A 72,089-nucleotide genomic window follows, 5' to 3' on the forward strand; every position below is an offset into this window, starting at 1 on the left:
CATTGTAGCCAATTCCATCTCCCCTGTGTGCCTGTCTTAAATGTTCTTTTTGGCTAGTCACTTTGAAATTGCATTGATAAGAAGATAATAAATGTTGTCTAACAGTAAACAGTACAGATGGTAGTTTGCTTCATTTTTACCTCTCCTAGTGTATAAAATCAATGATTTTTAACAGAGCCTTGCTTTACATGCATGCCATTAACAAGCTGAAAACATTTCATATTTCTCAAAGCAGGATTGCAAAATAAAACTGTGATCGCTAAAGCCTGGGCATCTGGAGAGAACCTTTATGGTGGAGAGTGAAGTAAATAACATGTGCCTCTTCAAAAGCCCACATGCAGTGAAGATGTGTTAAGAAAGTGAAAATTGTTTCAACTTACTCTGAACTGAAGTAGGATCCTGCTAATGGATCCATTACCAACATGAAGACATGCAATAAGGTTTTTCCTAATCACTGCTGTGATGGGCTGGTGAAAGTATTTGGGATAAGCTGCAGTAATAGCTAATTGTATGTGGAGGCCCAGCAGCTTGACCAGGCAAGGGGTTTCAAAGGGCTGCATGGGAGAATTCACCTCACAAGAGGCCCCTTTCAGATACTCTCCAGGTTTGGAGCTCCTTTCCTTTTAGTACACATTCTGGGAAAGCACTCTTATAATCCTCCTTTAGAGTTATTGCAAGCGAATGCAGTGATGGTTCAATGAAAAAGCATGAAAACAGTAATGGAATTTCTTTTCTTTTTTTTTTCTTTCTTTCTTTCTTTCCTAATAGGCCCTTTAGAAAGTCAGACCATATGTGCAGAAGCCTTATTAACTAGAGGCCGGGTTTGGAAAGAACTGTGATAAATTACCAAAATGAATTTGAAAATAAACCTAGAAAGCACACATTCGAGTTCTAAATTGGTACTTAAAAAAAAATCAGACCTATAATTATTTGGTATCTTATGACAGTTTAAATAATGTTTGGTATAATTTTTGTAAGACTGAAACTTATTAGGCAGAAAGAGTATTGTTAGGAAAAGTTTAGAACGCTGCATGTTTCACTTTGAAATAGCTTTCTTATAAGAGAGCTATAATTTTACATTCTCTGTATCTTAAATACATTTATTGCAGAAAATTATTTTTGGTAGACTATGTAAATGTTATGGATGACCTACATATGAAATATGTAAAAGCATTAGACTGTTTTATGTAGCTGAAACTTAGAGAAAGCTAAGACTGGGGGTGCAGGGAGAAGGCATTATTTCTCCCTCAGTGCAGAAGGATTTATTTTTTTTTAAATTCTAAAATATTTTTCGGTCTACAAGTATTTCTCTGTTTATACTTGTTCCTAACCTGTTACAGGTATGTGCATTGTAGGGCTGTGTTTTTGCTCTTTTTTTTTTTTTTCCTTGTTCCTTGTGCTAGCATAAGTAGAGAGGATGAATAACGTACAGAAATAATGGGCAAATCTTAGGAAGAGTTTTATGCCCTGTTCAAATGAAGGCCTCAGTTCAGATATGATCTGAATTTTGTGTGGATTACATGATTCTCTTGTTCAAAGGTCTCTGAAAACTATAATTTTCACCCTCTCATCCACAGTAAGAATCTATCAGCTGGTCACTCTGTGGAAGGGGGAAGAGAAGAGCTGTTAATTGTCTATTTAATTCAAATGAATGATGAGATCAGAATGGTTGGTGTAAATTTGGTGTATTTCAGAACAAATGTGCATTGCGTATATAGCGTGATTGTGTCCTTTGAAGAGATCTTATTGTTTCCCTCCCCAAACCACTCTTAGTTACAGCATGGTCTATCTGGTTGAAGTAATACCTTTTGTTTACTTTCCATTAACCATTTTTTTCAGATTTGCATGTGATCCTGCAAACAACTCTGACAAGAAAACCTGCACAGCACAATTTGCAGAACTGAACTGTATTTTTAATTCAAAAACTTTGGAGCAATTTAAAATTCTTAGCAGCTTGTTTCTTTTTTTAATTCCTTACTGACTTAAATGTTCTTATTACTGAAACACCTTGGAAATCACCAAATAGACCGTGTTAGTAGAAAGTAATATGAGAAGTATAAAGTAGTACAGGAGAATTTTGCATACTATACAATACCCCTTATCTATTATGAAATGCACATTGGTCTTGCTTCTAGCTTATAAACTCCTTAAATTTTTCTTTTTTTTTTTTTTTTAACTGGTTTCTCATATTACGGTTTTTAGATGGCTACTGAAAGGCAATGTTGGCTGTTACATTTTAACTGTCTCAGTAGGTCAGTATGGACACAGCTTTGCCCTGTTATGGGTACTTTGCCTTTGGGATTAAGATTTTTCTAAATGTTCCTGCAAACAATGATTGAGAATCAAGAATTTGAAATGTTGCACGTAATGATTTGAAAAAAAAAAAAATTGGTAAGCATGTTTAAGATAGCAAGAAATAATGGCCCTTTTCTGGCTAACTTTAGGTAGAGGGAGAAGAGAATGGAAAAGAACAGCAGAGACAACATGAGCTGCTGTTTTTTTCTTTTTTCTTTTTTTGGGGGGGGGGGGTGGGTGTTTAAAATCCTTAGTCTGTAGTGCAAATGTTTGGTCAGGCAAAACAGAGTCAACTTGCTACCTTTCTCACTGGTCAGATTAGAAATAGTTGCTATCTGACAACTGAAACCTGCTAATTGAAAAAAGCCCATAGCAATGTGGAGTGGAAGAAAATCTTGCCCTGGTAGCTTCCAAGGCTGAGACCTACTGTGTCACTGTTTCACTCCATGTGAAACAGCAGCCTTGTAGGAATAAAGGATTCTTCTTTAGCATCCTTATCTCAGAACATATCTGACTCCCATATCTTAAATTACTGGAAAATGACAGCCTTTTGGTGGATAAATTAATTTTAGGCATGTATTTTAATCATAATAAAAGGCAGTGTTTGTTTAGAAATGTATTTTTCCCTATCTTGATAGTTTACTGGACACACTAATTGAGCACAGCTCTGTGGTTCCTTGTGGCATCACACAAATTAGCTAGAAATTCAGCTGTGAATTAACACAGATTTGGCTACAGATGGAACTGCAGGCGAGTCATCATCATTATGGTTTAAACCTATTAATGTTTACAACTGTTGTTTTAAATGAGAATTGTTCTTAAATAGGATGATTATGAGAATCTTTTTGTGTTTCAAAGATGAAAGAAAATGAGCAAAGAGCTGGTTAGCTGTGGCATGATCTAAGAACATAATAATAAAAAATTGTAATATGGAACCCCTGCTCTAAGATTTTGGTTACGCTTGTGGAAAAAAGATTGCTCCTATTATCACTTTTTGTAGAATTATTGTAAATCCTAGTAGTGCTTATTGCCTGAGCTTCTGGAAAAATTGGACGGATTGAGCTGCTTACTTGATGTGGAATATAATAAACTCGTAAATGCATCTGCTTTCTCAATTACTTCTAGTTTATCTTAAACAGGACACCTATTACTGAGCTCCCAATTTAAACAATTTAGTCTGAATATCTACTCTTACTCCCTCCTAAATGTGACTGGATCCAATTGTATAAATTTTTCTTTTCTTCAAGAAAATTCTGATCATAAATGTGGGCTAAAGAGCCTGCTGAAGGGCCTGGGCAGGTGTTGGGAACCTGGGATGCTTAAGCACCATGTGTTTTGCTACTGGTTGGATAATGTCATGTTTGGCATAAAGCTGAAAATAGGAGGAAGTGATGTTTAGCCTTGGCATAGGTATCAGATGATGAAATTGTATAATGCCCCACCACTCTGGGCACTAAGGTGTACATTAGCTTCTGCTCTTGAAATTTCTCTGCAGCCTCAAGGACTCAACAGAAACTGTCCGCTATGCTGGTCTTGCTTGTATTAGAACAAATGGATAAATGACCGTTTAAAAAAATAAATAAAAAAATCCACCAGGCTACAGCTTCCAAAGAGATTCTTCATTTTGAAGAGGGGGATTAATGGAGGGTAACTGTTGATATATGAAATGTATTTTTGCTTTCTAAGTAGAGTTCCAATTAAGTGACAGAATTACATCATTTTTTTGCCTTACTGGGAAAAGCTTTGCTATACATTGGATACTAAATTTATCTTCCTTTTTTCAGCTATGAATTTCCATTCTCCTCTGAAGTGGAATATTGACAAAGCAAGAGAGGGTTACTCACAGATCAAGTGCATCTCAGCAAGCTGTCCATACTTTCTATAAGCTTTGATATGGGAGTAATTAGTGCTATGTCTGAGAAGCTAATGCCAACTTAATACCCTTTCTGTTCTTGACCCCAATCTCAAGAGTTCATGAAAGGTACCTGTTGCAACAACTGTGGTTGTAATGCAGGCACATACACATTTAAAACAAGTTTCTGAGCATCAATCAGCAAGTAGACAACTTCTGGTCTTTTCTGATTGTAGCCCATAAAGAGATTTTTAAAGAAGAAAGAACTGAGGTTCCTGAGAATCCTTGGCTGATTAAGAGCTTTGTTATTTGTATAACAGCAATAAATACGGGATTGTCTCAAATTAGACACTTACCAAGTCACAGTGCTGGCATTCGAAACTTTAGGACACTTTGAGGTCAGGCTTCAAAGGTGATATGTTTGGTAAGTGTAACTGCTGTTCAATATTAAAATGTCAGAAATGTAATATTGAAGCAACAGGATAGGGTATCCTAGATTTTATGGAATAAGCTCCTACATATAGGCCACACATGAATGCATTCATTTGATTGTTTTAGGGAGCAAAGTTACATTTGACAGTTTGCTTTTGGGGTTTTTTTTTCATTATGAAATCTCTAACATCTGCCATTCAACTTGTTTCTGCCTGGCTGAGAAATCACTAGGAATTTTGCTTTGTTAGAGCAGTTACATCACTGGAAAGGGAAGACTGCTGAACTTGCAAGCTGCTCGTTTCTGCTGTGCAAGCATTCAATATTTCACATGATAACTTTAATAAATTTCATGTCTCCGTTTAGAGAGATGAGCCTAATAAAGAAACAGATATTTAAAAGTTATTTTTAGTTAACGTTTAACATGACCAAGGCAAGTTTCAGGCAGGTTAGTGGGAGGTGAGAAGTTTGCAATGTCCTGAGGCATCCAGTTCCCCTGATCTTTCATATGTGATTAAATTGCTGTTTCTAGATGTAAATCTTTCCAAATAGCTGCTGGCTTTTTATATAAATTACAAAAATGTAACAGTGCAAAATAAACCTGATAAGCTGTATGAAGGCAAAGAGTGAGTTGCTTATGCTCTTCTCTTGGCTAATTGCTTGTATTCACCAGTTAGCAGGAGCTCTCTCCTGTCTTTTTAGCTTCTATGAATCTCTTTGTGCATAAGCAGCTAGAGCTTAAAGAATATTTTTTTTTTGTAAGCAGATGCAGCAAAACATTTCTGCTTCTATTCTTTATCTTTTTTTTTTTTTTTTTAATCTAGTTTTGTGTTAGGGTTGAGGTACACAGAAGGAGAAAATCTGAGCAAAGCACTGACTATATGTAACAAAGCAGAGGTTGTATATCGTTAAAGTGCAAGAGGAAATTTTGTCCTGTTCTCTAATCATGGGCTTCCTCTTTTGCTAGGCAGTCTTGGCTGATGTGTGTTGCACCTTTTTTTTAATTTTTTATTTAAGAAAAAGACTTCTAGGATATTACTTAGTGATGTCTGAAAACTACTGCACTACTTTGGGAATATTTGAGGGGATTCATATCTTCACTTGTAGGAATTTGGAATAAGGAAAAGTGGGCTAGCAGATGGCAATGTCCTCAAAATGATGAGCTGTTTCAGCAGGAAGGTCAGAAAAGCTGGGGAAGAAAATAGACATGCTGTCCTGCATCCTGCTGTGTAGGAAATATGGCGACACAGGAGCGAGTGTACAAGTATACACCCTTTCTGCAGCAGCCTTGCTGCACGAGTGCTTTTACCTGTGACCTTCTCCCTGCCCCCTCTTTTGAGGGGGTGCAGAAAGGGGCAGTGGGGATGGAGCAGAAACAAAATGTTATGCTTTCTGGTATGGAAGTCTGTAATTATTACCTTCCCCATGATGATGATATGTTTTTAAAGGTCACTGCTCACCTCTGGGAAACAAAACTAAATGCCCAGCTTGGCCCCCTTTTGGAGGTTATCTTGGAGTGTATATGGTAGCTCTGAGGCCAAACGCTATGTACTGAAAGCTATTTATTCATTACGTCCTGTAAACAGAGGTAATTGCCTTGGGTGCTGGATAGTGCCATATGAAGCTGGGTAGACACAAACTAGCCTAATAGGACTTGGGTTAGTATGAATAATTAAAACACAAGCAAAATGCATTCATGGCAGCTTTCTAATTCTTTCACTCTGTCTCTTCACCTCCATCTTGTTGTACAGTACTTTGAAGAGAGTGTCTGTGGCAGCCATCTTGTCTCGTAAGCCTTCCCACTGCTCCTTGAGGGGTGTGTGGTGAGGAGAAAATGGCTGCCTCCCTTCTTCCTAGCGGCTCCCCAAATTGTAATGTGGGTGAATGCTGCAAATCCTCTCAGGAAATGGTTTTGTAAGCAGACTCTTACAGGTTGTAAGCAATAGCTATTCTTTTCATACACAGAGAACTGTATACAAATTTTCCCTCTGTTTTCAGGCCTAGTCAGCAGAGAGGTGCCAGGCTGGAGGGCTATGGCAGCACTTGCTGTGCCTACTGAGCAGCTGACTGGGGGCTGTAGTTAACAGCTTCTACTTGCAGGAATTTGCATCAGAACATGGCCCTAAGCATCCCATCTAGATCAAAGTGGAAAGTGCTGCTCCATAGGCTTCACTTTATTCCTCCCTCTCTTACTACAGCCTCTTACCTGCATCCTCTCTTGGGACACTTGTGTGAGTCAGTGCCAACACTCTTTTGAATTGTTACTGGGAGGAACAATTTTGAAGTCATAACAACTCTTGCTGTCTGTATATTATATTTTTTTGCTGGCATTGTTGATGTCCTTGTGTTATACAGCACTAGTTTTGGTTTTGACTAGGGTTCATAGCATTTGGGTGTAAAAAGGAATCTGAAAGTAATTCAAGTCTGTGCCGGTTTGGTGAGCGTGTCTTATTGCTCTGTATCCCAGCACAGTTGTCCCAGTGCTAGTTGTTATTTATCTCAACCTCTTGCTTGCTCTTTCTGGAAAAGGGAAGTTTTTAAAGTTACTTCCCCCATGCTATCATGCTTTCCGTTCTGATCATCCTCCTCCATACTGTAATTCTGTTTGGAAAAAGTGATTTAACTTCACTGCTGTTATATGTAGATGACATGGCAATGGCTAGTAACATTAGGTTGAGGTACTGTTGTCTTTACAGCCCCAGCACACAGGAATATTGCGGGCAGGAAGGTCATCCCCAAGACCAGGGATTGATGGAATAAACTGAGATGTCGGTGTGAGAGAAAACATGGAACTTTAAACATGGCCTGAGCATACAGGTCTCTGTACAGATCTTGAACTTTGCATTTTCCTGCTGAAACATGTCTGGGGTATTGGAACGTGAGTGTGTGAATAAATAGTCTGATCTACATTATTTCTTCTTAATCTGAGCCAATTCTTAACGAGTTAAGTAGGTTCAAGGAGGATATTTTATGGATATTTTAATCTGAGAGGCAAACACACACTTAAATTCTTCTCTGCTGTACCTTTTAAAGTAGGGGGAAAAAAAAAAAAAATTCCATGTCCTGCCCTCCCTTATCCCCAAGAACAAGTTCAGGGAAAAAAATCTTCAGTTGCTATTAAGTTCTACCACAACCTTGTAAAACAAAACACTAAGGCCTTTCTGTTACCATCTCATTAGAGTCTTAAATGAAAGCAAATTCAGAGTTAAGGTTGTATCTGACAGATTCATTGTCTCAGACTTATATACTTGCAAACAGATGTGCAATACTACGTGTTAAGGTTCAAATGCTCTGAGCAACTAAATTGTTCAGTTCTTAATAATAGCATATTGCAAATATCATGCTAAATATTGGCCCATAAGTGTAACACATCGCTATGGTGAAGGTGCCAATAGCCCTATGTTTATCCTCTTGCCAAATTAGTTTCTAATGCAATAGTAGGAACTTTGTAACTATTCAACATTCATATTGAAACAATTAATTTGTGTTTAACTGTAGTTTGGTCTTTCTCAGTCTTGTGAGTATTCATGTTTTGTGGAGGGTGGGTTTCAATAACAGTTCTCTCACTAAAGATATTTAATAAACCATTTAAAACAGGAGTTCCTCTGGCTCTGATTTAAGTTGAGCCTCCAAGTGTAGTGTGATAAGCAACTAACAGGGAGAATGGAAAGATCTTAATTTGAGAGGAAGAAAACCTAACTTTCTCTCTGGAAAGCATTTGGAAGATGATGCTTTCTTTGTGAAGCTGCATCCTGTTGTCCGCATGTCCCTTTGCAATTTAGCTGAAAAGACACATAATTCTAATATGTTTGGTGATGCTTAACAGCTCTCTCTGTGTGTTTGCAGCTGAAGAGATATATGGTATATGATGTCCTGTTATGATTGCTGGCACTGAGCACCAGTTTGCTTGTCTTGCCCTTACAGCTTCTCTAGGAGGCAGGTGAAACCCTTGGAATTTAACTGGGCACATTGCTATGTGGCTTGCAGGGAGGGAAGGAGGCTTTTGGGAGGTGCCTGCAGAGGTGAGCAAGTACGGAGCCTGCAGCAGCAATTCAGCCCAGGAAGTGCTGGGTGAGAGGAGTAACCCCTAGGCAAGCTTCCGAGGTGACAGAAAGGAGGATGACCTCCTGAGGACTTAGCTGTGACTGTATAATGTTTGCTGTGTGACACCAATAGTTACACTGAAGCTAAGGACCAGTCCTGCAAGTATGGGTCAGAAGAATTTGTGTTTAACCCTTGCATTTTAATCCAGTTCACTCAGTATACCTTACAGAGTTGACAAAGTCTTAAGGAGCCTGCTGTGCCTTTGGGGTACTCTCACACAGTGATTGTGTGGGGCAATTCTCAATTTCAAAAATTGAGATTATCCAAAATCAGCCCTTTTTTTCATAGCCTAATTGAGTTTCATGAGGTTCCTTGACAGAAAAGTTGGGATTTGCCACTATTCTGCTTTTCGTTGCTGTTGGGCTGTCCTGTACTTGGGGAATAATAAGTTGATGAAAACTAGAAAGAAAACAGCCATCCCACACAATGTCCACATCTCACAGACTGAGCCTCCTGCAGTTTCCCATTATCTTTGTGCACCCAGTTCTTAAAAGCAAATAGATACTGCTAAGAAAGGATAAAAGAAAAACAGGGATACCAACACTTGGAAGTTAAAAGCTGTGCAAGTTCCAGATTTGGCTGCGTAGTGTTGTAGGGTTACTGTCCACCTACCTTTGCTGGCTTGCTTGTTTTTATACCTGGGAGGGTTGTCTGGGCCCTTACAAAATGGTTGTTTGGGATTCCTTTTTCCCCCTCCCCAGGTGACATGCCTGTCCCTCTGCCCAGTACTTGCAGAGTAGGTGGGAAGCTTGCTGATGTGTATTTTTGTGTATACTGCATGGTGTCTGTGCTTCTATTTCTGACCAAGATCCTAGATGGATTATTAGACTTGTATTGTGTATGAAAGTGCAGATTACTCTGGGTGCAAGTGAGACATGATCTGCCTTAATTCAATCCCAAGAACTGATTTATTAAAAAAAAAAAAAAAAGCTGAAATTTTCAGGGTCGTAGTCATAAGGAAAAAATGTGTGATTTGTTTTAAAAAAACAAACAACCACCAAACAAAACCCCAATTGTTTTCCCTAAATTGATTGCAAATGTGCAAGTGTAAGTAACATTTGGGTTTCTTTAACAAATTCCCAAGCGATTCAGCAGTTGCCAAGGTAACAGTGCTACTTTTAATAACAATAAAGAAAGCATATAAAACTTCCACATTTCTCATTGTCTAAGATAATGCTGCCCTGATGCTGTAATAACATTATTAGCATGTACTTTCTTTTGTTCATTGAGAAGCATGTCTGGTTCATAAATTGGTTGTACAGTAGTGTCTAGCAGTGGGTTCTGGGCTCATTAGGACTCCTGGATAGTACAGTAATGTGAATAAATAATAAAATATATTTTAGCTCCCCATCCATTTCTTAGAATGTCCTTTTTGATTTTGCTTCCAGTGGCTGTCATTGTAGTATGTTGCCTTAGATTAGTTAGTTGAATATTACTGTGATCTTTTTAATGCAAATGTATCAGTATGTTATAAGCAAGTCCAGCAGATAGTCTTCATGACTAAGCTGTACTTCACAAAACATTGAGAGTACTCTTTTATTATTCATGGGAAGCTGTGTATTACTAAAGAAAACTCAGTTTCTAGTACTAAAATATTGTTGCTCTTATATCCTTTAAAGCTGCCCTTTTCAAGTCTAAATGGATGTCTTCTGTTGTGCCCCCCCGCCCCGAAACTTGAGCTTCAACTGAACTTTGGCAGATAGCTCAATGTAGTTACTGTGGATATAAACTCCTAGGTCTGGGTGGATTATTTGCATACTGAATACTTGACCTCATGTTTCATTCTAATTGAGTTTTCCACCTTTCTATCAAGATTTTGGCACTTCACAAATGAGAGAAACCTGTTTTCCTGCTTATTTCTGCAGTCAAATCTGATTTGAAGATCATTCTTCTTTTGGCCTCTGTAATTGTGTCAAAATTGAGTCTTTAATTAAAAAGGTCAAAATAAACATTCAAGAGTCTTTCACTGGAGATGTGGGCTATGCTTTCTTTTAAAAAACCCCTCCTATTGCTTTTTAATATTTTTGTTTTGAGAAAATTGCACTAAAAGTGCATGAGTAGCTATAGACAACTCTGTGCCACCAACTGGGATTCTTGTTGCACTGGAGATATTAAAGTTTAATCTATGTCTCCAAATGCAGTCTATTTTAAGTTTCTTTAAAAAAAAAAAAAAAGAAAAAAAAGAAATCCCTTGTGCTGAAGATGTAAGATGCGGAAGGAGGAATCGCTTCCTCGTTTGCAGTCTTTGCCAGTACGGACTCCCTTGGCTGGTCATGTCTCAGCAACACTTAATGACCTCAGGAGAGGTTAAAGCAGGATTGAGCTCATTGCAGGATTAGATGATAGTTTCTGAGGTATCATCTACACAAGTGTCTAGTTCAAAGCAATAATGTATTTTTTAATTTACCAGTTTACTATGCATTAATGTGGATCGTGGAGTGCTCCCAGTGTATGTGAATGTGATTCCTTTCTTCCTGAAAGAACACAATTATTTCCAGGACATCTACTGCAGCTGCCCACCTAAGGCCTCCAACCAAACCCTGATGCGGACACAAGGGTCTGAACCAGGGTCTTACCCTCAGAAACTTCTCCAATGTGTACTGAGCATTTGTGCACCAAAGGCATGTCCTTGAGCTGCTGATGGATTTTTGACAACACTCTCTCTCTTCTTAGCTTGCTGTAGTCTTCAGTGTCTGTCACATGAAATTGGTTGCATGGCATCAGTGAGGGTTGACTGAGGACACATACTGCCTTTATGAAGATCTTGAACAGCTATTCAGGTAGGAGTGCACCTTAGAGCACACAGGGCCCAAGACTTACGTGGGAGAGCCCAGAGGAGGGTATCGCTTTTGATACACATCCTTAGATGTCACAGAAGACCTTATAGAGGCAAGCATGATGTCTAGGGACACCTCTTTGGCCTACTCAATGCTACTTTCAGCATTGGAAACCCTCTGTTGTGTTATAGATGCAAGATCATTAGTGCCAACTCTGTATCTGCTTTGATTGTGCCACATAGGTTGTGGCTATACTGGGAAGATATGATACTTTTAGGACTAAAACTAAGTGAGTACATTTAAATTTGGATTTTTATCTTTGTCTAGTGGTTTGCATTATGTGAAATAAGAGGTTACTTTTATCTGCCTCTGTATGAGGGCATATTTTACCCATGACAGCATCAAATATTCAATAATTATCTTAAAGTTAGCTATGTTAATACAGAAAAACTTATCCTAGCACAGCAAGTTTGCTGAAGGCCTTTGACCCAGTGAAGTCCTCCTTTTATTTGGCCTCTATGCCAGAGTCTGTTCCAACTTGATTTTGTCATTCAGATTCTTTCTTGCTTACACTAATATGCTTTGGGGCAGGGATTGTCTTTTCTGGTTTGTTTGCACACTGCCTAGGACATTGTGGTCCTTGCCCCTGGTGGGGCCACCTAAGCCATGTTGTAAAGCAGATGATAAGTTACTGCAATTGAGAAGGATAGCTCGGGAACAGCTTATTTTCTTATTTTTGAAGAACGATATTTCCAGACAGGAGATGTAAAGGAAGAGCGGAATGGTGGTGGTCGTTAATAACAATCTATTATAGGAACAGACTGGAGCAGGTAGTATAACTGCCATAATTTACAGCTTGAAATACAACAGTACTGATTTAAGCTCTGGACAGGATAAAGTGTTTCTAAATCTTTTCACCTCTATTCTGGGAAAACTTGTTTTTAGGGTAAGTATCTGGTGGGCTGTATTTTAAGAAGTGGGGGGCAGTTGTTGTTTCTTCGTTGCAAATTTCATTCCATAGTTAGGATTACAGTAAAGGGTGTTTGTGCTTAAAAAAAACCCAACAAAATGCTCTCTAAAACATAACAATATCACATTCTGCCTCTCTGTCCAGGCATGCATACATCAAAAGTGCAAATTTGCCATTTCCAGAGAAAATTGTTGCCTGTTAGTGGCCAAAGGCTGATGTAATAGCAGACTGATGAATTCAAGATGTAACTTTCCACATCTTTACAATTTCACTGTTTGGCTGGCACTCATCCTGCTGTTATCTGGTTTTGCCTCAGTGCAAATATTATTGATAATATTCCTAATATGAAAGAGTCAGTCCTTAGTCTTCCATTCTTTCTATTTTACTGCAATTATCTGTTGGGTAAGAGTTTTAACAGAAGAAAGTCTGTAGCTTGGTGCTGACCTGTAGGAAAAGGGAAATGTTGGGTGTGTGGGTTTTGTTTTTGTTTGTTTTTTTTTTTTCTTTGATATTTTTTTTCTTTGATATTTGTTGGTAAGGAAACAGAAGTATTTGAAAGTACTTTGAATTGTCTGATTCTGCTTTGTCAATGTGCCCAATTCCTGTGCTCAGCACTTGCCTTCTGAACAACTGGCTTGTTATTATCAGTTCTTTGCTGAATACATCTGGGAGTTGATTTGCTTAGGAGGTGTCACCAGGTATTTTATCTGCTATTGTTTATGCCCATGCTCAGCACCTTGTCTGCCATGAGCAGACATTCAACATCTCATTTTGAAATGCAATGTCTGGACCCTTTTCTTAGTCTGGACTCTTTTCTTAGAGAAAATGGGCCTTGAGGGCTAGAGAGAGAAGTTTTAAATTGGTGTCAAATGGTTCTGAGTTTTACTCTGATTGATGGGCTTCTGCTGATTCATTAGTGGATCTGCCAGTAGGACTGCTGCTACATTAAAACACAGGCCTGCCCAGCCTTGGATGGAAAAGCAGGAAATAGCCTAAATCCAGTTAAGGACTGAACTATTACAAGCTTCTGTTCTGGCCTAATTGGGAGCAGCACTGGACTTGAGAATATACAGGCTAAGGGAGTGTTTGAGCTTTTCCTGTAAAACTTCATGCTCAGCAGGAAAAAATTGTGCCAGTTACTATTCTTTTAAATAGTTGGCTGTGAATAGAGCTGTGAGTGAACCACTGATACTATTTAGATGTTTTATTAGAGGTGATGTAGTAACATACTTGATTTCAGAGAAGCTTAGGTGACATTTTGATCAAGTTTCAATCAAAAGTGATGCTGCTCGGGGCCAGAGATGGCAAATACTGTCCCTTTTTCCAATTGCAAATGAAACTTGACTGCTACTATCATAGCTGCTATTCACTGCTCTAGTCACAAGCACGTTTTATTTATTTTCACCATGAACTGCTTGTTAACTATTCTCTTGTATCCACTCTTTGTGGTGGATGCCTTGTCACTTGGCTCACACAGCATACGAGTTATTTCTGGATGGATGGCAGAGTTTTTTTTACTTCTTTACCGCTTGATTATATTTCTAAGTGGCCAGTTACAAATATCTTGAAATGCTCTGCATGATCTATCTAAATAAATACTGCATCTTGTGGAATACTAATATCTGTAGAACTTTTCTTGTTTGGAAATACTTCAAGTATCTTGTCACTACCTTACCAATGAGCAACAAAGAGCAGTAGAACCAATGCTTGTATTGTTAGCAAACGTTTTCAACAATTGATTCTAAAGTTTGATCAGCTCTATCAAACAAACAAAATTTTGATACATCTGTTGAAGGTAGTGGTTTTTATTTCAAAAAAAAAAAAAGTTAAAGCGGCTGTAAGCCAACCTAAAATGTTCTGTGCTGAAGCATTTAAAGTCACGTCATGAATGCTTGAAAGGGGTGATTTTGAGAGCAGAAACCACTTTTACCTAAAAAATTCATTAGGAGAAAGGATGGGCTGGTCAGAGGGTTTAGATCTGTGCCAAGAGCAGGAAGCTGATGTAATTCAGCAGTCTTTCATGGTGTTGGAATATGGAAAGGTGCTGCTGCTGCTTAGAGGTGCTTAGTGTGTGTAGATAGATACCAAACTACTTAAGGCTGCAAAGTATTCAGGAGCAAAGATAGTGTTGAAAAAACTGTCTAGCAAGTTGAGATGTCTGAGGACTGTTACTGTTGCCATTGAGTGAGTAAGTCCTAATTTTCAAGTTTTTTAAAAAACATTTTCTATGGCATGACCATAACTGTCATGCCAATCGCCTTAATGAGTGCCTTAGACTGAAATATGTAGAGTTGTGAATTTTGTCTGATCATAAATCACTTCGCTCAACATGTTGTGGCAATTACTGCCCAAGATCAAAGATCTTGGCAACTGCATGTTGTTTCTGCCAGTAGGTCTTTTTACTAATATTATAATTTACTTTTAAAAAATGGAAAAGGAATTACTGATAACCCTCCTAGCTATACTCAGAGCAACATTTGCTCTTTAACTTGGTAGTAATTTAAAAAGCATTGTACGGGGATTCAACAGAAGAAGAATGCAATGTATCCAAGGAAATGGTTCAGAAGAGCATTCCTTTTGATCACTTTAATATGATGAAACTAGGTAATTGGACATTTTGTTATGAAAATGTTATGGTTGGGGTAATACTGTTCCTATTATTTATTGCTACTTAGTGATTGAAAAGGTGGGTTTGAAACACTGATTGAACTTGGAGTAGGTCTGATTAGGCTTTGATTTATAACCGGGTGAAATAAAACTCTGTATTCCTGGTAATCTTACATGTAAACATGTGGTTGGATGAATTCAGAAGAGGTCAGAGACTATGAACAGAGAAGAAAAGCTGGCTTAAACTTATTTATAAATCATCCTCAGAAAATGGGATTATATGGCACTAGTATGTGCCATTCGAGATAGCTACATTTTCTGGAAACTAAGGTACTGCATAAACAACATCTGTGGTAAGACTCTTTGCTGTTCTGGTGTCTTCTATAACTTGCACCAGTTATGTTCTCCCTTGTACCGCTGGCCTACTATTTGGATGCCAGTGCTGAACTTGAAGTAAACCAAAAAAATGCAACCCATTCAGTCAGTAGAAGGCTACCTTTTCTCCGACGGTGTCCCAGAGACCCACTGAAGCCAGGAGGTCAAGGCTGATGTTTTATTCTGATTTCAAGCTGCCCTTTCCAGCTGTGATGGACAGCTGTTTGGTTTTGGCTTGGGATAGTTTCTCTAAGGAATGAATGGGCGAATGCTCTAGAAAGAGGGGAAAAAGTGATCTACTGAATGAAGTCACAGGAGAAATTTGCAAACTGTGGGATGTGGTAGATAAAGAGTGACAGAAGGGGCTACTTAGGAGGGACTGAGGGATCTTGCACAAAGACCAGGGAGCAAACAGCCAAGCCTCAGGCATAACAGGAAAGGCTTGTAAAGGATGAGAGTGTACTGGAGAGAACTTGCTGCAATTCAGATTCTATTGCTTGCTTTAAAATGCAGGAAAAAGCCACAAGAGTTATTTTTAATGCTGTTGCTTTAGTGTTCAGTCTTGCTTTTTGGTGTAGTTTCATGCTGATGACATGGAAAAATGTTGCATTGCTTGCTCTTTGTGTGACACTGTGCAAGTGTGTATGCATGAGCCTATGCGCACGTTATATATAAGTGTTATCTTCTGCAAGCAGTGTTGTCAAGCCAGCTTGTCGTATTGTTAGTGAATTATAAACTGGATGATGGGTCATATTTGAAATACATCTGGCTTAAGGTCTTTGGGATCAGACTTTCCATAGGATCTGACAGAACTGAAACATGTTCCTCTCCATTTTCCTATTCAATCTGCAATTATTTGTGTGCTTTGACTTATTTCTTACATTTTTTTGCATAAAAAAACTCCTGGGCGTAAAACAGATTGCCGCAGAAACACAAAGTGCTCTTCTATGGCTGTCTTCAGCCAGCGATGCTTTTCCCAGGCTTGGGAGCAAGCCAGTGTCCACGCTTTACACTTGTAGCAGGGCTGTGTCTTGCTGGCATTTAACAGATCAAAAAACATCTTCTGTCATTCATTCTGAACTCAAGATTTTTTTTTTTTTTTTTTTTTTTTTTTTTTTTAACTTTAGGAGGAGAGTGGAGCTAGCCCTCATCTTACCTGAACTCTAATACGGCAATATTTTTCCTTTGTAGATCTGCTTGAATATGGCATTCAGTTTTTGCCCCAGTATTGTTACTTGCTATTACAAGCTGCCACATTCCATTGGAGAGTTGGTTGCTTCTAGGCAAAGGGTGAAATGGATTTTATATGGGAAAAACAGTAAAGAGCTTTGAGTTCCTTTATAATGAAGGATGTCAAAGAATTCTTATTATTTAGACTTTAAGCCAGATTTGAACTTTAACTTTCTGCTTTCTTTGTGTTGTTCAGATCAGACAGATAGTGAGATTACACCAAAATGCCTTTTTGTATTTGTAATTTCAGTGTTTCTTGAAAGACTTCTACTATCAAGTGTATTTGTGTGTGAACTGTTTTGCTTTTCTTTCACTTGAACGGAGGTTTTTGTTTCAAAGGCCAGTCAGTACCTGTATGACTTGGGTATCTCTTTGCGAGGTAGTATTATTGTAAATGAAAATTTTTTTGGAGGAAATAGTGTGTCTTATTTTAATTACAGAAAATGAAAGTAGCCAGGCTAAAGGAAGAAAAATCTGGGCTTTCAGTTTAAAGAAATCTTTATTTCCATAAAATCGCGCACCTATAATTAACAAGTGGTGGTGTACCTGTGCAAGCTTTTGTAACTAAAATGCTCATGCCCTTGATTATCTGACTTAGTGGCAGAACAGGCTATTTAAGTTATTGTGATAAAGTGAATTGAGCATCATGGCTCTTAAACCTCTTGAATACTAACAGATTTAAAGCACAGACTTTTTGAAATGGTGCCCACTCATCCTCATGCTATTCATCCTGCTTCTCTGGCTCTGTTCTCTTCTAACCAGTGATAGTAGCACTCAAACATCTGGACATTTAAAAAAGTGAAAACACTTAAGTATTTGATTTAAATGATATGTGTAGTATCCTCTGGGATGAAAGGAATGACAGAAGGATGTAGTATAGTGTTTTTTGCTCTAGATACTTAGATTCTCCTGGAAAATTAATTTAGTAGCCAGTTTTCATCAAGAGAAGTGTGTTTTGAAGGAGGAGTGGGGGGTGGTGGAGTTTTTCACTTATTTACCACTGTGAAAATCTTTAGCTGCTGATAAATGTAAGGCCGTTGATCTATGTAAGGCTTAGTCTGCAGTTTCTCTGCAATACTTTTAGCTCTCCACTGCCACCCTACTCATGCCTAGCATTGGGAACAGCTTGCATATGAATTTTCAGGAAAAAATTGCATTGTATTGGTAGGATGGGCACAGCTGCTGCTTAGACTTCAGCAGTTCTTCAGACTAACACTTTTTGTTTGCAGGGAGTTCTCTGCAAACTTAATGAGAAAAATATAACCATATATACCTTTTAAATAATGTGAGTGACTCAAGTTACTTTATTGTTTGAGATGATTACTGTAAATAGGACAAGGAACCAGTATTTACTTTTGCTTTAATCTTTTCCTGGTGATTCATAGGAACTGGCAAAATTAAACAATAATTAGGATCTTATTCCAGTATAAGAAAATTTCTATCATTTAGCATGTAGTGTTTCTCTGGTTAGCAGAGGGAATCTGACTTAAGAAAATGCCTCACATCTTCACCTCTTGGTGAAAATGGAATATCACTTCTGACTTTGGTGTGGCTGCATCTGTTGGAGAGTATGTATGAATATGTAAATGATGCTGGATGTATGGCCTATAAAATGGTTTTGGGATCATAGGATAAAAGCTGCTGTATGAATGAGAATTAACTTATCTGATGAACTATAGCTGTAGGGCAGGGATGAGGGTTTTTGGCTAGGGCAGCTTATTACACCCTTCTGATGGCACTAGAGGACTGTGTGTCTAATTCTTCCTTGTTGATTGACTGACCTGAGTGATCTAAATGCTGCTGTATCCTGTTGTGTGACAGGCACTTCTCTGGGCACATGTCACTGTGACAGTTTAAGGGATACATGTTCAGTCACATCTAATAGATTTAGATTTTGCAAAAAAGAATATTGTGATCTTGACTAAGAAAGACTAAATGATAAATACCAAGGGCTGAAATACTTATAGAGCCCTTCCAACCAATGATTCCAGGTGCTCTTGTAGGGTAGGTCAGGAAGGTGCAGAGCCAGAAGCAAATATTGCTGGATGATGGAGACACAGCACCCTTTTTTCCAGGAGAAACCCTTATTGACTTACTCCTAGGATGCAGGGCTTCTACTGGGAGGTGATTCCTATACTAGTGCTTTCTTGTTTTCTTTCCTATTCTTCTTAGCATTACCACTCTTTTTCTTGTCTAGTGTTCCTTCTGGGAACTTACCCATTCTCCTTTAGCACCCAGATCTTTCAATTTTACCCTCTTCTCTTTGCTCCCCTGACTTTTCCTCTAAATATCTTGGCTTCAATTCTCTAGCTTCCCTTGCCCTTAAAGGCCTTCTGACAATAAGTTTCATGGAAAAATCTAGATTCCAGCTCTTCATCTGGGCATGTTTGGGAAAGAAGAGCTGCATTAGCAACTGGAAGTTCTTTATGGGCTGTGCTCTAGGGAGATGATGCACACAAAAAACATGCCAAGAACAGATTAGTCAAGGTCAGGGGCAATCTAGCCTGGGCTTGTCTGGGTCAAAACGTGCCTCTTATTTCTAAGTGCAAGCAAAGTATCTATTTTTAATGTTTTTCTAAGGCAAGGACATTTTGATTTGCATCATTCTAAAGCTTCTGTGGGCCATAGGTATAGACAGATTCCTCTGATCAGCCTGTGCTCCATAAAGGTGGTAGATAGGTATCTTCTGGGTGAGGCAATTAAAATCCACCTCCAGCCCCCTTGCTGTGTTTATCAGCAAGCCAGTGGCATCATAAGCAGCTGATTCTTAGGACTGTATAATGAGTAACACCTGTAATTGTTTACATCTCATTTTTTTGGAAGGCTGATGTGTAAAATTTGACAGTTGGGGATCCCTTAGAGCTAGGAACATGTTTGATCATATCTGCTGGCAAGCAGAGGCCAGTGGGATGTGTAAGGGGGAGTCTGGCCATGGGTTCAGGTGACTGCTTTCCCTAGCTATTTGCTCTGGCACTGCCTGAGATGAGAAAGCAGGGAATTTCTGAAAACCTGTTTTGCTCAGTCCCAGGCTGCAGGGGAAGGGCATTCCCTCCCACTCTTCCTTCCCTTTCTCTGACAGTTCTTGCCTCCTCTGTCTTGCCTTAGGGCTAAAAAGGACTGGAAAAGAAAAAACTCAGAGCACTGGGAGAGGAGCAAGGATGTATGTAGGGTTAGACAGCAATTAAAATGGGATTGTCTGGAGGGTGGGAAGGAAAGAGGAGGAAAACAGTTCTCATTGCCCCAGTCCTGGTAGTTTTATTAACATGCAAAAATGAACTATACATTCAAAAGCAGGTGGCCTGCAAATGCTAGTTTTGAGCACCTGTACTGATTCAGTGGATTACTAATCGAGGTCTGTGAAGGAGGTTTGTCAGTCAAAGCTCTTGTTTACCTGTGACATCATAAATGTATGTTTGAAAGAAGATGTTTTTTGTTGCTTTTCCATTGCAATATATATACCCAGCCCCTTTTCTGAGTGTCTAAACACGGAGGCTGTTACAGTTGCAACAGATGTAGCACTGTGGCTCAAGGAATAGCAAACCAATTTGGGTAAGCTTACCAACATCCAGAGAAGAACCTGCAGGAAATGACTTATTTACTGAGTTTTAACCTCATCTTCTCATTGCTGACAGCGGATAACTTGCAATTTGTTTGATGCCAAATAAAATCTACAGAGACTTGTAGGTCTTTTGTTTGGACATTATATATATATACACACAGTTAGTTGGTCAGATTGAAACTGAATATTATGGTTTCATTTTTATTAGACATACAAATAATATTTTTTGTTTTTCCCTAAAAGTGTTCTGATCTGCTAATGTTCCTGCCAATAAACTCATCTACTGGATTATTTGTGGAAGATGAACAGAATAGTTTATAAACTCTTTATGTAAATTATTTCTTTTAATTTGAGCAGTTTTGCATGAAACAACTTTTTTTTTTTTTTTTTTTTTGGGTGCTTCTTTAACTAAAAAATAGCTGCTTGCCAAGCTCCACCTTGACCTCTGTTTACCTTTGAGGGCAGCCAACTTCTCTTTTCATCATTTTGTGTATTGAAATTAATGGGTTCTGGCTGGTTCAGCAGAAAATGTCTAGTTTCCTGAAAAGCACCCTGAGAGGTTGTTTTTACAGTACTAGTCATGCTTGACCAAACATGGTAAGTACCAGAAAGTCTTACTCAAGCTGTTCTCTCGAGACTTCCAGCTCTGCTTTGCAGACAACTGAATTTTCTGAGTTTCTGGGTTCCTATCTTAAACCAAACCGCTGAACCTCTTTTGAAGCCTGCCTGTTCTTACAAGAAACCTTAGTACAGAGGAGGTTTGTTTATGAAAGGATATATTAGACTCCTTCATTTGCAGCCAACAAAAGCAACTCGCTCTCTCTCTGGCTGCTCTAATTGATTTTTATTTTTTATTTATTGTTTTGAAGTTAAACAAATCATAGATTAAAACCCCTCCAACCAATGCCTCTAGATATTTTTGCCACATAGTAAAAATACAAGTACTAGTGCAAACAGAAAGCAAACCACTGAAGCTTGGAGTATAAGGTTGCTTGCAGATGCTTTGTCCATGCCTATTAACTTGTTCATGACTGCATCTCTTTTCATGGGCTCTGCTGCCATTGTTCTGGGTTTGTGATGTTGGAACCAGCAGGCGTAGCCTGAGTTCAGATGAAGCTGGCAGATATGTAAGAAACACAAAACTTGTTTTGGTGCAGGTATGAGAGTATCTAAGTGAATATAATAAACAAAGGTTGTTTTTAAGTGAACTTTCTTCAGTATTCCCCAGGAAGGGTTAAAGGTGGACTTTTATTCAGTATTCCCCAGAAAGAGTTTAAGCAAGAATACATTGTTAGGGCTCAGAACAAACAGATAATTCCACTTTTGACCCCAGTTCCTAAACCCAGAAGACAAATGACAATTAAAAACCTTTTTAAGAAAACAAAGCTTTGTATTCCCTCTTAAACTTCAGCACAGACTAAATCTTGTAGCGTTTTCAATATGGTTAGACTTGCGCTGTCAGTCTTTCTCCTTTTACCTTCTATTGCACTACTGTTGGCAGCATTTAATAAATTTTTAAATGTATGTCATGAATAGGCTGGGTCACTTAATAGAATATGAAATGTCTTTGAGAGACGAAGCTTTTTCTAGAGTCATGACAAAGCCATTACGAAAAATTAATGTTCTTTCTCATTTGTTTTGGACCACAACACTTCCATAGAAGATAATTAAGTCTGAATCTGTAGAGAATACATTGTTTGATCTTAACCTGTGTATATTCACAGGCCTCTCTACACATTTTTACATGACAGGCAGACTATAGATCTGGTTCAGCAAAGCAATGAACAGAATGATCTTGTGCTAAGCTGAATGTTTAGGTGTGGTTACTGAGCAGTTATTTAGGTTCTTGTGTGCCTCTAGCCAACCCAAATCCTGGTACTGGGTCTCTCTTCCCCGTAGCCTTCATTTAAAGGTCATTACTGACCTTAGCTGACCTACTGACTGCCTTCCCCCAACAGTGTGCTACTTTAGATGTGAAGGACTGCTGGATGTGTCCACTGTGCTTGGTATTCTTCAAAAATATCAATGGGTCAGATTCAAAGCTAGGTGATGAACTCTTATTGACATCAATTGAGTCCATGTGTATTCCTTATTTATAAAAGCAAGGTGCATTTATGAACCAAAGATAGCAAGAAACTGCAGATCTTCATGAGGAGACCAGAACAGAAGGCTGATAATGAAAAAGAATGGAGGTATCTTGTCTGTGCAAAGACCTTCCTTCTGAACGGATACCATTTTTTTCGTTACTCTGAGCTCATAAATTTATGCCTAATCTTGGCAGAAAGCAATCTCTTTTTTGTTTCCTAATGAAATTTGTTTAATTTATTAGTAAGGAGATAACTTTTTTATATGCCAAGAGCCTGTCTTTGGAAATTATACAGTTGTTTGTATTCTGTGTTGCTATATAATGGGATTATGTGAAATTTAAAATATACCCATCACTTTTGCATATTACAATGCAGTGAAATTTATGGGATATGCTACAGCTTGTGTAGTATCATGACCATTTTTGTGGTATTTAACTAGCAGTCCCTTGCCTGAGTACTTAAAAAAAAAAAAAAAAAAAAAAGTGGTGGTGGGGAGAAATTGTTTTACCTAAATGTTATTTGGCTTTCATAACACCTAATGCTTTAACAGGGTCTTAACAACACTTCCCCCCCGTAATATGTGAGAAATTTCTACTTATAGGAAACTGGTAAATGGTTAAACTTTCTAAAGGAACTCATTATAAGATTGTAAGAATTAAAAATGCTAAGAACTGTAATCTGAGTTAGTTCTACTGTAAAAGTGGGCTGATGCAGTACTGAATCAGTCATTAGCTTTGAGGACAGAGCACTTTGAAACAGTCCATTAAGGCAAGAGATTGCCCAATTAGATATTCACGTGGCAGTTAAAATTGCATTGGAATGTTAACCACTTCCAATTTTCAGTCAGATGGCTTTTTTAAACTTTGACTGAAATGTTCTTAGTTCTTGCTGCATGGTAGGAGAGAAAAAAGTGCTTAAAATACTTGTTAAAAATAACCAAAACCCCACATCCACATTAATTTCATGCCAAGTTGTTCTTTATGTAATTTGAAAGGGCTGTGATATTCAAGTATTGAGAATTTTAAAGGGAACATTAATATGCCTTTATAATATTACCATACTAGTGCAAATGATGCAAAGTCTTCCTTTGTAAACTGAGACATGAACAAATGTCTTGAACCAACTTATCTTCAAAACTTTTGATGCATTTCAGAGTTTGGGGTATTTTTTTTAAATTGCTAAGGGAAGGGAAAGAAATCGTAGTCAGACATTCTGGTTGAATTAACCTTATTTTAAATAGATTTAAATGCTATTTGTACTCTCCTTGAAGAAATTACAGCAATCACTTGAGGGGGGGCCTTTACTGTATGGTCTACAACTGATGTTAAATTCAGTCTCATTAATCTGTCTCCTGAGAGCTCTTGGATTTGTTAGTTTTTTTCTTCTGGTTGTTTTTTTTTTTTTCTCTTTCTCTCTCTCTTTTTTTTTTTTTTTTTTTTTTTTTAAACATTGGTTCAGTAAATAGACAGTTGAAAAGTACCTTGGGCTAATGGAGCCATGGATCCTCCAGAGTGACACATCAGTAAAGTTGTGGTATTCAGTAAAGTTGATATGAATAAATTAGACATTATATTACTAGAGTCAGACGTTTGCAACTGTCTAGTGAAAACATGACAATTAAAGGCACAGATCAAATTACCTGGAAGTCTGCATTAGTGCTCTGTACTCATGTACGTGCCACACAAATAGCATTGAGTATATTAGAGCAATCCCTTCAGGACTGACAAGAAATGCTATAATACTGAGGCTGTGCTAAGAGATGAATACTTATTGCTTGCAGGGATGCAAAGACAGTGCCAGGGCTGTTTGTTTTAGGAATTGATCAGCATCTCCAGATGCTGTTAGAATTATAATCCCAGCACTGCTGTCAGGGCTATGTTTAGAAGGCTTGTTTTGAGATGTTTATAGGAATATTCAAATTTAGTTAATTTGAAGTGTCTGATATCTTGAAAGTTTGTTCTGCAAAGGATCAACCACAGAACGCCTTTACCCCAAATTTCAGTTGCAGGGGACTTTTTTGACATGAAAATGGAAGGAAGTCCTTTCTTCAGGCAGTCAACGTATTGGCGATGTTGATTGATTGTGTAACACTTCATATTTAGATATAGATGCTTACTAGGGGAAGTCAGGTCCTCAATGACTGACATTGTGGAGTATTGTGCATATTTTGTTCGAGTTTGGTCTTTATATGTCAGAATTTAATAAGAAAAAAGTGAACAAAATGGGCTGCACCAACACTCTCTGTACTTGTTCTGGCATAAGGGAATGAGGTTACTGTTCTTGCTTGAAAAGTCCTGAGGACAATTGGGTGGGAGAGAACTGGGGATGATATGTTTTGTCCTTATCTCTGTTGAAACAAAACTTACTTGTTCCTTTACTAACACTTTGACATAAGTGCTCTGATACAGTGTTATGTTGTGCAAATGCTGCTCAGCAGGACTCCTTGATATGTACCGAGTGCAATTCCTTTCTATGGTACTGTGGCAAAACTCAAACTACTCAGTGGGTCTGTGTTGTGTTGAGAAATGTAGAAATAAATAGAGAAAATGTGTGTGTTAATAGCCTTGTTCAGCCCTTCTCTCCCACACCTTCTCTATCTCCAGGGTAAAATGGTGTAATTTATCCTTCTGTGCTGCTCTTAATAAAACTGAATATGGAGACTCTGTGCAGTGTTTTGCTTAATATATTACTTTCTTAGTCTTCTCTAACACCATGTAGCTGTGTTATTCTTTCACTTCAGCAGAGAGCTTAAAAATTAGTCTCTCATAATTTAAAACCTCCATTGCTTTAAAAAGTGGGCAAGTCTTCCTTTGGCAGAAGAGATCTAAAGATAGTATAGCTAAGTGGAAAAATGGCAAGTATGGTGGTTTTTTTTATTTTTTTTTCCTTAATTTTCAGTACAAAGGTCTGGAAGGCTATTAAGATCTTTCACATTTGTATGTGCTATATATTGTATATATTAAATGATAAATAGCTGGAGTGAGCACAGGGTTGATATTTCAAGTTTCATATGGCTGTGATAGCATGAATGCAGGCATTAGGCTAAAAATCATAGAAGAAAAGTAGTATGCCAAGTTAGGATCTATGAGAGTAAATATTCCTAAGATCTTGTGATGTCCAACTTGAATGATTTTTTTTTTTTTTTCAACCTTATAAAATAAACTAAACTTCTTAAGGAAAAATTCTTCTATAGCATAACTGGAAAAAGTATCCAGTATATGGTTTCAGTTTGATCACTGCTAAAACAAATAAATAAGCAGTGGATGCTATTAGATTGAGGGACTGAGGGACTCCTTCACTGGGCTACCTATGGAAGTAGAATAACTTTCTCTTTCATTGCTTTGGATTTAGAAGCCCAAAATGTAGTGGAAGGCAGTCTAGTAACTCCTTCAGTGAGAAAGTAACAACTGAAAAATATGAGAAAATAATGCAGATTTACAATGAAAGATTTGCAGGTGCAGTAACTATATGCTAGAAATGCAAAGATGTCTTTTAATCATCATTCGGACTTGTTTTTACCAGAAAACAACACAGGAATTGTTTCAGGATGATAGAAATGGTTAAGTAATACGTGGCAAGCATAACTGCTATCTACCAATATTGCATGGGGAAATGGAGATTAAAAGCTTTAAGCAGACTTTAAAACAAACAAAAAAATAATAAAAATGCTCAGTCTAAGAGATTCCTGAGGTCTAGAATGTGACTAACATACAACGCCTTCATTTGAGAGGGTCAAGTAACATACTGGAAAACTTTAGACTGCACTGTTTGATGTCATTCATGTGGAAAGTCTTAGAAGCTGTTTTAAAGTTTAAGTGAATTTTAATGGCCCAAATGAGAAAACATTTGGAAAAAAATGTCATATGATTAACTGTTTACCTGCTGAAGTAGAAACCAGTCCCACTGGCAGGCTGCAAAGGAGTATGAAAAGCCAAAGAGATCCTTCTAGAATCATGAAAGCTCTGAGGAAAGCTGCATGGAGATGATGCTGGGTATTGCAAACTGCTGGAGCTCTCTTGCCATCTGTGTCTTGCTGTTCTGTGTAGAAGCCAGACAACAAAAATCCTGTCTTGAATATGTTTAAAATCTTTAAAGATGTTAAGAAAATATGGTATTTGTTCCCTTAAAAAAAAAAAAGCAAAAACAAAACAAAAAAACGCACAAAACAACAACAAACCCCCCCCCCCCCCCCCACCCCCCCCCAACCAAACAACCCAATATACTTGCGGAAAAAATGTCTTGGGGCCAAATTTGGGAAGGAAATTGGAACCATCAATAAGCCTTACAGGTTATGAAGGGACTGTAGTGTGAGATCTTAGGACCTGCGGTGGAATCCAGGCTTTACACGTGCACCGTAATTGCCTCTGACAATGCTATACAAAGTAAGAATTTCAAGGGTAGAAATTGATGAAAAGGCACAACAAATAATGAGGCCTCCTTCACTGCAATTAGATACAGGGGATTCAGATCATTTAAGTTTCTGCTCATAAATTGCAAAATGCAGTCAGTTAGGAGGCTGGGGGCGGGGGGGGGGGGGGCTGGGCGGTGAAGCCTAACAGACAGTTTAAAACATTGTATATAATGGATGAGATGCCAGAGCCTGCTGCCCAGGAAAGACACTTTCAAGTGAACATAAAAATTCTGGAAGTGCTGATCCCAACATGCACAGCTGCAGTAAAGAAGGCAAACAGTGTTACTGCCAGAGGACTGCAGTGTAAATAAGGGAGCTGCCATTCTCGTTATCTGCTGGTTAGAGCGTGAGCACAGGGTCTGCTCAGTGTGTCTTTGACAGGAAATAGCCACTCTTAATGGGATATGAGGGAGATGAATCCAACTGGCACCATAAATCTTGGAGGTGTTGGTAAGCGTAAGGCAATTAGGATCCTTTTCACTGCAGAAAGGAGACAGTTTTATTACTTCTTTTAAAGTGTATGTTTTTTCCAAAGTGATATAGGTGCCTACTTTGAAACCATTTCATTTAAATACAGCAATGAGTGAGGGAACATAAGCTCAACAGGAGAAGCAATCTGAGGTTTTGAGTAGGCTATTTTACACAAACATAATCCAAGCCAGCTGTATGCTAGTTTTAAATAATTCAAAGTAGGGTTTGGTGTGTTCACCCATAGTTCAGTGTGCAAATTTAGGCTTCAGATGCAGTTGCCCAGCCAGTGTTGCAAAAGACCTGTTTGGTAGATGATAATTAATGGCTCCAAATGGTGCATTGCCTCTTCCCCTGCTAATCTTGGCCTCCAGCATTTCTCACTTACCAAATCCAGTGGTAATCTTTTGGATGCAAGTGGCATCTCTCAGATTAAGTGCTCCTGGGTAGGTGCCTGACTCTCCAGGTGTCACAGAACAGTGGTGGAGGAGAAAGTGGGTGGGAAGGGGAAAGTATGTGTCTGTCAGTGCACCAGCTTTTGCAAAGAACTGCAGAGTTAACATTCGCATCTAGCTTGGGAAAACTTGGTTTCCAAACTTCAAACTGTTTTTTTTTTTTTTTTTTTCCAAGTTCTAATGTAATGGCCAAAGGCAAGTTCAAAACTCTAATCAACAAGGCAGATAAGACACTCCAAAGGACCTAGCTAGGCATGTCCTGTGCCGAGAGGTGCCTTTACTGGGGTTGTGTTGGTGGCTTTTTTTGAGCAAACTATGTCTGTGCCCATTTGATGGATGGTTCTGTTAGAACCTTTTACTGTATAAGCTGGAGCTCTTTCTTTGTTTTTACAACATGCTCATCACCATGGTATCTGAGCACTTTGTTTTGCATTGGTAACTTTAGAGCAGCTGCTAATGAATAGAATAATGTTTTTCCATTATTTTTCCCAAAAGGCCATTACCTATTTTCCTGTACCAGCTGGGGACTTCACTACAGATTAACACCTATCCCCTGCCCCACACCCCAACTGGAGGAGATGGTTTATTCAGATTTTCTTATTTCAGAGCCGTGCAAATTCCTCAGTAAATGGGCTGGCACACACACCATATAGCTGAGTATTTGTTGGGTTTTTGTTCATATATCCAGACTACAAATATATTGCTATCTGCAAATTGTTTAAATTCTTCGTGCCCTGCCTTGGAAAGTTTATTTTAGAACTGTTTTATATGAAAACTTTGGTAGGGTTGTTAGTTTTTCCCCCACCCTCTCTGTGTTACAGCTTTGCATGCAACCCAGATGCTGAACTATTATGGATGTTTAGTCACATATCAGTGGAAGAGAAATTTAATGCGATGTGCTGAGGGGGTTTCTATTGTTGTCTCCTGATTCCTGATCAGATTTTTCTGAGCCTAAGAAGGAAAAGGCTTTTTCCTACTATATGGAAGGGCTTCAAATTCCCCTGAATCTGAAAAACAACGTGTTTCTTTTCTTATTCACGTTGTTAATAGCGATTTCAGTAATTCCATTCTGATCTTTATAGCACTTATTCTTACTCCATTGCCTACATATTTCTGATCCTTACTGGATCATCCTCAATGTTGATACTAACAATAATGAGCAACATCTATCCCTTTGGGCATGCCTGTAGGTTTCAGTGGGCATTGTAGATAAAAGTGTTGTCGATGAGGTAGCTTGTGAAAAAAATGATGACAGTTTGTTAAGGAAAAGTAGTTCCTTGTATCCATGGGATTGCACTGTGTAAATCGGCTATTTTTATTTGCTGAAGTTATATGAAATGATCACACTGACAGCTCATTTGGCTGGTGTCTCCAGTTCTGATTCCTCACATAATCTTGTACCATGGTCTGTGAACAGAGCTTTGAGCTATTCTGTAAACTTCCTCACGTTTGATTAGGGCTCTCCCCCCTGAGAAAACGAGGGTTATAAAACTGTTGGTTAAACAAGGGTTTCACAAACCAGAAATGGAGAAAACTAAGTAATAGAAGAGAGATACCAAATTCCCCTATAACTTCAGGGAACCTCTGAGTGGAAAAATTCCAGGAGCAGGGGTATCTGACTTGTGGTAATTTTTTTTAGGAGAAATGAAAAGTTGCACTTAGGAAATGGAAGATTTAGAATACAGTAATACAGACTTTGGGAAATGATCAAATGGAAACTTGTCTGCAACAAATTGCTTTAATGATCAGCACAAATGTGTTTTAATTTGGATTAATTACAGCCTGGGAAGACTTTAGTTCTAAATAAACTTCAAGAAAATGTCATCCATAATGAATATACTAAATAAACTTCAGTATAAATAAATGGGTCACGGCTCTCCTTCCCACTGAAGACTTGCTGTGTTTAGAAAATGTAAACAAAGCCATGCATATATACTGTACCTTAAGGTATTTACGTAATGACAAAAGATCACTTTTTCATTTTCCAACAATCACCAAGGGATTGCAAAGCAATCAAACTTTAACAGCCAATTAATCTCTCTAGATGATGTTTGTGTAGCACTTAACCAGTTTCAGTAAATTAGATCCCTGTGGGCTGGGCTGTTACATTGATAGAAACGTTACTGCTAGCTGGAGGCATTCATTTACTGGTTTGTAAGAACAGCAGTATTGAGAAATCGTAAGCATATGGAAACAAACTCTCTGCACCTTTTTAAAAGAAGTGCTGTTTGTAAAGAATAGGAGGTTCTGGGAGTCACCCAGCATGGAGCCTCACTAAACTAGTTTGTCAGTTCTGTTGGACTGGAGAGACTGCAGTTAAATTCCCTCTAAGAAACAGAAGAAATCCATTGGGAGGCAGCTGTGGCTAAAGAAAGATATTTCATTGCAGCAGCATCCACTTAAGCAAACTGCTAAAGGAGCAGATGTATTTAAAGTACTTCTGTGCACCTAAGCAAAATATGTTAAAATAATAATAATAATAATAATAATAAAAATCTCCAGGAGAGCAAAAACTTTCAGAATACATGAGATAAAAATCTATCAGAAAAGTATCATCTTGGAATGAAGCTGGAAACTTTCCTTTTCAATATGGTGGTTTAAGGCATCTGTACTAGTTTTCAGGCTCCCTGTGTGCGAGTTGAAGCCCACAAAGCACAACTGCAGATCTCCAAGTGGAGAGCTGCCTGACTGATGTCTGTGTACCCATGGCAATATGGCTACAATTACGAGGTGCTGAATTCTTTGTATGTGTTCCTCAAGGATCTTAATAGCACCGTGATTTCTATACTAGGTTGGTGTAAGGATTCCCTTGCCCATCATGACTCTGGAGAAGGGTCCTGGGGACTCATGAATGAGTTCAGCTCTGTCTGCTCCTTGCTTTGGTCAATTCCAGCTGGGAGCAAGGCAGGAATCCTCTATCAGATGAACAGTTCCCACTTGCAGCTGCACTGGTGTTGGATTCAGGATGCAAATAGGGAGAAGGGAGAAGACTGAAAGCATTTCAGTAACAGTTTCTGATCCATGGAAATGTCAGGAGATCTTGAGGGAGAAATTAATTCCTGGCAGAATGAAGGCACTTGGTAAAAGTCACAGTTTAGATTTCTACTCTTGAAGCAGGTATGTAGTCAGTGACACATCTGGGATGACATGCTGATATTGACACAATGGATATGGATATTCTGTGTGTGAGGCTGGTTTTTCCTGTTAAGGGTCAGGGAGCCTCTGGAAATTCAGAACTTGCTGTTGTTACCTGGGAGATGTCAACCCAGGAGTGTCATGGCCTAATCTGTTGGTAGACTGGTTGGAAAGGCAATTGGTTTATATATATTTTTAGTGGCTGGTGAATGTGCTCAGTGTGACTGGATGTTTGCCTTTGAAAGAACAGGCTGCCCAAACCCCACTCAAGCCTGCGATGGTACTTTTGGTTCCCAGAATTAATTTGCTGCGAGGTATGTGTGACTATTTGAAGACCATAAAAGCTGTTCACTGTTCTGTGGGTGTTTGCTGAGGAAAAAGCAGGGCCATGAGCACCTGCTGAGAAAGGCAGGTGGTAGCAAATAGAAGTTGACCTTTGGACATGACCTTCTGCTTTATTCCTTCTGATAACTTACATTATCATGCAGTGGCTCACAATGTGGCCTGACCATATGGTGTTTAGCAGGAGAAGGTTTAATTATATTGTTAGGCAGCACATACACTTGTAAGGCCAAAGAGATAGTAAAGGAGGTCTCTTCCTGTATCACATTGCCATTGCTGAACTTGCTGATTATGGCCTAGAAATGAGAGAATGGTTGAGGTTGGAAGGGACCTCCAGAGGTCCTCTGGCCCAAACCCCCTGTTCAAGCAGGGCCACCCAGAGCCAGTTGCCCAGGACCGTGTCTAGATGGCTTTTGAATATCTCCAAAGATAGACAGTCCACAACAACACCCTGGGCAACCTGTGCCAGTGCTTGGTCACCCTCACAGTGAAAAAGTGTTTGCTGATGTTCAGATGCAACTTCCTGCTTTTCAGTTTGTGCGCAATACCTCTTGTCCTGTCACTGGGCACCACTGAAAAGAGTCTGGCTCTGCTGTCTTTGCAGGGCTGAGTAGAAGGGAAGTTTTTGCCTCCCTCAGCCTGCTGGCAATACTTTGTCTAATGCAGCCCAGGATACCATTAGCTTCTTTGCTGCAAGAGCCCATTGCAGGGTCATGCAAATGATACTGTTTGTTCACTTGGGTGCAGTTCTTGGTGGCCTGTTTGGCAGGATGTGGTACTGGCTGTGGTGCTGAGAACAGTCTGAGCTCTTTAAACTTCAGTGATAAGTGCTGCATCTGTAGCAGTTGTCCTCTGTGCTCTTTTAGTCATAATTGACCCTTCTACCAACCCCTCTTAGATATTTTCATTCTAGTGCCTTTCAAACGCTGTGCTGGACTTCTGTAACAAACACAGGGGAAAGGTAAGTTTAGCTATAGTTCTAGATTGCTCCTTGGGCAACCGGAAGCATGATGGGGAAATGCCATGCATTGATTTATGTAGACAATACAGCAGCTTTCATAGGAGGAAGAGATAGCTATTAACCAGGTAAGCTGAAAGTAGCATAGGGTATGTGGATACAGTAAGAGCAAATGTATAGGCCCTCATAGCTCTGTCTCCCAGCATTTCAGCAGGACTTATGCTGCAAGTGTGTATGTTTAGAAATTCTGCTTGAAATCAAAATAGGAATTTCACTCCACACTGTAACAATTGTAGCACTTGCAAGCGTAGACAGGAAGGTTTTTGAGTGTGGATATTGTGGTCAAAACATAGCTTAGAACATAGGGAAGCCTGTAATACAAATGTGCTATTCATTACAATTTTCTAACGGAGATATGGTCTGAATGGTTGATAATGAAATGATTTTACTTACTGTTAGATGCACAATGGACAAGTTTGGATAGAGGCTCTTTTTTGAGAACAGATGAACGACTTCATGTACTGAATAAAATTACAACTTCCTACAATGACATGCTGGGAAAATAAACGTATCTAAGTGATGCTTGGCTCTAGGGGTGAAATGAAAGAACAAAACTACGGGACTCTCTCTAGCCAAGTGAAGTTCTGACAAGGTCATATAACAAAAGCATAATAATATCATTCTGGGTTTCTAGTTATCATTTCAGTGTGTGCTCTGACCAGTGAAAGCATTGCTAATTTTGTTTTGTACAGCTGTCCTCCATGTCAGGAGTTTGTATTTTTGTATTGTTGGCTCTTGCTGTCTTCCAGATATGCTGATTTTCTGTATCTTCTGCAGTAATAAATAGGTTTGAGCCTGTTAAAATGACTGTCTCATACTTTCAGCTGAAAGTGACAACAGAATATTTTTCTGCAATTTAATTGCTGGATATAACTCTGAAAGGTTATACCATGTATCTGCTTCACTTCTGCCATGCAGGCAGGCAAATGCATCTGATTTTTACACAGTAGTTTATAATCAAGCACTGTCAAAGCAAGAGTGAGTGGTGTGAAGATTCAAGAGGTGATGCTTTCTCCTGTTCAAACACTAGACCTTTGCAGAGCATGTTAATGGGGTAGGAAGCTGCAGAAGGAAAACCATATGACAGACACTTCAGTGCTTTTTCCTGAGATCTGCAACCTGGGAGACTGTCAGCCAGAAGGGTACAAGCTGACACACTGCTCCTGTCACCCACATGTGTGCCCCCCTGCCCCTCCCTCCCAAATCCCCCAAAACAAAAAAAATCCCCCCAAACCAAAACAAAGACTCAAATTTATTAAATGTAAAGGCTTACAGAAACCTTAATAGCCTGTTGTCTTCCAAGGCAGGGCAGCTGCTATTTCCTGGAGGAGGTCAAACATACAAAATCTAGGTATATGGTGCAGGATGCCTCAGGGAGCAACCAAAGTTATGCTGAGGTTTGGTTCACAGGACCAGTCCTGGAGCAGTGGAGTGGTGATTTCAAGTGACCTTTAGGCTATTCTTCTATCAAAGCACTGCTCGGTATCTGGATTATCAAATTTTGTACCAGTATTTGAAGCATTTACTTTCCATTTTCTTCAGACTAGTATGTTGCAATTCTCTGAGTCTGAGCTGATTCTCCTGTGAACTAGATCTGTTAGGTAATAATTACTGTGCTCACACGCTCCTCTCTTTCTTCTATAAAAGAGGAGGGCTTTCAGTTCAATAACAGTTTGGTTCTGGTGGTATGTGTGTTCTCTCATGGCCATCTCTCTTATACCGGTGGACATTGGCTTTGGTCTCTATATTTTTTCTGATACAAAGGCCTCAAGAAAGGCTATGTTCACCATGCCCAAAGACAATCATACAGAAAAGTGCTGGGTTAAAATATGGGGTTTGGTATTGCACTAGAGATGTGGAGGGGAAAACATGACTGCTTGTATTGGGAACTTGTGGGGTTGGAAGGCCAAGTTTCCTATTTGGTGAAAATTGTTGAACAGTTTCTGGCAATAATTACTAGTTTTAAATTTCAAAGAGTGAGGGGACTCAAAGAGGGAGGGGGACTCTGCATGAAAAGCCTTGCAGAATGGGACAGGCCACGTGATAGGGAAATATTGATTGTGTTCCTTCTGGACTGTATTTGTAAGCCTGGACTCAATGAGAATTGTTTGAAAGTATGATAACACATGTTCATCTTGACTTGAATCTGCTGCTTAAGGCAGTGGAGAGAGTTAAAATAATTTAAAGAGAATTTTTAAGAAGGTATAGATTTTTCTCATCCTCTCTCTTCTCTCCAGACTATACTGCATCTACAGAGGTGGGAGTGGGAAAATACCAAACACCCCTATGTTTTCTGGAATAAAAATCTGCACTAGGAAAAAACACATTCAATCTCATATGTGTGTATGTGTGAACAATCAGCAATACTCTATGCCCCTGGGACTGGCTCCCATCCAGAGGCTTACTTACATTGCAAGGGGGAGCAGGTGGCATCTTTGCACAATCTCCAATTTCAGATTGCATGTTATCTTTAGGGCAGCTTTAGATTCTAGCCAGCGCTCTATGGGAGCCTCTTGGCACACACCATCTGGTAGAAACACTGAATCAGCCTGGTTTGGTCCTGTCCTCTGGCTGAGGAGGTGGTGGTGGTGAAAATACTGGACAATTTTTTTTTTTTTTTTTTTTTTTTTCCCTCTTGCTGTGTGCAACTTCAAACGACTTTTTGACTGGGGACTGTGAATTAAGGATCTGCCAATGCCAACCTGGCTCTAAATCAGGTCTTCTGAGTTGTGCTTTGAAGATATGTTCTAGCACTCAGGAGAGTTAAAAACTCTAGGACTGTGTTGTGATACTATATTCCCATCTAAATCACCTTTTTTCCCCAGTCTGAGTATCATAGTTCTAGTCTCTTCCAGTGTTGGTGACATTTTGTGTCTGTAATCACCCTTTTTTCTAGAATTTTCTTGTCCCTAGTGCTCTTTTGGGATTAGAAGCAGAACTGAACACAGTTTAAAAAAGCAAAACAAAACTTGGATGCCACCATAGGTTTGTAGTGGCAGACACATGAAGGTTTTTTATATTTCATTCTCTGCTCCTTGGGGGATTGCTACTCTGTTTGATTAATTTTTCCTTTGTTGATGATCACCAAGCTGACACTTCCACAGGACCATCCACAGATTTCTTTTCCGAGTGGCCACAGCTGATCTAATCACTGTGTATCATGGTTGGATTGATTTCGCCATCATGCCTGCAGAGCATGACTTTGAAGTTACTGATGTTGAATTCCATCAGATAAGGGGTCCTGGTGTCTGCAAGAGCCTTTGAGGACTGGCCAAGGAAACTTAGAAGTCACCAGAGTTATCTGGTATTTTGAGTTGTTGGCTTTTGCTGTATTGCTTTCATCTCTTCACACCTCTGGGTTATTAAAGGTTTGTCCAAAAAGAAAGAGTCAGGGGTAGACTAGATTAAACAGAGTGCTAGCTGTTCACTCCTTGGCGCTTATAGATACTATTGTATTGGTGAAAAATGATAAATTTAACTCCTAAGCCCAGAGGGGGTCTGAGGCTATATCAGTCTAGGCAGCATTCCACCCTAGCATGGCTATGCGGTATAGCAGTTAGGGGAGAGCAAATGGCCATCCAGCTTGGAAAGAAGATGGACCAAAATGCAAGTCTCTTGGCACCAACCCTCTTAGAAATGCCTGGAATGCTCTACACAAGTAAAGAAGTTTTAAATAATTAAATAAGTCTAATGACCTCATTAGGCCTTGCTGAAAATGTAAGACAAAACAGCAAGAAGCTAAATATTGCTGTTACTGCTAATATATTTTTAAAAGTTCTTAATTTTGTTGTGCTTTCTCATTGTGCGTGATACCTAGCTAACCCAGTGCCACAGGCTAATATTTTCATTAGTATTCCTATTTATCTTCAGAAAAAATTAGTTACATCTGAAAAAGCATGTGCACAGGATACATATAAACTGTGTCCTGGTGTTGGCAATTCTGTTGTTCATGCTTGTTAACTTTACTGTAGCCTTAGGGCTCCCACGCTGACTCTGTTAAGCATAAAGTGCTGTAACTCACAGAGTACTGTTTATGTGTTAGGCCTTTAAACTTATCTTTACAAATATTTCTACTAGTTTTACTGTGTTCTTTACCTTGCAGCAGTTGTAGGTGTTCAAACTATACAACCAACACTCCTTCGCTTGTGTGTTTCCTCCTTTTCCAACTCCTGCTCTTTTTCTTAAATATTAACAAAGCAATGGGAAACAGCTCAATAAAAAGAGGTCTTATATGTGGACACTGAAGTTGGTCATGCCCATGTAAAGTGTTTCAGGAGTTCTGTCTAGAATGGGGGAGGTAGAGGGACAAATACAAGAAATAGGACAAAATACCTTATGGTAAAAGTGCATAGCAGGTCCAGGAGGAGAAACTAAGATCTGCAAACAGCTTCATCCCAGCAGTGCTGGTCTTTCATCGGCAAAAGTCCAAACTCAACCTTTGTTAAATGTAGTCAGAGAATTTGCGTTAATTCTAAAATGAAAGAGCATCAGTAATAGCAGTTTGACTAGCATTCACTGGGGCCAGCCATAAGGTGGGAGAGTTCCAGTACACTTCACATGCCTTCTATGCTGATTCATGGGAACTGTGGATCACAGAGCTCAGGACCTCATGTAGAAGCAGCTTGCTACAGTTACGATAGCTCAACTATTGTGGATATCTCCAACATGTTACTGCCTGAAGACACTGCTGCTGTTTGCTCAGCCATGTGTTCTGCATCACCTAAGGCAATGTTGGGATCTGTAGAGCCAGGAAAGAGGGTAAGGAAGGAGCATAGATGGGCAGGAGGTGAAAGACTTTGTGGTGGGCTGGGAGTATAGGGCTGTGTGGTATTAGGACTGGAAGAAAGGGATATGATGTTGAGGTCCTGATTGGGGATGGCAAGATGTGCCATCAGGCAAAGGAAGAGGCTGGAGCTCAAGCTTGAGGATGAGGTTTGGGCAGACAGACCCAGAGTTAAAGAGAAGTAGCAGAGTAACAGAAGAAGCTTCTGCTTCTCAGCACTATTTGAGGCCTTTAATCTAAGACTGGTCCTGTTTCTACATCTGTCATCCTTATCCGTAAACAACTGAAATGAAAATCAGTGCAACTGCTCTACTTTATTTGCAACTTTTGTATACTCATCAGAAAGTTTCAGGGAGTCTTCTATTGCATATTACTATAAATTAGACTGAAATCTGCTGGACCCTGTGTTATACTGCGCCCTCTAGAAGCAGATGTCTATATGTCTTAGTCAACAGATTTCATGTTAACGTGTAAGTATGCAGTTTTGCTAGCAGTACCCACGCCAGGATATTCAGAAATGGCTAGTGATGTGGAAACCTTCATTGCTGGAGTCTTCAATTTTGACTTGGTTAACAGTTGTGATTTGAATAATTAATAAAGAAGATAGTAATAAAAAAATATCCTTGCTTTAAAAGAAATAGTGCTTGGTAAGCCGCCTTTGGGGGGACAAACAACGGTTGGGCCTTGTGTCATCAGTTGCTTTTTGAAAGCCCTGACTCCTAGTTTCTAAACTGACAGGATACTGAATAAGTGAAATGCCTAACTAAAAGGAAAATGTCTATCGAAGAAATATTGCAGCTTCCCCCTGTAGGAGGATGTTTTAAATGTGAAACTTCTCCTTCAAACATTCTGTGTGAAAGCTGCTTAAAAAAGAAAAAAGTTGAGGTAATATTGCTGTCTATTTTGAACATATTTCAACATTTCAGTTCTTGGTATGCTGTTTGTGCGTGAGATCCTGCACTATCTCAGAGGATGACAGTGGAAGGCTGAATGTATGTCCATTTATATGCATCTAAGGATTTAGTCACAGGCAACATAGTTATGTAAAATATAACCTAGGGAAAGGTATTATGGTATAACTCTTCTCATAATGAAATTCTTTAAATAAAAAATTAAAATGTTTAGTTGAATCTTGTTGGCGATAGTGAGCTCTGCACCTCTCTCCATGAACTCCAGAATCCTTTAATCTTTTGCATTTGCTGCAATTGCACCTACTTCAAAGCATTGCTGCAGGCATTGGAAAGGATCCTGGCACTTGGTGGGAATAGGGCGGGGATGTGAAATTCTGTCATCACTTGGAAACTGCAGCCATTTCTGAAGTGCCAGTGTGATCTATCTTTACAAAAGGGCAGCAGCATTATGCAACTAATTTGAGAACGTAGGGAAATGTGTCTGTATTGGCTGTAGCTTTGAAAATATTTTTTAAAAAAACCCAACTCTATACTGAGAAGCACTGACAAATCTAAGGAGAGAGCTGAATATAATATGGTAATGATAGCTGGACATCTGTATGGATAAATGCTATTCTGTCTTGTGGTTTTGAAACCAGCTGTAAAAAGATGGGCCCTGGACACAATCCAGCTGTTGATATGTGGGGTCTGGTGGTACTGGAATGTAGCAGAGGGTCTTGGGGAAGATCTGGAGAAGAGGGAGTGAAAGTGTTAATTTGAAGAAGCAGGGCTGTGTTAGTTTTAATAAAGAAGGTAGTCTGAATTTTTAGCTGTTATCACTTGTCTGTCAACTGATCTTTTAAGAAATAAAATCTTCTTTAGGTTATGTTAAGTTTTAGGTGAGCTGACTTAGTGTGATGGATGCTAAGGGTGGCGATGCCTTACAAGAAGCCAATCCTGTGCTACTGATAACAGTAGGAACAGTATGTCAAACCTCCTGCTGACTGCTGTGAGAATGATCAAACTTGTAATGAAAATATTTGTCCTCTTTCGAGACTGATATATTTGTATGAATACACACAAAAGCATGTCATTCACAGTTACCTTGGTTTCATATTGGCTCATATTTGGAAAAAAAAGTTCAGTCATAAAAGTCTCAATCATTAATGGCATCTGCTTACACTGAGTTGTGCTTTAGCATATACAGCTGCCGCTTTGACTTGCAAAACTACAAGATACTGCTTTTCGTTGAAGGAATTTAATTGTGGAAGAAGCTGTAAGGTTTTTATGGTACTTGGATTGTGTTTTATTTTAAAGGCCATATTAAGAGCATTCTACAATTAAGTTTCAAAAGAATTAGACACTATAATGTGTTTCAAGCTGCCACTGTTGTAAAGAATTACAATTCTTTGAGTATAAAAAGTTACTAAACCACTCCTAAAAGTGAAATCCAAGTGCACTATAGTTTTTTTGTTGTGCAGTGCACTTAAGTTATGAATTCACATGGTGCTAGGAACAGAAGGCAATCTCCAAGGTGTTTCCAAGGTTGGAGAAATCTTTTTTTTTTTTTTTTTTTTTTTAATAGTCAATGACTTTTCAGATAACCTGTACCACCAATATCTCAGTAAAAGCTGAATCAGTTGGAAGGGTGTCTTTTGTGGGTAAGATACATTTAAAAATAATGCTCAGACTTCTAAGTTTTGCTGTATTACTGCAACAACTTTGTTAACTCTTAATATGAGTGCTACATGTCCATGCTCCCAATTAACACACACCCTAATGTCAGGGGAAGAAGAGCAATTTCCAAGTTAGAGCTTGGAGAAATACAGGTCATAGTGTCCAGAAGCTGGTTTTCTTTTTTTAAATTAGAATAGCACATTCTATGATTGCAAAAATAACCTATAAATAGAAAAATAATTTTGTCTAGAAACTTACCTCCAATTTTTAATTGCTGTTGGAAAGGAAGGAACTAGACCGCACTTTGATCTGTACTTAACAAACTTGATCTTGGTTTACACTTCCTTCTGTTATGAAAGATCAAAGGACACTTAAAGCTGAGACCTTCTTGGATTTTGCATGTTTAAGGTGATGTTATTTTGTTTTTGGTGTTGGAGACAGTGCTGTTTCCTCAAGGCGATAAGCTCAGAGTAGGTAGCTATTATGGAACCTTTGTGATAACCACTCCGTGTTAATGTTGTAGATGCCCAAACAGAATATAATCTGTTCATAACATATGACTTCTCTTAGCCCAGTTAGTTGGCAAAGATCAAGTCACCCAAACAAAGAAACAACCCGTCAAAAAAACAATTTACATATTACCTGGTGCTTTATACAAGTACATAATCTTTCTTTACAGAGATCGTAAAATCCATAGACAATCTATAGTAATCTCAGTCAAAAATTAGTACATCCTGTACCTAAAAAAATCATGACACAACGTGGCCAATGCTGATATGAGTTAATTCATGTATATTACTAGACATGACATCACTCACAAGGAACATGTGTTCCTTCAAATGAATCTTGAATGGGACACAACCTCTTACCTGCCCAGGCAAGAATAGATTAAGAATTATTGTACATCTGTACAGTAAGAGATCAGGCTGTCATATTAATTCCAACTTTCTAGCTTTCTGCATAGCTGCATTTTACAAGTATTGTGATTGCAATATTAGTGTTTTTAATTGCATAATATGATGTTTTTAATCAGTGTACTTTATTCCACATTCTGCTATGTAACCATATGCAACATAACCTTTTTTTTTTGTTGCATGTTTGTATGAATTGTGAAATTAAGTGGAGGATTCTATAGACAACAATAAGGATATGGGGGAAATTGCATATAAAAATTAAATTAAACTCCTAGATGATATATATACCATCCTCTAGTTTTAACCTTACTTTATATGCACATCATCTACAATTATTTTAGACCTGCACATCCATAATTAGGATTGGCCCTAAAATTATATTTCTCTTATGTTTTCTGGATGTTTCACTTTGCCCAGCATGACATAAGGTAAAAATGGGATGGCTGGCATATTAGATAACTAGAGGAGAAAATTACAAATACAATTTTACACCTGTTCATCTTTGTTTCTCCCTTTTTTTTATTTCCAAGATTGCTGTATTTTGATAAGAATTGCTTGCTTGCTTTCCTCAAAGCTGCCAAACCCAATCTTATTGGACTGTAAGCAGAGTATTAGAAGAATCTAAGACATATCAGTGTTCTAGGTTTTGCTAGTATACACTGTATTAACAAAATATAGTCTATGGCGGACTGATTCTGCAAGCTCAGCTATCCTAAACTAGGCTAATGTTTGGCTGTGAGACCACCTGGGAATCCTGGGTACTGTAGGCACAAATCAAGAGGTCATCATCAAACTCTTGGCAAATATTAGACCACAGATGCTGAATGAGCAGAAAGACTTCATTTGGTACCATCACTGCTGCTGAGCTGGCAGATGGGAATAAAACCCCGCAAACAGCCCTTCCCCCCCAGTGAAAGCTTTCTGTTGATCTGCAAATGACTAATCACACCCAGAAAGCAGCGCTCTGTAGTTGCCTCTTTTTGGGCTAATAATATGATAGCATGCATTATCTGTCCATGAAAGTAAAAAAGTTTTGAGGAAAGCCAAAAAATTCTCTTTTGTGTTTCTCTGATGACACAACGTAGGACAGATATTACCAGGAGACAGGTAAGAAGAGGGAATTATGGACCCTGTGGCTGAAAAACAACACTGGAACTTGGGTTTTGCCAATTCCAGCCTAATGGGTGGTTTTGAAGCAGAATTGTTCTGGGGAGGGGCTGATAATATAAAAATTACATATCTGCTAGGTTTGTTTTTGCTGTAAAACTGTAGTAGGAACAAAACAGAGAAATAAGTTACCCCTGCAGGACCACTGGGAACCAAATTTTCTGTCTCTATGACTGTCTTAGTGTTACAAATGAATACTATCTTCTGAATGTCTGGTATTCCTAATTATTGTTATAGCTAATTTGTCCTGTCTTTTTCATATTATTTTATGACTTTCTATCTGATAAAGTTGTATTTTTGACTTTGTTGAAAATAGTGATGTGTAGCTTTTCTATAATTCACTTTTTAATGGCGTTGTTTGCAGACTTACCAGGTGATTAGTGCAAGAAAAGCAGTTGTTTTTTCAGCTGTTTTCCTATAGTTGAGTGGTGTCTCTCCTCTCTTAGGACTTTATGACCTCAGAAGATTTTTTTTTTTTTTTTTTTTTTTTTTTTTTTTTTTTCCTCTCAGAAGGTCTGGAAGGCAAAGATTAAATTTCACTAAGGTCTAATCAGATTTTCATAAAGTTGAGCCAGAAAATGAGGTTGCTTTCTTGCCTCCATTTTTGACAGGTCTGCACTTTTTTTTAAATTGCATTTCTGATTTCCCTGCTCTGGTGATCCCACACTAGTAGTCACAACATTCAGTCTCCTTTTCAAGAGAAGAAAGCCCCACAGAGCGGGCTGCTAAGGAGCTCAGTGAAATGGCAGAGTTCTTGCTCCCGTTCTCCTGAAATTCTTGTGACACCTTTCCATGTCTGAATTAGAAAAGCAGGGCGTATAAGTTCTTGCCTGCTACTGCTGATTTTCCTAGTATAACTATGGTGATGCCGCATAAACATCTCTAAAGAAACCAGTATCGTAGCAGAAAGGGAAAGCTAACAGAAGATCTAGTAATGTTCATAGACTGACCATAGGCAGGTTCACTGCTGTCAGTTTTCCAGATCATTGTAAGACACAATGCAGGTCGACCTCTCTTGGTTCAGCACCGAAAGCAGTATAAGGACGGTGCTTCTGGAGAGCTCAATGTGTGAGTCCAAAGTGCAAGTCTTTCACAGCGCCAATCAGGTAACTTGCTGTTCTGCAGTAGGCAGTTACCTGACTGTGTAGAGCACTAATTTGTTGATTGCCCATTAGAAGTGCTCTACACTTTTCTATTTTCTTCAGTCCTACTCTTTACAACTGAGCTGTAACAGATAAGTGTGAGGTGCTGGCTTCACTCGGATCCATGGCGCAACTGCCATCTCCTTCAGGAGAGCTGATTTTGGTTATCTCCTACTCCTCCTCTGCTTTTCCACTTGTTTTTCTTATTTTTTTTCCCTTTCTGTTAAACGATTTCTCTAATGCGGGCAGAAAAGGGGTGGTGGTCTGTATTTTCTCAGGGCACTTACTGGGTGAAACAATGATGAATAAAATGGTTGTGGGAGCCAAATATGTGATAAATAACTTCTTGGATTGTAGTTACTTCTTTGACAAGCTGTTTGTCTGCATGGGATTTTGGGTGGATGGATAACATGGATATGCAACAGAAACAAAGTGGTGGTGGGGGGGAGAGAATTTAAAGATAAAACAACATTTTTTTTTTTTTCCCCAAAGATTATTCTTGCCCTGCTACTTTATGGAAAAGCAAATCAATTGAGTAACACTGTCACTAAGTCTACAAACATGCTGCTAAAGACATAATCGTAAAGAGGAAAAATTAAAAGGTGTATCTTGTAATGCTGGGGCCAAAAGTCCACCTGTATGCTATTTACTAGTGTTCAGTACTGAATTATTTGCCCCCTTGAGGTATGAGGGCCAAACTTTGTTTACAGATTGCATCCATTAAAAACCAAGAAATATTAGTTTTCCAGGGTTGAATCCTCACATCTGTATGCTTGGGATGACGAGCGTGTCACCCAGAGGGTCGCCTGTGATAGCTGTCCTGTCCAGGAGAGCTCAGCACGATGTACCACACCAGGCAGGCAGAACAGCAGGGTATGGCAGAAGAGCCACTGTGATATGGTATCCTGTGTGCTGTTAACATCTACTCTGCTCTTTCAGCTGAGCGCATCTGTGAGAGCAGCATGTGCTATTAACTGACCTGCATCTTAATGCTTGTTTCCATCCTTGTTCTTCAAATACTGTAGAATTAAAATTATGAACAAACCAGCCTGATAAACTTGGCAGACTCTGTCTTTATTCACGAAGGCAGATCTAATGTTCCTTGACAAATTGTTCCAGAGAAACTGTCTTGTAAAATATAGTATCTGCCGGTTTCTTAATACCAAACTATATTCCTATTAGGACATAGTGTTAATGATTCAATAGAAAATACAATGCCTGGTGCAGAGTGAATCTGAAATAATTTAGCATAGTTGATTGTTAACTGAGCTAACTATCCTGCGAGTGCATCGGCTGCCATCTGTCCATTTACTTGACAGCCTCATTGGGTGGGGAGGGGGGGAATCTTGAGAGCTGGCAGTGGTCCAGTTTGCCGCAGGTCTGCTTTCTAGTGTTTTTGTAACAGATGTTGTGCCACATGCCCAAAGCTGCTGCCTGTAAGCTGCTGTGTGCTCAAATTTTTAATTTTGGGGGTGCTTGACTGTCTTTGATGCAAAATTTGCATTTATCTTAGCAGCCCATTACGGGGTGCCTTTGTTATAATGATAATCTGTTTAAAGAGCCAGAGCCAAGACCTCTAGGCCTCTGTCACAGGCTTTCTGATGACTTCAACGGACATCGGATTGGACCCTGACTTGCCAGTTGTTAATATTTCTCACCTTTTACATTTAATTCTGTGTATTTTCAAGTACAGCATTTACAAAACTCTTAGGATGGAATTAGGGAGCCCTGAAGTTTGCACTGTGCTTTTAAGGAATGCAGTGGTCCCTGCTTATCTGGGATGCTCTGAAAGTGTTTACTTACATAGACACCCTGCCTCTTATGCACAGGCAAACTAGCAATTACACTGAATTCTTCCTCCTCTGTTATCTTCTGTACATAACATAATTCCACCGTAAGCCAGTTGATCCTAAATTAATGTAAATCAACCAAGGTGAGTTGAAGCTTTAGAAACTGCTGTGTTTTTCAATTCCATGATTAAAATGTCTTGTTCCTCCTGTGAAGCTTGGTTGTTGTCAGCAGAGTAGCAGGAGGGAATTATCATCTTCCTGCAGCAACCCCTGCTGCTGATGATAGGAAAGATTTCTTCTTCTTTCCTTCCTTGCTTTTCATTAACAAAAAGCAAAAGGAAAAAAATATAGGTCAATTAGGCAATGCAACATGCAACATGATGTTATCTCTGTACACTTTCTACATGTCATCCCTTTCAAGAGGTTTGCTATATGAAACTGATAACATGGTTATCCACAGGATCTTTCTTCATCCTAGTTTATATTTCCACTTGATCACTTTGTAGTGGACTGCCTGTATGATTTCTTGGAGGATGAAAAATAGTTGTGTCTGTTCAGCTGTAAAAGCCCATTGATTTGCTGCTGACTGTGTTTGTAAATAAAATATAGTACAAGAGGTGACCTATTTAATGTTAGGCATGGGAAACTTTGCGATCTCAGCAATTCATTTATCACCTTTCAACGGAAAGCTTGTAGGTTGTTGCTTCAGCATGTGGCTTAACTTGCCTTCGTACATTGTCCGAGCTTCTTTCAGCTTAAAATATTTGGTTCAGAGTCTCTGCTTTCTAAAATATTAATTGAAGGTGTACAAAATAAAAATGTGATGACAAGACTGAATCTTCTTGGTTAGTGTCTATTGTTCAGACTGTTTAATGCCATTTGCCTGTCAAGGAAATGCATCCCATGCGCAGGGAACACTGCTGGAGTGCTGCAGAAGTGATATATTTAGAATATCCTGAATTTTGGGAAAGGCCTTCGTAATATCAGTAACTAGAATGCTGACTAGGTAGTTAATCATAATCTAGGATCTCAGGCTGAGAAATGCTACTATTTCATTCTGTGTATGCAGACATCTGTTACTCAGCAACAAATGTCACTCTCTTTCCAGATGAGTTATTAGCAAATGTTAAGAAGACAGGTATACAGTAGAAGTTTGATGCCTATGAAATGACCTGGAAGGCTGCAAATGCCTTAACATATAGAATATAATTCAGAGTAAAGAGAGATGAGCATTCCAGAGTATTTATGATGATTTTTTTTTTTTAAAAGACTGCTGCCATATAAAAATGAAACAAAGAATTCAATTTACTGTTCCAACAATGCATGCTTTACAAATGTACATGCTATGGTTTACGGAGGCATTTAGCTGAACAAGGTAACAAGTGTTTTCTGCTGTGAAGTAATATCAGAGGCAATGTATTTGTCTACAGTTGAAAATGTGTAGTTGCTTTCCTAAAGATTGGAAGTAATCTTACTAAAGCAGAACAAGAAATGGTTACAATATGAAGATGCCAGTAGAGAGTGGACAGAAAAGCTTAAGTCAGGTGAAGATACGGCATTTATCGATCTTATCTGATAAAATACCACACCTTTCTGTAACTACTACCATAAGAACAGAGTTAAAACAAGCTGTAGCTATCACAAGCATTTTATTTTCCATACCGTACATAGTTTAAGTTACATAAAAGCAAGCGTCTGCATTATTTCTCTAAAATATAGACAGCAAATTCTATAATAGTTGCATCAGGACAGTTTCTCTGGTTCTTACCTGTTTAATCCAGAGGCAGATGTTGACAGTTCTGGTGCATAACTGCTTGTGTCAGTGCTCCAGGATGCAGCAGAACTCTCTGCATGCTGGGTATGCATTGGTATAGATACTGAACCAGATCTGATTAATCGTGGTCCAAATAGTTTGGAAGAGGCAATAAAAACAAAGAACTTGAAAGCTCATATAAATAAGGCTATGTAGAAGCCTTACTTTTTTTATCTCCTATCTATCCTTCTAATCCTAAAGTCAGGCACTCTCCCTCTCCCTTGCCTATTCTCCATTGCTTAGCAACACTCATGGGTGAACTTACTTAAAGCACAGCTTTGTTCCCAGATGTGATTTCAGTAATATTTGCAGGCTCAACCGTTCTGAGATGTGAAAATCAACCCCCTTCCTCCCCACCACCATTAGCCTACTTCATTAAATAGTCTCTCTTCTCTCCTTCTGCACCCCAGGCATGTTTCAATTTTTGTCTCTACTGTTTTGATCTAACCAAGAGTGATGTGGAAGGAGGGGGGAGGTTCAAATAAAGCTTTAATTATGGAGGGTGCTCATATGATATGTGTAACAAAGCTGCATGTTGAGCATAGTATTGGAGTATAAATGCAGAATGGGTCAAGGAAAGAACTGTATTTCTCTCTGCTCAATTTGATTTTTGAAGTTGAGATGGAATAAATGGTATTTTTCATGCCAACAGTTATATGCTGAATTAGTATGACCAACTGCATATTATAATATAGTCTTGAATAATGATTTTAAGTAGGGAGATACTACAGTAACTAATTGCTTCCTATGTAGTTTCTCTAGTTTCAGCAACATGGTGACATATCAGCACTTCCTATAAACGTTCAGTTTCCCAGGCTAGTCTGTATCTGTATTCTGTCCGAATTCTGGGAGATGATCTGGTTTATCCATTCTGTTTCCTCTTCCTTCCCCTGGCTGTTTTTCTGCAGTTCACAAAACTTTCAGTTCTGGGTGGGTTTTGTGTGTCTTTTCTTCTGCAAGCCAGGAGATGTTAATGTAAGTCTCTTTGATCCTGGAGACAAGCTAGATCACTCACAAAGGAGACTTCTGTTGAAATGCAAATATTCCTATTGAAGTCTCTCTCAATTTATGTGCAGAACACTATGTTTATATGAAAGACCTATGTAAAAGCTGGTGGTAAATCTTAAAGAGTTGTACTGCTCCAACAGTGCCAAAACCATGTTGCTGATGTTCCACTGAAAACTCCCTGTGTTTTGAAATGGAAGACTTGCCAGTCATGGCAAAACCCTGGAGCTTTTGCCAGGCAGAACGATCTAATGTAAAGGCTTTTATATTTAGGCATCTACCATGGATTTTGAGGTAGATATTCAGGTGAACTACCTGCCTTGTGAAATCAGTAATTTTGGGCGGCTTGTTGCTCAGAAGAGATGAGGTACTGCACCCATGTGCTCCCTTAGCTCTAAGAAAATGAATAAAATGAGGTACCTTAAGAAAAGGCAGAGCATATAAAATGCAATGGTAAATCTCTAGCATGTTTTGTAGGATAGTTGCAAAGTAGATTCTGGGAAAAGGCTGCAGAATTTTTCTGTGATGACTTGGAGAATTGTAATTTATCTGAATCTAAAAGCTACTTGCCTCAGTTTGTCTGGATAGAAACCAAATGAAATTCTGAGTTATTATGCATTCTCTCAGTGGGTCTTGTGTCATGGAGCTTTGCTGTAGGATACTGTCCTTTGAACAGGAGGTTGAATTAGTGAAGGCCTGTGTATCCCTATGTGAAGTTATTTATAAAATAAGGGAATGCCTGAAAGCTTTTGTGACAGGACTGAAGAACTTTGTGATTCCTTATTCTTTCTCCTGTATGCTATCTAGGGTGTTCCTATTGCTGCACTTTTTTTCTCCACTGAAAGTGTGCTATTCCCTTCATAATCTTTCATTGTGGCTGTGTAGTTTCTTTACTTGTTTGTTATTATAAGGAAACACCAAACAAAAAGAGTTAAAAAACCCTACGGGACTGAGAAGTTAAGTTTATTCTTTTGTCTGAGAAAAGCAAGTCAATTCTGTATCATTGATAAGATGTCAAATTGATACAAATACATTTTTTTGATTCGTACACTAATTGTTTAAATGTATACCTAGGAGTTGTTTCTGGACTGTGTGAGGTTCGTCAGGAGTGTTTTCATTGTTACCACAGGTGGTGGATCAAACATTTGCTAGGTGTTATATGTGCACAAGTAGTGTGCTTGGGGGTACTCTAACACTTTTCATCTCCTTCCCCGTGATTGCTTCCATCCCCCAGCTTTTCTGTTGCTGACAGAGAATATTACCTCTCTTAGTGCACCTGTCTCTGTATTGCATTCCTTATGGTAAGGCAAGGTAACTCCTCCAAACCCCCACAGCTTGAGGGGTGTATTTTCAAACAGTGTAATAATTTGCAGAGAATTTGAAGAGCGCAGCAATCTTCTAACTCTTTAACATCCTATGGTATTCCTCTATTTCTTTACTTAGTTTTACTACAGATCATGGATAAAGTTTAAGAATAGAAGCTATAAATTGCGTCTTGGTGGAAACTTTCTCTGGCTTTACTTTGCAGGCCAATTTCTTGGTGGAATATTTGATGAATGTGATTATTACTAGTGCTAAATGTTTGTTAGTTTCTCAGAACAGAGTCTCTGGCAGTTCATGTACTATACTTGTCTTGTGTATTGAGACATTCTGTTGTACTACGGAGATGAGTTATGTTTGCCTATCCTTGCTTCTGTTATCTTGGAGTATGTAGTTAGAAGTCACGTGGAAGCTAAAGATGATAGTCTCTGACTCTGAAGAAAAACCATGCATTTATTTTCTATAGAGTGTAATTCTATCACATTTCCCTGTCACTGAATGTGCAGTCAGACAGCAGAATGTCTGAATCTTTTTCTTTTCTTATCCCTTTCAGTGAAAGCTGCTTTTTCAAGACTTAATTGAAGACTGGAGATACCACTTGCTGCAGTATACTGTTGTCTGAATTTTGTCTAAACAGCAATGGATAAGTAAAAGGGTTGCTCTGTGTTGCTCTCCCACTCTTTCAGTAGAAGTGGTTTTCAACGGGAAGTGTTAAACAGTCGTTAGACCACAGTGTCCTCTAATATACCTGAACAGCTTTTAGAGTTACGATGTTTGTATGTGAAATCTCATAAAGCCAAAGGAAGCTGTTAATTGCTTGGTGAAAGTGAAAATTACTATTACTGTTAGTGATTTAAAAAAAAAAAAGATTTCAATTTTTTTAAGTACTATTTTATTTTTTAGCCAGAATACATTAGGAATTGTCCTGTTGGGCTGATCTGAATGAACAGTGGATCATTTTTGCAAATATCTATCCAACAATCGTCACTTTGTTAAAAGTGGATAAAGGGGTTTTTTTTGTGTGATATAGCAGTTTGGCTAAATATTAAATTGAAAAATGTACCGCAGCTCAGCCTTGCTGTCTTTCTAACCTCTTCAACCTACTTGAACTATTGGTCAGTGTGAAATCTGGTAATGGTTTTGCAGGAGGCCATGCAAGTATGGAACTGGTTCTCCATTATAACAGCCCAGTGTAACACCAGAAGTTCACAAGATGCCTCATACCGTTAGGCAGGATTAGGCATAGCGGTGGTGATGAGGCTGAAGATAACACACTTATCTTGTGGTTTTAATGTTCAAAGCGCTTTAAAGACAGTATCTAATTAATCTGTACCACAGGCAGATTAAATATTCCAAGTGATTCTCTAGCTCAGTTGCCATCATTATCAGCACTTTTCAGGTGATGGGGTATTTTGCCTTTACTCTTTAAATTACTGCTGCACTTCATTGAAATCTTGCTGACCTTGCCATTCCGGCAGAAACTGTGAAAAATGCTGCTTTTATTTGGAACAAAACTAAATGCTCGACTTTGAGTGTGTGTACAAAAAGGTGTAGAAAACCAGGGCTGGCAAAGTGGAGAAACTTGAGTCCTGTTGCCGGAGTGTCCTCAAGGATTGCATTGGAATATCGCTTTTGTTCTTTTTATGAAGGGCCTGGATTAAGATTATAGTTGTTAACCAAGGTTGTACTGTTTTTTGGGGGGAGGATCCCAAATACCTAGGCTGTAAACTATGCTTGTTATACCAGGTGTTTTCAAACCCTCTCTTTCAATCTCAGAATGCTATTGATGCTGTCAGCATTTGAGACATGCCCCCCCTTCCCTTGTTATGTGGTGGGTTTTTTTGTTTGTTTGTTTTGTGGTTTGTTTGTTTTGGGTTTTTTTGGTGGTTTTTTTTTTTTTTTTTTTTTTTTTTTTTTTACACGTAAAACTATTCTGTGAATTTGCAAATTGGTTGGGAAAATTCAAAGACATGGGTTTGGCTTATTTTGTCCTCCAGAGAAGGCACTATGCGTCTGGAACTTTACCATGTGCTAGAACTCAGCATCAAGACTGTCATGGTAACTTTCCAAGCACACTGCCACACTCTCACCCTTGTGACTTGGTATTTTTCATATCTTGTCTTTATCTCCGTTCTTGGACTTTATGGGAGAAAATGTGCAATGTTTGTGTGCAGCTGAGGACAGAGGGGGGACTTGGGCTGAGCACAGACTCAAGTGTTGTTCTGATATAAATGGTGTGGAATAACTGTGCAAAGCAGACTTGCTGTTACAGGCATCAGCCTTTGTGCTGCACACGTGAAAGTCTCCCGTATGATCTATAAAAGTGAAATACATTACTTTGTTTTGCAGGCAGTTATAGACAAAATGTAGGCAATGACACTGATCTTTTCTTGTTCCTGCATTTTAAAATTGAAGAACCAGTAAGTGTAACGTGAAATCCTTCAGTAAGTTGCTTCTGTTATTAACTGCAGGTGTAGTATTGCAAAACTTTTGAACCCTTTTATAATGGAGCTTTTGCATGTTGTTTAAACAACCCTTCTTAGGTGACTGTGTCATTTCCTATTCTCATCACCTACCTTTCGTGCTGAGTTCTGGGTAGCCTGAAACGGCGTGCTGGGAGCAATGGTGGAGCCCTCCTGTGGCTAGTTCAGTAGGTGCACCTTCCCAGGAATGGGCTAAGAAGGTAGGACACCCTGGGCCAAATTTTGTGGCTACGAGCTTTTAAAAATTGGGGCTTGAAGGGATGATCTTGTTCTTATTGCAATACATGGTTTTGTCAGACTTCAGTGGGAGCAGGAGCAAACCATAAAGCTGGTAAGATTTTTTCCGAACATGGCTGCTTTAGTAAGGGCATATTGTCTCATCAATTTTTAAGCTAAACTCCTTATAGAAATCAAAGAAGGCTTCTGCTGAAAAATCAACTGTACACTATGACCCATAGTTACTGCATGTCTTACAAGATTGAACTGCTTTCTTTGTAATTTGGCCTCTTCCCCATCTCCCTCCCCCTTCTCCTTTTTTTTTTTTTTTTTTTTTTTTTTAAAAGCAAAGCATGTGCAATCTCTTTGGAGCACGTATTTAGGCATACCATCTGATGGCTGAAACTGCTTCATTTCCTTTGGCTGTGGAGGATAAGTTAGCTCCATGTGAAGCCTTACCTCCTGCAGACACCAGAATAGTATGTGAAATATTTACCATTTTAATTGTGTGAGGCTTCATTGAAAACCTTATTTTCCTTGCTATGTGTCATTTAGAGAGGCAGTGCTGAACTATTGCTGAAAATGGGAGCCCTGACAGACAGGGAGTATGGCACTTGTTTAACAAAGAACAGCATGCAGGCTCCACATACCATAATGCTTAAGGCTATATAATTCCATTTTCTTCTGTAGATTTTGTTTCATTGCTTTAGTGTCTGCAACACACAAGCTTTTAGTATTCAAGGGAAAAAATTCAAAGCCTGCCTAATGCAATGTCATGTGCAGAATAATTTAGGTTTTGCATAATAGATGTCTGCTTTTTTAACCTAAATGTGATATGTAAAGAATATAGAACTCTTAAAACAAAACACACACACACAACCCCCCCAAAAAAGCAACAAAAACATAAACACCCCCCAACAAAACAACAAACAAAAACCAAACCATGGAACAAAACCCCCTCACTTTTCATGTTTCCTGTTATCACTATTCATATAAGAAAACATGTATGAAGTATTTCTGTTTTTTTAATTTCCGATCCACAGGAAATTACCTTTCCAAACAAAACCTACTAATCGTTCAATAGATGTTGCTTGTCATGACACAGTGAAAGAAATGCGTCCTCCAGGCAAAATCATAAATTTTTTGTTTAATCACCATATTGAGAAAATTTGAATTTCATATTGGTGAAAAACAGCTTTTCATGGCAAATTTGTTTCTTGTACTCCCCCTTGCCTTTAGTTGTGAAAAAAAAAAATATCTGATAGTAAAAGAAGATATTTACTATTTGTGTAAACTAAATATTTCATTGCTTCAGCTAACAGCTCATATCAGTTGTCTCGAGAGCATTCACCCATATGAAAAGCTACAATAGCTTAATTATCCCAAATTGTGGATTCAGTGGGGTTTTTGCCTTGTAAGGTATTTCCTCCAAGCCCCCAACCCTGTGATGAGTCCCTCAATCTATAGTGGGATTTTCATTCTTTGTAGGGACTATAGCATACTACAGTATGTGTTTTAGGTAAATAAACTTGATTATGTTGAGCAGGAATTAACACATGGCTTCTCTAGCCCAAATCCAAAATGTTTCTGTAACTTTCCTTTGCTTTTTTCTGGGTCTTACATTGCAATTCCCAACTTCAGCAGTGACTAGAAGCAGAAATACAAAAATCCTAAAAGAATAATATTCCTAGTATTTCTCACCTGGATGTAAAGCTAAGAGTGGGGTTGAGAGACTTTGACAGATGCTATTTCTATGTTCATGCCAGTTTTTCCATATTCATGTAGTTTTGTATAAAGTTCAAATAAGATGTTTTGTGAATCGAATCTGAAGGTCTTCTGAGATCCAGCCATCATCACTAATTCTTTCTCCCACTTTGACATGCTTATAATTCATTTTGTATCATGTATGCTTTATCAGTGCAAGCCTCTTAACTCATTCTGGCTAGGTAGAAATTATAGGGTAAAAATAAACTTTATGTTCCAGCAAGAATAATGATGCAGCATTTATGAATGAGAATGTCAGTCTATATCCATCACTGATAGGAATTTTATTCAGTGGTTACCTGTGCATAGCTGTAGACTAAACAAAATTATATATATGATCCATGGCTAAGGTAGAAATGTGCTGGGCTATACCAAAGGCTCAAAAGAGATATCGTACAGTGTTTCGGTGCCAGGTTGGGCCAATGTACTTTGTGTGGAGACTTCAAAATTACTTCTTTTTTCCTTTCCTGGGCAAGTCGGGATGTCAATAACTTTTCATTGTGTTCCTTTCTACTCAAATAACATTAAACATAATTTTTTCCTGCTGTAGGTAATCTTTGAGGCTAGCTATATGGAAACTCAGTGGCACAGGGAAAAAGAACAATTTTTATTTCTGTGTTAAAAAAAAAACCCCAAAAACCAAAACCCAAACAAACGCCCCACCAAAACAAAACCAACCCTCCCCCCCACCAAAACAAACACCACCGCCACCACCCCCCAACAAAAAAAAACCCAATTATATTCTTTATGACTTTGCTTAAACTAAAGAGTCAAGCAACCAGGTAAATTAGAAACTTCAAGCAGTACATGAGATGTGGCTTGCATGACAATGTGAAAATGCAGATCTCTTTATCTGAAAGAATAAGGAAATGTCCACAGCTGTGTGGTTGTGGTTTGTTTGGGGGTTTTTTTGTATGGAAAGGGAATGCACAGAGAGCACCAAGAAATGTTTCACGTTCCCTGAAAAGGAAAGACCTTAGGTGCAGTCCATGCAGCAAAATCCTTGTCAGCATAGACCAAACACAATGCTATCATTTTAAACAGTTTAGTACTCTATATAAAGAGCTCTGTTACTTATCAGTGTACACCTTTACCTGCCTTCCCCTTGAACTGGAGGCAACTTGCACAAATACTGTCACATCCATTTATGTTGAGGGAATTAATCATTAGAGTTGTGGACACAGAGGGGAAGCTGAGGACACTGCCTTCTGCACATGCTCCCTCCCTTTCTGGTTGAGGATGTGACCGGGAGGTTGAGATGTGCTGCCTGGTGCTCAGGACACCCATGTTGCGCTAAAACTGGACAAAGGTCCCCAAAGAACCCATATAGAGTTTTATTTTGTTTATTTGTTTGTTTATTTAAGAAAGTGGAGGACAATTTGAGGGAACATCTAAAGTACTTAGAGTATTTAAAACAAATCAGTTTGTGTAAAATCAGACATAGCAAAAAAGGTTTCTTTTAAGATCGAGCTGCCAATTACCCTTACAGTACTCAAGAGTTTCTCTTGTATTAATTTCTCAATGTTTCCCCCTCCCCCACCTTATCCTGAGAAACACATACCTCTTAGAACAAACAAACAAAAAAGCCTCAACCCCTCTGTAGCCTTTTGAGTCCCTCCCTTAGTATTTTTGTGGTAATGTAACTACGGGGGCTGTGTACCAGGCGCTTATTCCTGGAGTAAGTTTATGGAAAGTTCTTCACATTGCCACTTAGTACCAGTCATTCCTAATGTGTCAGGCTTTACGCTATGGTTACAGTGGCAACATAAAAAGAAATCAAACGCAAAATAGTGTTACTTTGAAATGGGAACTAAGTGCAGATTTGAAGTGTTATTCTGTTGAAAGAAAATTAATCTGGAGCTTCACACTCTGGTCACTGGTAGTTCAGTAACTTATTTTCACCCTGTTCAGTGTCGGTATTTTGGTCTCGGCCTTGCAAATTATTCTGGGGTTACTGCTGCTTTTGTTAATCTTTTCCACCATGAAACTGTATATATTGGTGCTTTAGGGTGATATTTAAATGCTTTGGTTGATAAAAATATTTTTGTAGTAAAGTAGTCCAAGCTGACCAATCTGATCCAGTTTGCACCTGAGTCTATACCAAGGCTTTGGAAATAGTAGCTTCCCTACCTTGGAAATAGTACATTCTGTTTTAGAGCAACTGAAGAAGGCAAAATGTGTGTTACAGTCAATGGAGGCTGAAGGGCTTGGGACTTCTGAAAACCAGACAGGTCCTTTTATGTTTATGTCTGTACTTAAGTGACTAGTCATAGGCTCTCAAGTTTAAAAAGCATTGGTTGAACTTTTTTATACAAGTGATCTCTATGTGAAAAGATCGCCAGAAATAAGGGAAATGGGGTGCGGTGTTCCCATGAATGGAGATATCATTGTTACTAATAAAAACCAAACAAATATGTTGGCAAAGCAACTTAGGGTAGGAAAAGTCGGCAGGACTGAGAAAGATGTAAAGAATAATCTTGGAGGAACATGGTTAGAGATGGAATGTCTTTGTAAGCATATCAGGCTAATAAAGCATTGATTATAAAACTGGAGGGAATACAACATTTTATAGGAAGCTCTTGCTGATTTGGAGGACAAGGAAGGAGAAAGAACAGGAGAGGAAGTGAGACTTGAAAGAAAAATAATCCATGGAATTGAAAGAAATTAATCCAAAGAGTTTTAATACTTAATTTAAAAAAAAAAAAATAAATCCTTTTGTTATTCCCTAAAATCTTGTGTTCTCTTACTGCTCAGTATTGTTTCTGCTTTGTTTGAAATAGAATCTTTGAATACTATGAAAGTTTTTGTATACAGGAACCAGCTAGCTTATGAGATTTCCAGAATGACTGGAAGTAATCTTACAGTGGTAATATAAGTATCCATGTTATATGAGGTGCCGTTATCAGCTGACATGGGTGAAGAGGTTCACACTGTGTAGTGTGCAGGAATGAACCCTAGTTCCTGGGCTTGCCACAACCTATTGGAGTGTAAACTGTACTCATGTGTCAGTAACTGCACAGCATCCCTACCTTCCAGTGATGAGGCCATTTGATTTGTGATTGACATGAGTTGTAACAGTGATAACTGTAACAGGAGCTCAGAAGAATTTATGCATATATATATATATACATTTCAAACATGTAAATCAAAGAATAATTATTGTAACACTTTGGAAACAGGAGAGAGAGCTCCGTATAACCTATTAATGTACATGTTTCAGCAAGATGTGTAAAACATCTGCAGTTATGAATGAATGGACTCGTTATTCTACCATGTGCTCACTGTGCTGAACAGAAAGTAAAAATAAATCTTCGAGACATTTCTATCATTTCCTTTTTCGCCAAGAATTTACATCTGGAATCCTCATGGAGTCTTTCAGAATACCCAGCAATGTAAAATGATCTGCCTGCCTAATACAACTATTACATTACATTGGTTATGGCTTTCTTATGGTTTAAGTGTTGTAGCCCCTGTAACGCTAGCCACTGGAATGGGGAGATATTGATCTCTGTCAGATGACAGATATTAACCTTTTGTTAACCCAGATCCTGATCTTCTGAAGAAGGTCCTTTCTTCTAAAGAAATGAGTAGTCTTTCACCCAGGCTGCTGTTAGCAAAGACCTCAAACTGAAATATTTTTTTGCCTTTTTTAGCTAACAATTTATATAAATTTATGGCTTTTTGTTTTAAATACTCCTGAAAAAACATGAAGGTGTTATGTTGTTTTAAAGACCTCCTACATTTTCATCTTGAAATCCTGTTTAACTTTGAGCCAAATGGATAATCCTGAAATAGCTTTCTCTGCTTCCTGTCAGACACATGCTTTCATTCTGCAGAAAGCAGCAGGAGGCCTTTTGGTTGTTTGGAGTAGTGCTCATAAATATAAAATTGGACTGGACACTAGAGTTTCAGAGTGTGAAGGATGAATGTTAATAGATCACACACAAATTCATCTCTGTTGCTTCCAGGGTCCATAGCATGAGGTCTACCAATTGCCAGGCAAAGAGTTGTATTGTGGTGTAATGCTGACTTTCAGCAATTTAGATGTTTCCTGCAAGTGTAGTACTAAGCAAAGAAAGTTTCCAGAATGCTTGATGACAAATTGGTGGGTAGTTTCTTCCAGAGAATGGAGGGGTTATCTCAAGATTTAAGACTGTAGTGCTTATTTGTCCAGTACTTTTGTATTGAGAATTTCAGCAGCGGTTTGAATTATTACTTTGTGTTGCTGAATCTAGTATAGCTTATAAAGCATGCATTTTCTCAGTATTGAGGGTTGTGATATGCTCCAAGGTCAGCACAGTCTTACATAAAACTAATTTTGTAATTATAACTGACCATCTGGTCTCATGGTGGAGAACTAACTAGTCATATGTATGACTTCATACTACTTATATACCATTCAGTGTTATAAACATGAATTATATTTCAAAACATGTGAATTCTGCTCTTGAAGGAGTGGAAGCAAGTGCAGAAAGAGGTGAAAAGATTTGTCTTAGGTCATTGAGTAAGTACAGCAGAGTAGAAGAGCTTCAAACACTAGATTTCTCCTCGCTGTTTACTTACTCAGTTGTGGTTACTAGCCCGTCTGGGGATTAGATGAGAATTTCTTCCAAGTTAACTTGAGTTTTAGTTGTGTAAATTGATCTTAGTTGTGTAAATGTAGCTTGAAATAGACTTGGATTTAGTAGGGAGATTATGGGGACATTAGTCCTGTCTGGTGTGCTGTGTGAGGTGCCTGATTGTATAGTGGGATATGGTGATGCAGCTTCCTAGACCTTCCTGCCCCAGGATGCCCGCTGTGGCTTCTGCCATCTGGGGAAGAATCCCTTTTCTATAACTTCAGGCTCTCTGTGTATTTCCTGTCCAGCCTTGGGAATCCACCCTGAAAAACCACCCAGCTGTGAGGGAATTGAATGGATATGTGGCTATAATGTATGAAAACTGATGTATTAGCCAATATTATTAAGCTTTCTGTTAAAATAAGTGCCTCAATGGCTGCAAACACATTACAGGTGACCTGAACAAGAATTTCACTTATTTGACACTGTGTCCCAGGCTAGTATTTCAAAAGCTGTGATGCTGTTATGTCTGTGCTGCCACTGAACGTTTATCAACTTGAGAAAAAAACTGTTTCAAGACACTGTTTGTATAGCTCTGAAAATCTTTTTTTTTTTTTTTTTTTTTTTTTTTTTTTTTTTTTTTTGTGATACCTCTGCTTTAGTATTGGCTAAAATGCAATTCCTGTATTCACACTTGTCAGGGTTTGAACTCTAGGTACTGATTTAAACTTGTGTTATGGAAATCAAGTTGAAGGTCATGGATTGAAGACAAATTATAATTTCTATTATTTCTCAGTACTAGGAACTATGTGTGTTGAGCTTCATGGAATAGATCATACTAAGTCTACCAGTTCATTGTTTGTGTTCGTAATGGAGCATATTAAATATTGTTTCCTTCCTTTTCTCAACAAGAAAACTGCATTGTCTGATAGTGAAATAGAAGCTGAAGAAAGTAGCATGTACAGGTGTAGGTGAAAAGCTTCAATGAGATATTGCAATTGTAAAGAAGGAAGAAGTCTGTAAGGGAAAATCTGCTTTAAATGCTAAAGATTTGAAAAGAAGAAAGAAAACTATTGGAATTATTTTGTTATTTTATAGTTAGCCTACCTGCTTGATTGTAGCAAAGGAATAGCTTTAGACCTAGATGAATTCAAAAGGACAGCAAATCAGACTGTACATATTAACAAAGTCTCTCTGATGGAAACAAATCTCCAAAGAAAAGCACTATTTAAAGAATTTTCACCCTTTAACAAGATAAAAAGATAATTAGGAAGGTTTAAAATTGAAATAAGATGACATGTGGAACAGTTGTTGTGCAGTGAGAAATTAAAGCCCTGTGAGAGAAGTGTGCCCAAAGTTCACATTTTAATGAGAATTTTTCTGACACTTGGGAAGATGTTCCCCACTTTTAGATTCCACTGAAGAGCTCTGATCAAAGAGGACTGAGATGGGGCCTGTCCTAAAGGAACAGTACATGTAGATCAGATTAGGTTGCTCATTCAGAAGAGCTCTTGAATTATCTCAATATATATTAAGTGCTTGCAAGGCCTTTCTGATTTAGGTAAGAGGCCCTTATTTAGGGTAATATAGCTAATGAATGATGCAATAAACACACTGATGTCAAATATAAATTCATCATAAACACAGATGAATAGTTACCTTGTTTTCTTAAGGAAGATCTCATTTAGCCTGTTTATGCCTATGTAAAACTGTGTGGAAAGTCTTTAATAGACAAAACATGATTGGAATTGCTTTCTGTTTTGTGGTTTGGGTATGTCTGAGATCTGATATGCTTGTTGAGTTAGAGATAAACCCACACTGATTTTCCTGAGTTTGCTTCTGATATGTATTTTTAATGTTGTTTTATCTAGTTATTTAAGAGGCCTAATGGATGATAGAGCTGGCATTCTGTACTATTTTGAAATAATTATTTTAATTTTAATAACAGCTTTCCTTTATGACTGCAACATACAATATCAAAGAAGCTGTGGTTTAGAATCTGAAAAGACTTGTACACATTGTCACTATTTTGTTGAACTGTCTTATTTATGCCCTTCAAACGTGCTTGTCTTTTTACATAGCGTTTCACTCAGATGTGTGGATTTTAAGATTCCTGACAACCTAGAGATTTTGGTAATCTTGCCTTTGTGGCAAATGTTTAATATGCATGACGGGGAGAAAGTTTCTTCCAAAAATGTGGCAGGAGTTCAAAGACGGATAGTTCTATGGATGAAAGATCTTTTGGGATAATTGAATTTTGTGGTAGTTCTAAATAAACTATGCAGGTAATTTGTAGAAAAAGGAGAGAACTATTCATGCAGATCCATCTGGAAGACGGTAAGAGTGGCAAAACCTGTATGTCTGAACTTGCCGAATTTTAGCACAAAAAAGCATTCACCGAAGGTTTGGCCTAAAGTCTGCTAATTCAGTTAAAAGATTCCTGATAATTAAAATCTGTAGCAGATGGTGGATACTGAGGAAAGGTGAAGGCAGCAAATGTGACTGGAGGCCAGATTTGCGGTCCCAAATGCTGAAACTGGGGATTGATCCAGCCTGTTTGCTGACACAGGTTAGATGAGTCTGTGTTGTATGCACAGCTGCCTGTAACCACAACAGCTGCAGAAGGTGTGTATTTTTGGGGAATTCTTTGGCTTAGTTAGGAGTCTTTTATAGGGCAGAGAAACAAGAATCAAAATTGAAGTAATAAAGGCTGCATTGAGGAAGTGATGCGCTTAAAGTTAGGTGTAAGATTTTACTTTAGGTTCAGTTAAACTCACTTGTCAGTTTAAACTAAAAATCTTTCTCCAGCCTCTTAGATAACCCTGTGTGTACCTGTAAGATAGGCCTAATATGAGAACTGTATCTTTCTCCAACAGTTAAGTACTAACTTAAACTCAGATCTAAGTTCTAACTCAGAACTCAGCTGAATTGTGTTTTATGGCCCACTTTCATCCATCTCAATTTCACCTATATCCCTATGCTGCATCAAGTATTTCCTACAGTGAGGTAAGGGGGAGAGGGTCTGGTGAAATTTGGGCCCAGTGGGTCTGAGCCTAAGACAAAACAAGGAAACTGTGCTCCCAAAAGAGAATCTAGCTTGCACAGTGTTAGTGTCATGGCTGAGCTTTCTGTAGTGTTTAGAACACTTAAGAGGGGGGGAGTGGGGGGAAGTTTTGCAGTGGAAAATAGGCAGAGTAGACTGTCAGTACCTGGTCAGTTAGGTGTGTCTTCATCTGAGTGGTTATTTTGTGTCTACAAGGTTTATAAATGCAACAACTGGCCTTGGATCTTCTATTACTTTATATTGTAGCTTTTGAGTCGGAAAGGGTGAGTCTTGAAGAACTGCTTAATGAAAGAACTATTTTTAATGTATGTACAATCCACTCAAAATTCTCCCATGAGAATACTATTTAATGTCTTAAGCATGGGCATTGGACTAGAGCACACTTGTTCTGAAATAAAAACAAGCTAAGCCTGTGTTTATCTCCCTTATGTGTATTTATAACAGGTGTATTATGAAAGATTTCCTTGTGTATTTTTTTCCTGTTTGGTTCTGTTCATTTTAGTAACTGTGGCATGAGAGCTCAACAGGTAATTTTAGAGTGCTGTGCTGTCTACGAATTAGACGGGTTTCTATTTTGGTTTCAGTGAGGCAGAAAAGGTGCTGTATTTGCATCTATCTGTCACCCACACAGACCTAGAAAAATGATAAAGTATGACTAGCTAAAAAGAATATAACATTCAGTGATTCTGTACTAGAATAGTTTGTGATTGCCACAGTCTTCCAGTTTTATTTCTTTACATGTGACTGAAGACTTTTTTTTTTCTTGATTAATCAGTCTGCACTCAACTTCAAGCAGTTGCCAGGGCTTCTGGGGAAGCTTTGTAACATGTCAGGGAGCTTTTACTACTTCACTGGGCACAAGGAACTGTTAACTTGCCTGACATTAAAATAGTCTCTGCTTGTGTTATCTAAGATACATTCCTTGGGCAATGAAAGCTATGTAGAGGAAGAAGAGAGGGGAGAGCATGAATAAATGTTTTACCTTTACATCTTAATGTACTTCCAGTGCACTCATGATAATACAATACAGAGCAGAGAAATGGAGAAATCCAGTTTACTGAGTTGGTGTCTAATCAAGGCCAAACTCCCTTCCTGTGCTTCACGTTTGATGAAGGTACAGATTATCCTTTAAAAAATTCAGGTCAGAAAAGGAATGATTTAGCTTTAAATGTTAAATAATACTATTGACTTTTCTGGTACCTTCCTTCTGCCTTACACAGGTGAAAATAAAGTAGGATATTGGCCTGAGTTGATGCATGATACCAGAGTAGTCTGGGAAAAGACTTACAGGAGGCCAGCTGGGCTGTGCTCTGTGAAATAATGTGCAGGAGAAAAATGGATTTTTGCTTTCCTTTAACTTCGATTGTGCTAAATGTTAGTATGTTATGTGCAATGTTAGCAGGCTGCAGCCTAAATGTGGAGGTGGCGACCACCTCAAGTGGCTGTGGAGAATCACCACTGTGTGGTCTAACAGAAACATCATCATTAACCCTTTTCTGAATATGATGTGGGGGCTCCTTCAGCAGAGTGAAGGTGAGGGGCAGAGAGTGAGATAATGAAAGACTAGGCAAAGAGTAAGGCACAGACCTAGCATATTACACTAGAAATTCTTAAATAAAATCATATTCCCTGAATTCTCAAGTTTGGGGTTTTTTTTTTTTGTATCTGAGGACCGTTCATTGTATTCCAGGTCATGAGGAAGGAGAGTCATATATATCTATCTATATGTATATATATCTTGTATATCTATCTATCTACCTACCTATATTTGTGTGTCGTCCGTCCTGCCCCCTCCCAGTGTAACATCAGGGATGGCTACAAAAGACAAAAACTTTCTAGAATGGCTGCTGATGCTTACTGGGAAGATTCAGGACTTAAAGTGGAGGACTCAAATTGCAGGAAAAACCTAGAAGATCCTTCAGTCATAGTTCTTGAAACCTGTTTTGCATCTCAATTTATCAGCTTGCCCTATATTGTGAGGGAGAAATAAAAGGTAGAGTTCTTTGGTAAGGCGTAATTTCCTCATATCCTTTCCTGATCTCTTTTGAAATGAAATGGCGAGAAGCCATGAGAAGTGGCTTGAAAACATGAAGGAAGTAAAAGTAGTAATGATAAGATTGATGCAACTGAAACATACTGAATAATACAGCAGAATCCTTGAAATCTTTTCATGGGTGACTTACAAGTTAGGATCAAGAAATGCTTTGGATAAGATGATTTAGTCATACTCTTAGGAAATTTTGAATGCTGTCATCTTGTTGTCATTGGGCTCTATGAAACTTACTGTGTAGAATATGAAAGAAAAAGAACTTTATTCTGGAGTGTTTTTAAAATCTCCATTATAAGAGACTAATAAACCATAGCAAAATAATCTGTATTCCAAACATGCAGAAACAATGGCTTAGCACTCTGAATATTCAATAAATAAGTTGTCTTTTTCATAGTTATTATGTTCAGTATCAATGGCTGACAACTGCTGTCACCCCATTGAATTGTGCTAAATCCTCCTAAACAAGACACCCTTGCAATAAAGCTTCACTTGTAATCATTTTTTGGCAAGCACATCTTACAATTGTTATTATTCTAACTGCTCACACTCGCGTACAGCATGAGGTGCCAATGTTTTCAGTTCCAAGCATTAAAGATGTGGTGATAGAGAAGGCGAATCCTTATTAATTCTGAGAGATTTGCTTAATTGGGACACAATGTGAAGATTCTCAACAATAATAACAGATGATGGGGAATAAATAGGCACGGCAGGAGAGAGGCAGTTTCTAGTGTGAATTTCCCTTTGCTTCTGTTTAATTGCATTACATACTGTGGGAAGTATCTGGAGTATGCGTTTTCTAGTTAATTTTTCTTGACTGCATCCATCTAGCTACTGCTCCTGGACATTTTAATGTTTGATAATACTCTATTTGCATATGACTACACATCTATAGCTGTCATTAGAACCAATTTACATACATGATTTGCTTCTTGAAGTGTCAACGTCTGAATTTTATCTAGAGACCGGAATAGGGTCAGGAAAGTTTAATTGATTGTATAATGCAATTGAAAAGGCTGGCAGGGATCTAGGGCAATTTTGGGACATCTGTCTTTGAGTCATCAAAAATAAAGCACATAACAGCTGTGATAACAGCAGGATTATGATTAGATATACAGCATTCACCATCAGATTGAACAAGGACTGGAAAACAAAAAGGAGGTAAATAAGTCAGTTTTGATAACATTACAAGAATTTTTAATAGTTTTATTACCTTTTACAAGTCTATATGTAAATACAAAGTTGAACAGAAATATAAACAAAATCTGTGTGTGTTTTTTGTAGCAAAAACTTGCATGTATTCCTCAAAAATAAGACTTGTTGTCCAATAGCACAGTTATGTAGCTAAATGTTGCATCCTGCTTATTACATTGTGTGTTAGGTTAGCAATTCCTGCTTCAAAATTGCAGCTACCAGGTCCTGTTCATGATTTCTACTTAAAGAATCCATGAAACATTCATGACTTTATAATACGGAATCAGCTTTATCTGTATATGTATTATGCCTTTGTTTATCTGTTATGCATATAAGTACAGTTAAAACAATTCCTTTGGAAACGAATATAGTGAGCTAGTACCATGCTATTTCAAACATGAAAACTTCTGTATATAGAGAGATATATTTTGTTGTTGTTGTTGTTTTTAGAAAACATGCCTATTATATTCAGGTATACTTGTCCTCTTTTTATTTCATCTGTTTCAGGTTTGCCCTGCATGGCACTCATGCTTCAGTTATTTTGTATGTGAATGTCACCTGACTTGAAACTCAAATTGTTTTTAATTCATAAACTACTGCTTAATTCATACTATGCACACCTAAGAAATACTTCACTGAGTCTTCCAAAAATTAAGTCAATTGTTTGCAATCTGAAATTGTTTCTTAGTTGCACAACTGATTATAAAACACGAGGAAGTGTTACCTATTCATGTGATGAATTACTTGATATCATTTCTAGTGAAGTTGTAATTTGATGAAAGCTGAAGACATAAAAGGTATCTAGTTATACAAACTTATTTGAGAATTTTTGTATCTCTAACTTTTGGATGCAATTCAGTTAAACTTGATTGCATGACTTTACAACTAGAACTGAACATACATTTTATATTCTGTAGTCACTATACAAAATAAGAATAAATCTAAAGAAAAACGCATAACTTCAGCATTCGTTTATGCTTTCTACTTAAACTTTAATTCATGAATATTGGATACATAAGTAATGACACTTTCAAAATTGAAGCACTGGTTTGTTCTTCTATCAGTATGAAAAGTCATTAAGCTATAGCAACATAGGAAAAAACTACAGAATGCTTGCAAAAATATGCAGTCCAGAGCTGCTTTCTTGTCTGCAGATGATTGGTTAACAATTCATTTTAGGAACAAGCTAGAAGACTGACATCGGTTGAATTGTTAAGATGTTCTGTGACTGCCTAACTCCACACTGTGCTATTGGTTTTGCAAGAACGTTTTTGTTTCTGAAATTTCTCAGCAACTGCCCCATGTGGTATAAGGCAAATTGGAGCCTTGGAATCTGTCACTTATTTCAGATATCCAAATCACTGCTTTATTTAGAAGTATGTTTTGGCACAGAAAAGTACCAACTGTGGAGAAGTATGCGTTTTATGCCAACTAGTTTTTTCCACCCGTAAGTGTCAGCACACTAACAATCATGTCATAATCAGTGTTTAGCAGATGCACTATTATTTTAATTCCTGCGGGCTCTTTAGTGTTTTCTCTCAGATCTTTCTTATGAACATAACATCCTCATTTAGTGCAGCAAGTGTATGTAAAATTTCTCCAAGACAAAAATATATGCTGCTTTACTGACAGCTAATAAAAGTAATTATCTAATCAGTAACCTCCAAAAGATACTGAAGTAGTGTATCTCAAACAATAATTAAGAATGAACATTATACAATATTATGGCAAAGCACCTTGAGAGCCACTGTTGGTTAGTTTTGATTGCAGTAATTCAGATCTGTAGGTTTTTGACTGATCTGTAATATGCCAGTCAGGAGTAGTTTTCTACTTCAATTTCTCACCTACCTTAAGATCACTTAGTGCTGCTCTGATCCTGAACTATGGCAAAAATGGGTGGTTCACTAGTCATCTTGAAAGGAAAATGAAACTGCATGTGGGAAGTATTAAACATGTGGGAAGTAGTAAAATATGCTCATAAATTTTGCCTATAGAGCTAACATAATGCCAGGCGATGCTGACATCAGCAATTTGCCTCCATAACGTACGAACGTTGTACAAATTTGTTTCCCTTAATGATGAGGATTAATAGTTTGGGGAAAATGTGAGAGGGAAAGGTGAATTCTTCTAACTTAACTTAGCTCTAGTTTGATTTTTTTCAAAGTGAACTAAAATAGCACTATGAACCTGAATAAAAGTGTCCACATAAGTTATATTAGTGTAAGTACAGCAAATGGTAGTAAACGTCCCAGGCTGAGAAGTACCTGGGATTTGTCCAGTTTGAAAAACCTATCACAAGGTCTTAGATGGAGCAGAATTTTGCTCACCAGCTGCTGTCTTCAGATCTTTCTTGCATGTTAGGGCTTCTGTGCTGCTAAAGCCACGGATGTCCTGGAATAGGAGATGTAGACAACTGCTGACCTAGCAGATATTGCTAGGCCTGCTGTGAGTCTGCAGTTGGCGTGTCATGATACTAGTAAAGACAGAGAAAGAGGAGTTGTTTTTGAAGACTGAGCTGGAATACTTTGGGAATAAAAGGAAACAATGCAGGAAATCAACTGTGTGCAGCTGGACGCAAAGCAGAGTTCAATCAAAGGGGAGAGGGGTGACTGGTGTAGCATTTGGGGAAGGTAAGAATATTCTACAGGAAACACAGGGCTTTACTGGCAGTGCCTCAGCAAGGAGGAAGACTTTGCAAGGAGAAATGATCTGCATTTCTTGCAGATCTGGAAGAATTTACTCGCTTTGTCTCCCAAGTAAGGACCTGCAACTTAAGCTTGTTTCCCTGGTGTGTATTTCAGGATCCTGTGCCAGACAGGATCACCCAATGCTGAGGAGCTTTGTCTTAAAGCTGGTTTCCAAACTCTTCCTTCTTGCAGTGTGGCTCTGTGGGAACTTGGTACTAATGGCTGTTCCCGGCACCCAGCAATTTTGAGGGTACTGTTGTGTACAGGGTATCACAGAAGAGGTTGTAGTGGGCACCTTCATTAGCTCTTTTTTACTTATCTTTTCCCTTGTCCCTTCCTACAGGGAGGACAGTTCCCATCTGTACATGCAGGACATATTAATCAATATCCCTTCAGCTGGAATTAAAATTCCAAGCACTCTCTGGCAGTTCTTTCAAAATTGAAGTCTTTAATTGTTGTAAGGGTCTGGTGTATGATGTGGTAAGAGGAAATCTATCACTCTCTACTTTTCCAAGCTGACATTGTTATGTCTTTAGATAGAGTGGGACTTCATGAAGGAATGCCTTCACTTCTTTGTAAAGGGTTTGAAAGTTAGCTCTCTTCAACTTACCAAGTACGCATGAATGGCAGCTAACCGAATGATTTTGATTTTTATTTCATGAAGTCTTGGGAAAGGCTTGTGGAAGTCCTAAATATGACTGACAGCTCTGTTCAAAACACAGCAGCTCTGATTCAAATCAAGGCTCATAAAAGATGGCCATGTTGTTGGCACAAGGGTAAGACAATAGAATGAATAATTATTTTGCTTGTGATACCTCTGGGCACAGGAGGCAGTTGCAATCTTCTTTTTCCTCAAGAGACCAAGGAAAACAGTTAGGGTGATACAGCTGCAACTAGAGAGAATCTTATTGCTCAGGTGGCAGGAAGCATAGATGGGCTGCACAGGGTTGGGGGTTTTTTGTTGTTGTTGGGTTGTTTTTAAGGTTTTCATCTCCTGAGGACACTTAAATCCTTGTACAGAATCTACTGTATCAAATAGCTGTAATAGTTTTGCACACCTGGATTGTTGCATGTGAATTATTTGGCTCGCACAGCAGGATCATAAATCTTAAAACTGGCAATGTTCGCCTTGTCCTGTTTTATTAAACCATGAATGCAAGTGTGATGTTGGTGTACTGGGGCTCCTGTTGTGCCAGCATAACTGGGAGCCTTAAATTTGCCAGCATAACTGGGAGCCTTAAATTGATCTTAGGTACAAGTTTTTAACAATTAAAAAACTGACCCTTAACATTATTTCAAAACACAGGCAATGTCGGGTTTTGCTCTAAAATGGATATGATGGTGTGGTGGGTTGACCTCAGTTGGCTGCCAGACCCAGTTGCTCTCTCATTCCCCTTCCCCAACAGGGCAGGAAAAGAAAAGAAGCTAGACAAGCTAGTGGGTTGAGATAGAGGCAGTTTAATGAGAAAAGCACAGGGTGCATATAGAAGCAAAGCAAAAAGAGGACATCTATTCTCTACTTCCTATCAGCAGGCAGATGTCCAGCCACTTCCTGGGAAGCAGGGCACCAGTATGTGTGTAACAGTTGTTTTGGAAGACGTGTGCCTGAACCACAAATGTCCCCCTGGTCCTTTCCCTCTGCTTTTTATTGGTGAGCAAAATGTCACATGGTAAGGAATATCTCTTTGGCCAGTGTGGGTCAGCTGTCCAAGCTATGTCCCCTCCCAGCCTCTTTCCCCCTACTGGCCTTTGGGGAGAGGGGGTGAGGTTGGAGATGAAGCCTTGCTGCTGTGTGAGCATCGCTCAGCGATAGCCGCAACACTGGTGAGTTATCAGTGCTATTCTAGACACAAATGCAAAGCACAGCACTATGTGGGCTGCCATAGGGGAAGTTAACTCCATCCTAGCCAGACCCAGTACAGGTAGTATTGAAAGAAAAAGGCAGAATCTGAAAAATCCTGCTAACCAGATTTCATTTTCTCTTCCCTTCCTTACATCCACTGCAACGTTATTGATTTCCTATAAATTCACCTATGATAATGTCCTACTCTGGTCCTGAGCATGGTGGGTCTAGAGGTAAAGAGGACTCGTCAGGAAGCAAATTGTGCTTCACTGTTCATGCTGGTAGGGGTACTTGGATGTGTTGCAAGTATATGCTGGAGCAATTCTGAGAGATACGGTAGGTTGTGCTTGTAAGCTAAACCTGATCAACAGTGAAGGCCAGCAAATCTTAAAGGTGACTTTTCCTACACATATTGGGCAGTTCTGCCTTGAAGCCAAAACATAGGTACTCTGCTGGGACATTTAACTGGAAATAGAATGCGTGTGATTATGTATTTGTATGCATGATTTTCTCATGAATGTGCATGATGCGTATGTACAAATCTTGCGAAGTCGATGGGAGTTTGTAAATACAGGTGCAAAGAAAAACAGTTTGTGGTGCTGTCTGGCTTGATTAGAAATCCATCCATGGACTTCGTTCGCAAGCTGTGCTGGAAAGTAGACATGTACTGTGAATTTGGTCACTTTCAGCTCTGAATCTTTCATGATCCCAACTCATGCAGGTTATGCACTCTGCCTTTTCTGTTGAGTCTGAAAATGCAAGGCTTCTGGAAGGAATAAAATGTTTTGGCATGAGTTTCTCCAGTCACTGTAGCACTAATGCCTAATAGCTTTCCTGTATTTATGAAGATTAAAGCATCTACTGATTAGTGCAACACTTTGTAAATTGCACAAAACTGGTGGTGAAGGACACTTGCAGATCGAGAGTCTGATCCAACAGCCACTGAAATTGATGTAGAAACAAGCATTAGCAAATGCCACTTAAGTCCTTTAGCAGAGGAACAGTTCACTAAAATCAGTGGCACAAGTCGAATGTGCTGAAACAGGATAATTTTGTCTGCTTTTACATAACTTTTTGTGTGCAAGAGATTTGGCAGAGAACACTCAGCAGCAAGCTGCTGTCTTCAGCCTGTAGTTAAATCCCAATGCATTCTTCCTTGCCTTCTGAGGACCAGAGATAAGATATTTTTCTGGATATAAGGTGGGATCGATTTTCATGGAGTGGGAAGGAGAAAACACCAGAATGGGAATTAGAATTTGAATTCCATTTTCTCTAAGCATCACTTTGACAGGGAGATACTTCTAAGCAAGACATATTATCTAATATCTAGAAGAACTTAAGCTACGCACTGCAGAGGATGCTTTGTTGGCTCTTATGTGTGAGTTTTTCTAATTGTCTTTCCAGGCGATGTAGCTCAGGTATCTGAAGGACAGCGGAGTGTTAAGAGCATCTCCAATACTGTGTATAGTAGAGCTGGCATAACAGCACTAGAGTCTCAGAAGAGAGACAGACCCTTAAATGCAGTGTTTTTTCCCAGCTGGAGTGCCAAATGTCTCTTGATTACCAGGCTCTTGACAGCCTGCAGATGAGGGGCAGAATGCACTTGGCTTTAAGAAAAAAAAAAAAAAAAGGCAGCTAAGCCACCTCTTTTCTCTTAGTACTAACTCTTACATGCTCTCAGACTATATAGACTGACGCTGTGCTTGAAATCTTATCTTGTTTTAAAATATTTATTTCCTGAAACACCGCTTAGGCATTTAGTATTTGACAACACAGGAGTTATTTTAAAACTCCAAATTGTACAGTATCAGGTTTTCACTCATAAAAACTCAGTCCAAGTTTTTAAAAAAAATAAATAAAAAAAAATTCTGAAGATATGTAAAATGTTCTGTTTGAAAATGGGAGGGGGAGAAGAAGAGCAATTAAAAATGTAAGAATAGAAGCTAATTATGAGCAATTCAGGCAGAGCTTTGTTTAGAAAATGTATCAGTATAAAATGGATAGGTGAATAGATTAGCACTGATTGCAGTTTTTACATATAATAGTCTCTTTTTCATGAGTAATCATTAGCAATTATAATGTAGGCTTTAAATCAGCCTGGGATGGGACTGCACTGTAATATGAATACTAAATAATTGTACGTTGCCAGGCAGAAGAAGAAAATAACTTTGTGATTTGGTGATAAAATCCATAGTGCAAGTATTTCCTTGGACTGTTTGTCATTTGTATTTCAGCTCTGGGTTCAATAACGTCAGCATTGAATGTCAAGGTTCATCACACAAATGATTGTTACCTTGTGTTAGCTGCGAGTGGAAGTTGCAATTATGCTTTTAAAGAAGTATGACTTCATGTAGTAATTACTGGTATTATTAATTGCTAAGGGAATTAAAAATGATCCAGGAGATAAAGTGGCTAAAAGTAGTGGTGTAACACACTATACAATTGTAATAGTGCAAATGTATTTGGAGGTTGTCTGTGCCGTTGATCAATGACAATTTACTTCCGAGCCTGAACGTTTTGTGCATCGATAATTGTGCAGGACTGCATGGGAAGAACTTGTTGATGGTGCTTGCTAACACCTGGGCTACTGCTTCCTTGCTTGCTAGCTGAGATTTTTAGGAGGGCTAATGGGCAATAAGAAACTTAACCTGGTTTGCATCTGCATTTCTGTTCAAAATTGTGACCCTGTTATTTTAGGTTATTAATCTTTCCTGAAAAGTCTACATTTCTAAAGGATACACACCTGCCCAACAATGAATGAAATGGTCCAAGTAACAGTAGCAAAGTGATCTCTGAGAATTATAGGCACAGATTCAATTTCCTGTTTCCCTGAATTTCTTAATAATGTGGGGTTTTTGGGGGTTTTTTGGGGTTTTTTTTTTTGTTTTTTAAATGGAAATAGGCTAGGCTTGTGCTTTCTGTCTAACTGCCTGTCGCTTGTTCCACATCCTACCTCACTTACTGGCTAATTTTAACCAAACTAGACAGATGGATAGAAAACTTCAAGAAGTTAAGTTTCTATAAGCTTTGTGTAAATTGGTGGCTGAGTAAGGAAGAAATTAGAGCAGTCTGCGTCTTTATTCTCTTAGTAGAGAGTAGGATAATAAAGATGGTGGAAGGGGAAGGAGAATTGAGCAGGAAACTGGGGGAATAGACATCAACAACCTGAAAATAGAAAAGGCTTTGAACCGCAGTGACTGACACCCAGGCTTAAAAAAAGGCTTTTGAATAGGAAGGCAGGAGTCCTGGTTTGACACTCCCCTAATGTCCTGTTGATGCCAAGTTTTACCTCCTGATTGGTACCACATTTCTCTTTCCAAATAAGAATCAGTTTTACTGCAGAGTTTTTAAGAATGTCTTGGATATAGGAAACTGTATAGTTTTTCTGTATGCCCAAACAGAAGCTGGAAGTAATTAGGTAGAAAATATACATAAATCTATAAGCTGATATTCAGATACCTTCTAACTGCATAGACTTCTTGAGGTGTAGACATTTCAGTGCCTTGAGAAAGTAAGAAATGCTCTAAAACATGATAGCCAGCCAGGTGCAGGTTCACCATTTGCTGGTGTGGCTGTCCCTCCCCGCACTGCTTGGCGCAGCATGTTTTCCTGGTCAC

General features: G+C 38.5%; 2 long non-coding RNA genes across 3 annotated transcripts; both read right to left on the reverse strand.

The window, feature by feature from the left end:
* Positions 1–21,030: 21,030 nt before the first annotated feature.
* Positions 21,031–33,476, reverse strand: LOC115342318. Its single transcript, XR_003923719.2, has 3 exons — positions 33,394–33,476; positions 26,165–26,323; positions 21,031–21,314 (listed from the first exon to the last, which is right to left on the reverse strand). It is a non-coding gene; the product is annotated as an uncharacterized LOC115342318 (long non-coding RNA).
* Positions 33,477–40,094: 6,618 nt separating this feature from the next.
* On the reverse strand, positions 40,095–46,672 carry LOC115342317. Of its 2 annotated transcripts, none has more exons than XR_003923718.2 (2): positions 46,246–46,672; positions 40,095–44,787 (listed from the first exon to the last, which is right to left on the reverse strand). It is a non-coding gene; the product is annotated as an uncharacterized LOC115342317 (long non-coding RNA). The 2 variants fall into 2 exon arrangements; XR_003923717.2 differs by having other exon boundaries at positions 40,095–44,791.
* Positions 46,673–72,089: the final 25,417 nt, after the last annotated feature.

Source organism: Aquila chrysaetos, chromosome 5 (genome assembly GCF_900496995.4).
Source record: "Aquila chrysaetos chrysaetos chromosome 5, bAquChr1.4, whole genome shotgun sequence".
Lineage (NCBI taxonomy): Eukaryota > Metazoa > Chordata > Aves > Accipitriformes > Accipitridae > Aquila > Aquila chrysaetos.